This window comes from Falco punctatus (assembly GCF_963210335.1).
Source record: "Falco punctatus genome assembly, chromosome: Z".
Taxonomy (NCBI): Eukaryota; Metazoa; Chordata; class Aves; order Falconiformes; family Falconidae; genus Falco; species Falco punctatus.
In genome coordinates, this window is record NC_137586.1 from 67,413,831 (window position 1) to 67,485,919 (window position 72,089).

The window sequence follows — 72,089 nt, forward strand, 5'->3', positions numbered from 1 at the left end:
TAAAAATACGCGTAAGAGACCACTTCGCAGAGATTACTACCTGAATAGGGAGTTCAGGGAAAGTGTAGGAGGAAGCACAGGTTATGATTACTGCTCATGTTTTACAGACAAGGGACTGAAACCTAAGAAGGGCTATGCTGACCCTTTCCAGCGTAATAATCACTCTGCTAACAGACTAAGCTGCCAGGCAACTGATCTGGTTCCTTGCTTCTGTGACCAGTGCTATCATTCTCAAGGATAATGCCATGAACCTGCAAATTCAGTGCTGAAATAAGGATGCTGGTGCTTCAGAAAAGCACACTGTAGGCAGGGTAATATATCCATCATTTATGCTTGCTGTTCTGTGAGCTAATGGCAATGCAAAATCTTTGAATACAGGCTAGTGAGCTCTTTCCCAAAAGATTTCACTAAAGAGCTTGTCTGCCCCAGGGCTGGCTGTACATACAGTATATATCATGGTCCCATATGGCATGGTTGTGCCTGTTTATGCCAGACCTTGTCAGTCTGGCTGCACTGGAACTACAATGGTACCTCTGGACTGTCCCAACTCAGGCAGGATCTTAGCTAAAAACAGGGTTTAACTGGGGGGTGAGGTGGGGGGTGAGGTGGGGGAAGGAGGACTAGTGAGGAAGTGTCCTCACCCTTTGACTGATGGTATGTGTCCATTCACACTAGCCTGACCATTTCCAGCTCTTCTCTGAAGAATTACACTTCATGGGAAGCAAACATGTCATGGAAGTTCAGCTACACAGGTTGTATATGGAGTACAGTTTATGCCTTTAGTTTTTCTTTAGTCAGTTCATTTCTAGTTAACCTAAATAAAGTGTCATTTTTGAATGAAGAGAGACTTGGTGGTGGGGAAGGACAGCCAAATAACTGCTCTCACAAAGATAAGACTCGATATCTTTCTGGACTGAAATATATTCTGTGCTCTTTCACTGTGCAGTGCACCTGTTTCTGTTGAGCAGAAATTTCCTTATGCATTGAATTTGCTTCCATACTATCCACTGCTTCTGGTTTGTTGGGTTTTTTTGTGTGGTTTGTTTTTTTTTATTATTATTTTTCCAAGTCAGTTTTCCCAAGATTTTCCATTTTATTAAGATTTTTCACATTCGCAGAGGTTGGTTACCTGATTCTTATCTGCCAGGATCACTCATTATTGCAAGAACAAAGTGTTATCAAATTTCATTGTAAAATGGGGTTGGGTGTGTACAGTTTGTCATTATATTTGTGTGTGTATGTGTGTTTATCCAAGGAAGATATTAAGAAAATGTACTCAGTCACTAGCTCTGTCAACACAGAACATTTTCATATTTAATCATGTATTATCATTACACCATATGATTATTTCTGAGACATATGCAGATATGACCTTTATTATTGAAATTTCTGCTTAATGTACTTTAACATCACTGTGATTTTGAGTCATGTAATTTTTTTTTTCTAAAATTAGATTATTTAATAACAATAATGAATGTAAGCTTTAATCTGCATACAGCCCTGTCCTCTTGCTCCCATAATGTGCTAAACTGGGATCTTTTCATGCATTGTAATTTGGGAAGTTGTTCCTGAGCAATTGCACACTGAGTTAAGCTAATCTTTCTTCCTCAGGATGGGAGATTCCTTCCTGATGCAAAACTGGGGACTATGATTTCCTTTTCCAGGATACTTGACTTTGACTGATAGCAGCTAACCTATTCCTTAAAATGTCCCCTAAAGCTGATGTTGCCAAGCCCAGGGCTGTGTGACCTGCCCTCCTCAGGCAGAGCATCCTGTGCGTAAAACTATTGTGTCCCAGGGGGTATGTGCATGGTGGTCTCTGTGGGTGTGTATAAGAGAGAGAAAACCTCTTACATTGAGTTTTCTGCAGACTTTCAGCTGAAACAGCAAGCAGAGTACAAACATTGAACTAAAGTCAAGGCAAGAAAGCAGGAAAAAAAAAAGGGGGTGTTTGGACAGAATATAGATTAAGAAAAAATCCACTTTTTTACTGACACTAGCAAGAAAAACACATTGACATAATTCACTTGAAAGGGAAATGACACGTTCTTCTAATCTATCGATGACCTTTCTGAGTCAGTTCCTCGCTGGCATGAGCTGTTACATGGTCATTTACACCTGTGCAGAGTACAAGTGCAGCAAAAAACTTTCTTCCTTTTGTGCTTACATTAATGCTTTTGCTTCAGTTTCTGCTCATTGTGTAGCAGCAACCACAGAGAATCAGCCTTTCCAGAGCTAGGTTACAGGTTGCTTCAGTATCACACCCTGCATTCTCACTTTGATACAGTGTAACAAGTTTGCATTAATGCCACCTCAGTTGCTTTAAGAAGGGATCACTTCAAGATCATGTCCCACCCAGATCACTGCCTGTCTTCCTCCTTCACCCGGCTGGGACAGACCTCCCTCTGTTCAGTCAGTTCATATTGCTGCCATTTTTCTCCCTCCTGTCAGCACCCTTTTTCTGCCAGGCCTGCCTAGCATTCTTGTCCTGCATCAGCCACTCTCTGATTTCAGTGCTCTGCTATCTTACAGCCCTTAATTTCTGGCTCCCCACGCCCTCTCCAGCTGATCCCAGTCTCTACCTCAAGGAAGCCCCTGTCCTGATCCAGGCTGCTGCTGCAGCCTCCTCCCAGCTAGTGTTGCATTTTTTCTCCTTGATGTAAGCACTGCATGTCTGGGCATCTACAGGGAGAGCACAAGAGGCACATTCCTCTACTTCCAAAATATAGCCCCTGATTTCACCCTGGCTCCTCAGGGACAGACCCAGGAAGGATGCAGAAAATTTGGCTACTTCAGGTTGTAGCTGTAGGCTGTGGCATTCACAGCACAGAGGAGTTCCTATGAGAAATGACTCTCCTGCCCTAACAAGTCTCTGTGGAGCATGTGTGAGCTGTCATCTCTCAAAGTTTTCTAACTTACATTCACCACCTGATTTAAATGACCAGCTACTCCAGTCTACGTCTGAATAGCAAATGCTTACCATGCAGCAAGCTGGGGCCAGCCTAGGAGTTACTCACAGGATTAATATCTCTGAGTACAGAATAAATCACAGCAACTACCAAGCTGTCTTCTGACATCACAAGCATGAGAGGAGGAAGGAGCTGAAATTAAAAGATTACCTTGTGGCAAATTACTTACCTAGTTCTAACAAAGGCAGAGGGCCAGATCCTCAGGTGATGTAAATCACTGTAATCCTATTGAGGTCAAGTCATAGATTTTAAGACCAAAATGGGACTTCTACATCATGTAATTTGACCTCTACCAAGACACAGGACAAGGAATTTAGATCATTAATCTCTTTACTGAATTTAATAGTAAATATTTGTCAGAGGTGACATTAAAGGGGTGGTGGGCTTGATATGTTTTTTCACTGTTTCAAAAGTATTTTGTAACACTGTCACTATGGAGCAAATATATATATCTATATATATGACTCTGTGTGCATACATTTGCTGTAGGCATGTGGTGAGTTCTTTAATGTTATGCTTATTTAATTAAGCTCCTAGAAGAGGGACTTTTCAACTTATTTGCAGTTGAGGTATACCAGTATGGCTGAGAGACATTCACATTTCCCACACACTGGTTTTAACAGAGCCTTAATTTTTCCCAGTGTCTCTGGCTAAACTCTTTCAAACGCTGGTGCTGTAGGATTTTCTCCTGTTCGCTCTCCTTGGTAGCACTAGGGAAAAACATTCTAGATGACTGGTGTGAATGGAAGATTAACAATTCAGCAACACCTTCGAGTACAACTGGAGAGAATCTGGTGGAGTACCACAGAGCAATGCAGAAGAGAGGAGACCCCACACCCCCAAGACAGCGTGTCGTCAAAACTATAGTGATATTTAGTTCTGATAGCTCTGGGTCAGAATCATGATAGCTGCAAAGAGTGTAGATACAGGCACAGACCTGATATGTCTGTCTCTTCTCAGCCCTGAGAAATGACACCTATGGCAAAGAGCATAGCTAAGACAAAAGGGATACAGAACTGCCGATCTTTCAGAGCACAAGTGTGCTAATCAAGAGAAAAAAGGGCAGTAGGTGACTTCTACTGAAAACAGTGAAATGCACTTAAACTAAGGCAGAAACAGTATTTTCATATGCATGAATGACATCCTGTGAATTCTCTTGTGTTTTCTATGGTGTCTACGTGTGTGTGTTATCTCTGTGTCATTGCTAATTAGTATGTATGACAGAACAAAATATAATTAAACTATTTTATATTAAATCTCACCATTAAAAATTGCTACAGCTGATAACCTGTTCTCTGAGTTTAGATTAATGGTGACATCTAATTGAGCTGTAACTGAGCTACAGCTGGCTATCCATGCATCATTATAGGAGTTCCCAGAGTCACAGAGGAGACTGATAGAGATCAGCCTGCTGTGCCTGTACTTACTGCCTTGTGTAACTTCGGATGATAAAATCAATCACACAATTAGGCATTAATTTCATTATTGAGAAGATACTGTAAAGCAAAAGATGTCCCTTGTGCTCCTGGTTAACATGTACCTAGTAAGCACAAATATGGCAGATCATTTTCACTAGGCAAATGTCCTAGTGTGAAAATCCTGTTAAATATCTTAGCAATTTTTAAAGGGTAATTGCTTTAAAAATATCCCTGGTAAGTAGATTGCATTCTTCATTCGTGCACCCTAATAATGGTCCAGTGCATATGAAAAAATGTTACCTATCAATTTGACTAAATATTCTCCCACTGTTGCTTTTTGCTTGTTCAAGTACATCTGCTAAATTGCCAACTGTTTAATGCTTATAAGACATGATTTTACCAACAAAATTGGGTTTTGTTCCATTACACTATCCTTAGTGACCATGTAATTCTGTTTTTCTTTTCATTGATGCTTTGCTGCTCCTAGATTCTTCCTGCTATGTATGTATGGAGGAGACAGGGCAGGAGGAAGGGATTTTTGCTTTTTCAGTTTACACTCTGTTGTATCTGGCATGGTTCACATTGATCCCAATTCTGCAACTTCAGTCCCAAATTGCTGACAACTGCTCCTCTGCCCTCAGGGATCATATTAACTGATACTTTGTGGATTTTAGATTGTAGTCCCTTGAAAGAAAGGCCATGTCTTTGTTGTACTGCAAAGTGCCTAGTACGTATGAGAAGAGTCAGTAATCATAATAATAAAACTCCACTGAGAAAAATTTGCAGATCTAAAAGCTTTTGAACTTCTCAGAGTATTTTTTTGCTTTGATTTTACAAATACCTTTTCCTATAATTTAAGTAAGTTTATCATCTTGATTTCTAATCTATCCTCCAAGCGTGTGTATAGTATATAAGAGCTTTCGACAAGGTCTATGAGAACAGCCAACCCTCCTTAACACATAAATCAGGCTTTGTAATCCACAGTGCTCAAGTGCTTTCTCAAGGGTGTCATTTGTTTGTTTTCTGGCTTCCTCAAACAAATCATGCCCAATAGCATAATATGAATTTGGATTTTGATCAAAGGATTTTAGTGACAATATAAGCCACAAGAACAAAAGTGGTATAGTTTCAACTTAAACCCACAGCTAAATAAAAAACACACACACATTCTAATGATGCACTCTAGGTGTAGTCTATTTCTGTGGCTCAGAGAAAATATGAAGGAAAAACATATCAGCAGATACAAACGTTTACATTCGGAAAACATTTTGCAAGTTACGTCATGTGCCTTCTTCCTTCTTGGTATCATGCCACTGAAACCCTCCAGCAACACTTTGAATGTGTAAGGACAATTGCAAATCTGAGAAGCATTTCTCAAGATTTTGGTTAAAATTTGCTAGTTTCTATCAGAATCATACAAGGTGGATATTTATAGCATTTTATCTCCTGCTGCATGCTTCCTTTCATACTTGAAAGCTTCACATCATCTTGTTTAGCAGTCACAGGATACAGAGCTTGGAAGATCATAACATTTAATTTTTCCATAGGAGTTTTTTGTATTTTGTTACTTCTTGCTATCTTTTACATGTACTATTAATAGAATTGCTACACTTCAATTAACAATTACTGGTTAGCAGTAGCAAGATCACTTCTGTAATCCATTTCTTTTTAGTAATTTTATTTGTTTATTTGATTATCTGTTAGAAAATCAGAGATTTCACTGCAGTTAACTTTCCCAGTGACACATATGCAGTCTCCTTCAAATATCTGAACAGGTTGGGTTTGCATTGGGTCATGAGATATGGGTTATCTAAAAGCTAAAAGCAGAATAATCTCTTTGAAGTTAGGTTTTCTTTCTCAGTAACAGCTTCCACAGCTTTTAGGATTCTTAATCTAGACCACCTTCTGACTGTAATTTCAGGTCAAAAGAAAAGACTACAGAAGAGCATATACATTGCTTAGCTTCATGAATTGTTCTGGGATTCAGTCCCCAATGGTAAATGGGAATATTGTACTTCCCTAAGTCTATTCTTATTCCTGTATTAGTAATGTACTGCTATCTAACAAGGCTGTCATGACAGTGAATGAAAGATAACAAGACAGTGCCTCAAAATACAGGTGCTCTGTCCTGAATTTGAAACAGATTACCCTTCTACCCCAAATATTGCCTTTACTCCCCATCCTACCTCTGTTTCTTTCTTTATGATTTGCAGTCATACTAAGGTCTTGAATAGGAGTCTAGCCTTCTAGTGCAGTGCTTGCATGAATCTCAGAATATACATAGCAGTAACAAGTGCTGGCTTAATGGTTTAATTTCTCGATGGAGTAATCATTCAGTGGCAGTGGGGTATCTCAAAGACACTGAAACCATGACTCACCACAGAAAACAGAGCAAGAAGTCATCAGTCCTTCACACTTCTTTGGTCAGGTCACAAGGAGAAAAAGTAGCTAGTGTCCTGTTTTGGAGATGACACAGTAGCACGATGAGTTTCTGCTCATCCCAGGAGCTGCAGCCACAGTCCATCATGATCAGGGAGAAATATGAGTCAGTACAGAGCGGCTGAGCTATACAAGTCAATGAAGATCAGTGTAAGATGCATGAGAGAACAGTTCAGCAGGATGGGCAAAATTTTGGAGTTGTTTGAATGGTCCTGTAGGTGAGCCATAGTGGAGGTCTTGAAAAGGAATTCTGCCCTCCCTTTCCTATCTGAAAAAACTGATAAAACCGTATGCAGTCTCACTTCCATATTTCCTTGTGATTTTTATGAAACTAAGCTGAAATTCTCCAAGCTGCAGGGACCTGGGCAAGTTTTCTTCCGTTGTATTTCCATGTGTTGGATAACCTTTTTTTTCCTTCTGTTCCTTGTGCTAAAGCAGCCAATTCAAGCATTCCCAAGGACATTTTGCTGCAGTTCATTCCAGGCATCCGATCACAAAATGGATAGACACTGTATGCTCTTTGTTTTACCACAGTCTCTGTTTACACCATGTGGTGATTTTCCCTTTTAAATCACATGAGGTGCTCCACATTCCCCTTTAAACATTTGTCTACTTGGTAACAATATTTTTACAGGATCTCACAAGGTAGAAAGTAATTTAAATGCTTAAGAACTTGTTTTGAGTAGTAAGCTTTGGCAGCTGCCTGTGAAATGAGCTACATTCCCTTCCCCCTATCCAGCTGATGTACAGCATCCCGGATGGTGGTCTGACACAGTAAACAGGGACAGAAATTTTTCATTCACTGTCTCATAGTTAGAGACTAATTTCTTCTCTGCCTGTGCTGCAGTGTGCTATGGAAATGCAGAGCTACTACAAGGGATGATGGACAGTCCTGCTGTGCGTAACTAACAGGTGCCACACAGATAGATTTCACTGGCCAAGCTGGATGTGTCTCTGCAGAGGGTCTACTCACAAGCTGTCACTCAGTTTCAGCTCCTTCTGTGAGTGCTTTATAAATCCACAGACACATATGTAGATTGTGGGGAGGAAAAGTAGGGGATATCAAACAATCTTCTATATAAATCACTTCTCTCTCAAGTAGGTTTGCATGACAGTTTCTGGTGTCATTGCGGTGGTGAATAGCTGGAGTTCTGCTATTGACGTCTGTGAAGTTATAACTGGATTTCTACAGGTGTGACCAAAATCCGTGTTTTCTTCCTATATACATCTGCATATTTATCTTTCTTGATAAACTGCTGAAAACCATGGGCACAAAGCTGGCAGTGTGCCTTAGCTGCAAACACAAAAGACAGGAAAGAATGGTGACAAGTTCAGAAAATACTTTTTTCTCCCATACTTGAGAGTCAAATGGGTTCCTACTTCTTGAACTCTAAAGCCAAGCCATTAAAAAAATTAGTAAGACTCAGCATTTCCTTAGGTTTATAACACACAGAGATGAGGGAGGAAACAGTTTTATTTCTTTTCTGTTTTACAGTCAGCCTGAATCCTCTCTGTAAAAAATGCTCCACTTTTCCTGACCTTTCCCACCATGAATTTAGAAAAATGCCACCTCTCTACTCAGTGTCAGATTTATAGCCGAATGTCTAATGCCTGGGTTGTGCATACACAATTAAAAAAATAAGAATCGCTGTTAGTAATCCGTGTAATACCATGTGGGTGAATTTGGGTGAGCATGAAAGCTCCAGTGAACTGTTCACCTCCACAGTAAATGTAGCAAACAATCCCCTCTAAGTTCACAAACTGAATGTTGTTTTCCCATGAAGAAAACTCTTTATCATGCAGCCTGAATGTGCCCATTAGGATGGCAAAGAAGTGTGGGTCTAAAGAGAAAACTTTCTTGCTGGCAGCTGTTGGAGAGGGATTCTGCAGTCCCATGGCGGAGCAGGGTCCTCTCGGCCCCCAGCTCTGGATCCTCAGTGCTCCTGAGGACTATATCTTTTCAGCCAGAGTCAGCTCTCAGCTACGTGGCTGCAAAGTCAAATAATTCTGAATTTTAAAGCCTTTTGAGTTGTTTCAATTTATATCAGTGAGTCTGAGATCAGAACCTGGCTTATTGTGGACGGTCTGTCTCAAAGACTCATTACTTTTCCCTCTCAGCTCAAGGCAGCATCTGGACTATTGATAACAATCTTGGAGCCAGAAACTGTGAAATGCATCTGGAAAACTGAGCTGGGAGTCCCTGAGTGAAACACAGCAGCACAGTCATTAAGGATGGGTTTCCAAACTAGGGCTTAAAAGATCCCAATTGTTTGCCTGCATCAACACACACCATCAGATGGATTGAAGATAAAAGCCAGCTGTAACATGCCTTAAAGCATGAAGAGTTATACCTGATTACAATTTTAACCTATCTAATGTAGCTGTGGATAGTCTACTTATCTACATAAATGTTTAATTATTTTTTGAATCCTACTAAGCCACTGGCTTCAGTGAGATTGATGGCAATGTTTCACAAAGGTTAAAAGTCGCAATTAAATAGCAGTAGGGCACACTCTGGATGAAAGTGCCACTCAGCATCAAGTAACTCTGTTAGTGACCCAGCAGGGAATTTTGGCTTTTACTACCAGAGATGACAACAGCCTTGTTTCGTAATCCTTCTGGATGTTTTAACCATGGAGCCTTATCTACCACAAGCTCTGTATATAGTGAGCACTGCCAAGTTGCTCTGTTGTTGAAAGGTTTCCCATTGTTAGGGTTTATTGGGTGAGAAAGGGCATGTTTTTGGTTTTCCCTTCTAAAGAAGCAGGGGTGAAAGGGTAGAAATGTCCCCAGATTCTCAGGTCAGAGCTACCTTGCCACTTCCTGTTGGGAAAGGTGTGATGATGTCCAGAAATGAAGCAAAGATGAGCAGGATGTTTGCAAAATTATAAAAGAAACTTAATCTAAAGCACAAAGGATGGCTACAATCTTCTCTTGACTAATGTCACATTGCACAGCCATCACTACCAAAGGGACATAAAAGCTGCCCTGATGGACAACGGGACACCTGCAGGGGCAGCACCGGAGAGCTCCCAGAATGCTGAAAGCTGGCATTGCTGCTTTTAGGAAGTTTCTGTTGCCTGACCAGTTCAGGTGAGGGGCAGGAGGTGCAGGGCTGGATCAGAGTGCTTTGTGCAATTCAGCCCGGTGGAGTAATGCACAGGGGGCTGTTACGAGTGTTGTCCCTTGTACTGACCCACCCAGCTCAGCAGGAGAGAGGAAAAAAGCAGATGTGCTTTTAGAAACTGTCATCACCCAGTTGATGACTGTCCACCAAAGCCTGAGTTCAGAGAAGTGGATATCATGAAACAGACGTAAGTCATCTGGGGTTTCGGCTTGTTACAGCTGTCTGCCTTTTAGTTTTAAGATGCTGGAACTTGCCAGGTAGGTACAAGCTCACAGAGCAGGCAGCAACGCAGCTGCCCTCTTAGGACCAATTCTCATTACACTTCTCTCTACCAGCAATCTGATGATAGAGACATTCATAGCATGGCATGTCACAGAAAGCTTCATATAGAAAGAAAGCAAATCATGCTTCAATGCCTGTGTCTGAGCTGCCCTGCATCTTTCTTGCTGTGCTCTCCTGTAAGCCAGAATTTCAAGGAACTCTCACATAAAATGCAGCAACTGCATTTCCCTTGCCTTGTGACCAAAATGAATAATAGTAGGTGAGGAAAAGGTTGTGAGAGATAAGCATTAACAGTGTGAACAGATATTTGTGTGGAATTCCTATTCTCCTAACTATCCTTTCTGAGCACTTGGGCAGCCATTGCTCTGAATGCTGTTGCAGAAGAGCTTGCCTCTTGGGGCATCTTGCTTTAGCTGCTGCTTGCCATCGTTTCTAAGCCTCCTGTTTTTCTAAACTTCAGTGCAGCCAACAGCACATTTGTTTCACTTCAAATTCTTGCACAACAAACACAAAAAGGAAGCCCAGTTCTTGCACTCAAGAGAATAAAAGATTGGGTATAAAAGGTCACTGGCTGAGGACTGCTACTCTAGATTAATGTTGAGGTTCACTGTGCCTGTGCATTGCCATTTCTACAGAAATAGACCACTCACTTTGGGGGCTTGCTGCTGCTCCTCCCAAGCATGCATGGCCACCTTGTGTGCATGTTGCAGCATACACTATATTGCTGGAGACAGTACCGCAATTACCCACCATCCTTGGCAGGGGACAGTCCAGCAAGGACAGGGGAGAGGAACAAGGAGGAATAGGTAACTTAAATGTGCTGAGGATCTCTGTGGGAGCTGGGGAGAGGAGAGCAAGCTGTGACTCTGTGTACATCTGCTTCGTCTCCAGAAAGCTTACAACTGAACTGAGCTTTTTGGCCTTCTGTCCTTTAGTGAGCACCGTGACTTGCAGCTCTGGGATGTATACAGGGCGTGATCTTGGGGTGGGAAGCTCCCTTCTCTTCCCACCCCCGCCTCTGACATACAGCAGTTGGATTTGCTCCCATTTCACACAGTGCCTTCCAAACATGAAAAACATTAGAGAACATGGTGGAGTCTGACCAGGGTGCTGGTGCCCTTCAGAGTCAGGGGAACTCTGGAGGTCAAGACGAAAGCACTAGGAGACCACAGTCTCCAGCTTACTCTGTTAATTCATCTTTTATCATTTCAGTTTACCAGCTGGCACGGTAGGCACTGTGACTTTGTTCCCATGACATTTTGTATGACAATGAGTGCAGCTTTGGACAAGATGAGTGGGAAATCACTTTAGGAGTCAGTGACAAACTATCTTATTCAAAATCTTCTCTTGTTCAAGACTTAGAAACATTCTTCCTGCAAATCTGTTTGAAGACCTAGCTAAAGAGCAAAGACTAATGATAATTAGACCTCTGACAATTGTGATGTGTTGAAGAACAGACCTGTTGTATTAGTCTTGAATGCAGTTTTACTAGACCATTATTTTGCTCTGGTTTTTAATCATCTTGCCTGAAGGTTTGTGTCAGTTGTACCTTGTCACTTAGCTCTTTGTCTCTTGACCTGCTGAAATGAAACACAGAACACTAGTAACACACTAAACAAATGAAAGGGTGAAATATTAGGCATTGCTGAAGATTTAATGGGGAAAACTTTCATTAAATGTGATTCAACACACTCAAAACTATATTAAACATTTTCTGTACTACAAACGATGACAAACTTCAGTATTCTTTATGAAAAAATCAGCCTCTTTCTTCTTCCTTCATCCAAAAATGGATAGAACAATATAGATTTCAGTTGAGAAAGTGTATTGCTTCAGAAGCTGGGCTTTTTTTCCAACCAGAAAAATGAAAAAAATATGCATGTATAACAAGGAAAGAGTAACCAGGAAGGCTGCACCATATGAAGGTTATTTTCAGTTCACCTTTGTGTTATTCCTAATCGATTAGTTACTTTTTAGGACTTCAAAACTTTTAAATGGCATTTGTCCTCTGGGTGTCTCACAACTATTAGACTAGGGCTTACAAACTTAGTGATGAGATTTTCAAAGCTTCAGGAAGAATGTGAATGTTTAATTCTTATTTTGGTTACTTCAAGCTCTGCTGTTATTAAAAGACCTATCCTAAGTGTTTAAAGCCAGACACTTGTGCTATGTTAAATTCCATTATAATTGTGATTGCAATGCTAAGCTTATTGATTTGTACTTTTCATGTTTAAGGTGTTTATTTAGAAAGGAAAAGACGGATTTGAGTCTGTAAGTGAGGTTCCCCATGTGAATGTTTTGTTCTTATTTCTAACAAGTCATACACACGCACACGTGCAAGAAAGGCAGGTCACAAAGACAGCTCTCACCCTTTGAGCCTGCCAGACTTAGGAGCTGCAAACATTGCAGGGAGTGGAATAATCACGTGGACCTTACTTCTACTGGCAGCACCCAACAGAATGAGACCACTATGATGGACAGCTAAAAGACGTTTGTGTTACAGACCTTTTGGACTTCATAGATTTAATGGCTTGGAAATGAGGTTTGGCAAAAAACAGCACTGCACAATATATCAGTAATGAGCTGCTGCAAACTCGGTTACCTGAAGCTTCCATTTACTTTTTAAGAGCAGTCCTGATTAAAGTGCTTAATTGTACCCTAGCTTTGATATTTGAGGGTTAACAATTAAATAAGCCTTGTTTAACTGAGAAACAGCTTCTGAACAAATTACAGATGAAGAACAAATGATATGTTTATGCCTGTCATATGTTTGAGTGAGCAAATTGCAATGAATCCATTACTAATGAGAGACAGTCTTTTAAAAAACTTAATCCTTAGCTTGGTTTGCTCTTGGGTGTTTCTTGTCAGTTTTGCTGCTTTTTTGTCTAGAATGAGCTTCCTTTTATTCCTTTTAGCCCCACCCCAGACTTCTTTCAGTATCTGGGACATTAAAATCATAATATCACTTAGACATCTGGGAGATCACCTGATCTAAACTTAAACAAACTAAACATTATGAGATGCACTGTGTACTTAGTATCTTCAACCGCGTGTAAGGACTTGTAAATTTTTATGGAAGTATGTAATGCCCATTTCTGACTTTAAGAAATTAAAAGGACAAACCAGTTCACCAGCATGCTGAATTTTTTACATGGAAACCCTTAAGGAACAGGGATGGTGAATTCATATTAGTCTGACATTATCATTCCATACGGCTGAACCAGCAAGAAGTATTCCAGGTTCCTTTAATTCCCACACTGGTATTATCTTTAAAGAAGAACATCCTGTGGTGAAGTGTTGCACTTTGTTCTGCCCGATATAAATAACTGTATTAGGTTAATATGATTAAGGCTAATAAGGCTCTGAACTTCATCCAAAACATTGTCATTAAAGCACATTTACCACTGATGAATTAATTAGTAAAATACAAATCACCTTTTAAGCAGGATGTGTGCCAGGGTTAGTCCAAAAATGCCAACATCCAAGCATTTTCTCTGTGGTGGCTTCAGCTAATAAATCTGAGAAGAGGATAGAAGGACAAGTATGCTGCTAATGTATACTCTGGCACGGATCCTCAGAACCCAGAGAGCAAAATTTAGCACAGAGGGAAAAGGGCAGGGTGGGTATTTACCAGCATCTTTAGCTCAGGAAACTATCTCTTCCAGCTGTTTCTACCTGTTTCCACACTCTTTTCACTTATATTTAGGAACAAAGAAGAGAGGAATGTTCCACAAGATTTTGTGAACACAGAATATAGTTCTGGATGTATTTGAGGGGACTGTAGATTTTATGACTGATTTTCTCATGAGGTATATGTGGATAGTTCCCAAGCAACTTACAAGAAAACCTTAAGAACTGCAATTAGAACCCTGGAAAGGGGATTAGCTTCACTTCTCTGATATATAAAGAGGTTCCAATTCCTTTCTAATTTATGTAACTTCAACTAAAACTGAGAGATCAATCAAATTCAGGGTGACATGAAGCAAAATGTTTACTTAGTCAGGCTTCTCCTTACACCACTGCATCTCTATGACAGAAGCTGTTCTACAGCATTCAGCCATTTTTTGTCAAGACTGTAGTCCTTTTTGAGCTAAGGCATCTGTTCTTGACTACGCTACACCTCTAGGCAAATTGTTCTAACAACTGACAACACTGTTTTCTTGTTACTTATCCCTATTATTTCTCTTCTGTGAATTCAGCCCAAACCCCCACAGTTTGTGTCTCACTGCAAGAGCACTGAGCTCATTTCAGCAGGGATAGAGGAGTCTGTGTATGCCATGTACTAACTCCCATAAGGGCTGCAAAAATTTGAGCTGTTTACATATCACCACTTTTTAATACAGTTACCTGATGATGACTGTTAATGATTTTATGGCCTTTTTAAAAACTCCCCTCTACTTGATTGGCCTGAGAAGCAAGTTTGTTATAGGATATGTCATCCTGATTTTGTGTAGACTTCATGTGAAGTTACATGGAGTTCGCTCAGAGACTGGTTTGATAATCTTTTGGTGCTCCCCAGAAGAATATGGTTTCTCGAGGAAACTGGGAAGTGGACAAGTTTCAGCCTCAACAAAGTGTTCATTTTCTCACAAAGAAATAACCTAGTGCAGTTTATTATGGACTAACCTCAGAAAATCTCCACAAGTCAACTTTAAAAACTCCCTGCTAAAAATATATCAGTTTCCATTTAATTATTTAGCCAAGCTGTTATATTGACATGTAAAACCATTAATCCATCAGTACTAATCCAGGTATTGGCATCTGTACTCTTCTGACTGCTAAATGTTTGCTCTTATTTAATATATTAAGCACATATAGTGGTATGGTAGAACGGCTGAAAAAGAAAAGCTTTATTATAATACTGCAGTGCTTTCCACACTGTTGCATTAAGCAGCAAAGACCTGATTCTGCTCTTGCTTTGCTCAACTTAAGAGAGCAGACACATCACCAACATACATGGCATTATGTTGGTGCATGGCACAGGCAGAAGGTCAGATCTGGATGTGCAGTGGCATGTCATGCCACCGAGTTGGTGAATTGAGTGCTCACTATGGACACTATAATTATATTTCTACTATGCGCAGATAGTAGAAATTGCCTTTAAGGAGAAAAGGGACGTTGGCCAAAATTATCGTGCTGTCACTGGTCCATTTAGAAAGAGCGCAGGTTAGTTCTTTGGTACCGAAGCAGCCATAAGAGCTAAGCAGAAAGGATCATAGAGTATGCACTTAATTTACTGTCTAACTGATCCGCAGAGATGGGAAGGTACATCATCATCAGTCAGAAAGCAGTACATCTTTGCAACACCTTATACATAATTAATTTACACCGTAGAGCAGAACATGTACCAGTTACTCTTGCCAGGTGAATGCAGATCCTAGAATGAACTCTTTGGTTTGACTTTGGTCAGGGATCCACAATCTCCTTCAGCTCATGAGCAACAGAATTGTTATCATTGAACTTACTTAGGGACTATAAAGGCCAAAACTCCTTGAATATTTGAAATCTACTGCCATTATATTTTCACGCAAAGAATTACACAATCAAGAGCCCCTTTAAAACATACTTGCAAGTGTAAATCATAGTTTTGCATGTAATTACATATGTGCTTAGTAATATGTAAATGCAGATCCAGTAATTACATATGCAAACATACAGAGCTGTGATCAACACTGAGAGATGTCTAGAATGTGTCTCACACTAAACTGCTGGGACAAGGAATTCTGAACTGGGCTGATGATGTTCTTCCAGTTACATGTATCATCATTACCTGAAGAACCTTATGTACAGGGGATGTTTACCTGTGATATCTGGCTCCTATTCCACTTCCTGTTAGAAAGTTACTGTTCTTTGCAGCATTAGTAACACATTTATTTCCAGTTCAACTCTCTTTTTTATGCTTTCCTTTTTATTTCTGCTAAGTTATATGTGTTTGCTTTATTTTTAATTGCTTTTTTTGTTTTTTGAAACTATTCTTCGGAGGAAAACTAAGCCCAGAGTTTCTGGACCTGAAGGTCTGTATTTAGACTTCTGTAATCAGATTTATGGTACATAAACAAATAGCTCAATCATCAAAGTTGTTGAGAACCCATAATTATCATCAAATTCAGTATGTATATAGTTTCCACAAATCAAGAGCTGCACAGGCTGGTTTTGAAAATATGCAGACCAGAGAGTCCCTGTTTTTAAAACCATGATCTTTTGTGACTTGTTTGTGAAATGAGTGGCAGGCTTAGAACAGAGGAAATCCTAGCTTCCAGACCTACGGCTGATCCATTCACTGCTACAGACAGTTACAAATGCACAGGTAATTCCTTCATTAAAATTCCGTCTTGGTTTAACAGGAAATTCATTAGTTTGCTAGAGCATTAGGTAGCTGTACACCTAGCCCATGGACCAAACCTTTTTTGATAGCACTAGAAATTACAACAAACCCAAAATCAATCTTACAGATTGGTTCCCTGCTACATAACTCTTGTAAACTCCTAAACAAATAATTTATCATCCCTGAAATGTTCAAAATATATAATTTGCTAATTTGCAGGAAGCTTTCTTTGTATGTCAGTGCTAAACAAAGGTGAAAGAAAGGAAACTATTAATGAGGACAGCTACTGAACACCTACCCATCGTGTAAACTTCTAGGAAATGTAACTGCTTATTTAGTATTTTATCAAAATAAGCAAAATTTTTTTGCTGGGGGCAGACACTAAATTGCTACAGTAGATCACCCAAATGGGATTATTCTTTCTTCAGGTATGCTGTGGTCTTGCTTTTTGCTTGCCTGCCTGTTTTTGCTCTAGGAAATATGAAGTTCAGAAGGGTTTCCTTATTATTACCTTTTTTTTGTAACTGTTACATTGTGTTAGCCTTGTCCCCCCTGTCCTCCCCAGAACCATCCACACGTTGCCATTTGGTAAAGCTGTGGTTGATCAATTCTCTGTAAGGAGACCTTTCAGATTTTTTTTTTATTCAAAGGGTTGCGGGGTGAGGCATGGGAGCAAAGTCAGAAAAGGTAAGACTCTAACTTCCACTGCTGGTAGATATGGCAAGCTTAAAGCCTACAGAAAATACTGCCTGAGACAATTATGTGAAGCGTGAGAAGTAAAAGATACTCATTTCACACTGGGAAATGCTTTGAAAAGAGTATTTTCCTTACAGTGTAAATTAAGGAGATAGTATCCATCAACAATAGGTCTCTTGCTAATGAAAAAGATTATGCATCTAGATTTCAAGGTTTATTTTGTCACTGTTTTGACAGTCTGTGATATCTGTAAATGCTTTTCTAATATTCCTGTGTATTGAGTAAAGCTGACATTAACTAGCTTTTGGCTTCTGAGCTTGCTCTCAGCTTAATTAATGTATTTAGGCAGTCAGGAACTACAGTTACATGAAAATAACAGTATAGCCAGTGGAACATCTATTTATTGTTTCTTATGTATAAATAGACATACTTGGGAATGGACATGGCCAATGAAAAATACCAAGCAAAAATTTTCTGTGTTTAGGGTAAAATAAACAGAAATAATACATATGTATTTATAAATTTGAACAAGTTATTGGAAGAAATGTGACAGTGATGGATGTTATAAGAAAGAGGGTTGGTTGGGTTTTGTTATTTCATCTTGATTAGCTATTTCACTACTGTAATGCTTTTCCAGCTTGTAGCTAATTAGCTATGGCTGGTCAGAAGATACCAGAAAAATGCTTTATACAGTGTCGCCTTATCATCAGAGCTAGCATAGGACCAAAATTTGCCAAAAGGCTCCTGGAATCAGCCTGCAAAGGCTGATAAACTTCCATAGAAAGGGATTATGTATCAGATACAGTGCAAAATGACAAAATGAAATTGCCATACAGGGTGCACAGTACAGCAATACGGGAAAGGAATTGGAGCTTGTGCATGATGATGACACACTGGTTTATGCGGATGTTTATTACTAAAAGGGTTGTCAGAGCCTCTCACCAACAGGAGGAAAGAAACAGAGCAGAGAGACCACACACAGACCAAGCTGGCATAGGGAATATGGTTGTTTTTCAAGCCTTTCCCCACATCCACTTTAGATTATTCATACTTCCATTTAATCTGTTGTTTGCTGCCTTATATTTGTGAATAATTCACTTTAATAAAGAGCTATTCAATGTCTAAAAATAAGACAAATGGAGCAATCCTACACTAAGGGAAAACACTAGGGGAGAATTTTCAGAAAAGGGGTATGGAGTGAAGGTAGTTTTTTAATAAATGGGTCTCAAAATTAAGATGTAAAGGCTTAAGTAATTTCACATCACAGGCTTAATCTGCTATGTGATAAATTTTTGTATCAAAATATGTACCTTGAAAGGCATGAGAACTTGATGCATATATGCATGGGTCTGGGTGCCTGACATATATGTGAAGTGCATCTCTTAATATAAATAAATTGGGAGAAGACATTATATAAAGAAAAATGAGCAAGGAAACATTTCTGCTTTGCTGCAATGAAATAAAATTATCATGAAAAAATTATTCTGATTCTTAAAAAAGATTTGGACCAAACTGATTCTATTAAGTGAGGTGAAGGGGAAAGATTTTATTGTCCTCAAAATAGAAGGGATTATTCACTAACTTATTTATTTCCTTCCTCTCTGTCTTTCTTCTTTATTTACATTTTCTGGGGCTAAATGACACAGTGCTGAGTAGTGAAAGCATAAGATCTGGTCATAACGTTTTTGCTGCCTCAGCTGATTCCATTAATCTTTGTGAAGCTGCACAGGTGACTGTGAGGGTGTGCCTTCCAGTCACCTGGCTCACTAGGGTTTTGATGCAAGCACAGGAGAGACAGCACGGAGCATAGCACCCTGGCTGCTCACAGTCTCAAAGTCAGCCGCTTTCTGAGACTTCCATGTCATAACCTGTGTACCAAAGCAGCTGAAGTTGAGAGGGATGCAAACAGATGAAAAAGACTAAGCTGTCCAAGGTGAGCAGGGATGTTGGTGCCTCTCTTTCTCCTAGCTGTGTAACTTAAGACTCCTATTGCAAAGAAGCCTGATTTCCACAGGAAGGGTATGTCTCAGAGCAGCCAAGAGTTTTGGGTCTGTCTGCTGTCTAACGAGTATTTGCTCATGGTACTATAGTGTTTCCCAGGTTTTATGACCCCTCCCAGTGGTGTAACTTCAGTTGTGGTGTAAGGCTGTGAGCGTCATTTACACAAATCAAGTTTGAAGCCACTCAGGGAACCTTCACATGATCTCCTGCCAACACACTTCATGTCTGTACTGGGAGGGGACCCCCTGTGAATGAGAAAACAGCTCTGGATGTTAGCTTCTGTGTTGAGACTGTTGGGTGCTAAAAATAAAAAAGTTTTGCATTGGAGGTCAGTGGTTCCTCTGCTCTGCTGTCACATGTCCAAAAGGTTTTAGTGAAAACTGTAAGAATGAAAATTTAGAGACTCACAACAAGTATTTAAGCAATTACATAAGACTGGAGGAAATGTATTTTTTATAGGTACAAAGAAAATAAACTTGAGCTCATATCTCCAACCATATTTCAATAGCAGTTGGCACTTAAATATTGCTGTTGATCAGAGTTTCTCCATAACTGATGCTAACAGGCAAGATGATTTGGTAATCTTAGGTGAGGAAAATGTGCCACAGCGTAACGGGAAATTTTTTTTAACATGTAAATAAGGGTCAGTTTTATTTTCTTGCAGTCTAACAAATATTTTGATAAATGCTTTTGAAAGCAAGTGCTTTTCAATAAATATCAAAATAATATTTAAAATGAAACCTCTGCATTCTCCTGATTGCATACAAAATTTTTTGAAACAGACTGAACAAGTACAGTTTCACGATCACAAACATGTAGATATGATACATATGATTGATGTGATATGACGGTATGTCACAGGAACTGACGATCAGTCATTCAGCTTCTTCACTTGGCAAGATTAACGGCTTGTTATAGGGCAGAGAGAAGGTATTTTACACCAGTTTTGCCCCCTAGGAAGAGGCCACAATTTCAGATAGTTATAGGGCAGAGAGAAGGTATTTTACACCAGTTTTGCCCCCTAGGAAAAGGACACGATTTCAGATACTGGGGTAGTATTTCTGCTTGGATGGTGATCTAGAACACCTTTAAAATAGGATTGTGAAATTGTGTATGGATGCACAGAAAACACAGATAGATGCACATTTGCTGGGCTTAATGAGAAAATATGAAAAAAACTCTGTCCACTAGTTCAACAATGAAGTTTATATTTCTTGTTTTCCCCTGGGTAAGAAAGTAATGCAAGTATTCTAAAAATTCTGTTTCATTAAAATCTAATGACTTTATGGTGAAAAAATGGACAAGGGTTTGCAGTTTCCTTAAGTCTGCAGAGTTTAACCACTCCTTTGGGTTCCTGAAGATGTCCTACCCCCTCAAATTCCCGATGAGCTCATCAGATCTTTATCCTGTTACTAAAGTTTAGACCGTCACATTAGGGAACACAACATTAACTTACTTATGCTAATTATGTCCTTAAGTGCCCATGAACTTCCCTTAGGCAGGGGAAAGGTCTCTACTATACAGTGAGCAGAGACTATCATTAGTCCTTAAGTTATTGCATACAGCCCACCAGCCTCATTTTCACAGAGGTTAGGAAATGGCAGTACTTTGTTGCTGTTAACTGATCTGTGCTGATGCTACCCTGCAGGCTCACCCGGCTGCCCTGACATCCCTGCCCATCTGCTCCCCACTTCTCAGTCAGGGTTCCCCACCTGCCATGGATGGGGAGATGCCAGCCCCAGCTGGTGTGAAGAGGTACAGGGGAGTACCTTGCTCCATGAGCTGCAATGCAGAGAGGAGTGTTAATTCTGGCCCTTCCTTCCTGCAGAGGACCAGTTCATCTTCAGAGACATAAGCCCAGAGTAACTTGTCCTAACTCATCATCCATATTCCTGTTAGCTGCTTATAGCTTTTTAGGAATACTCAGGTGGTAGGAGGAGTAGGTACGGGAACACAGGTGAAGGTGGGGATGTACTTAGTTAGCAGGAGCTGTGGCTTTGTGGGAGGAAAGCATGTCATGGGGAGAATCATTTCTGTTTCCTGCTATTTGAGACGAAGGGAAAGGCAGAGACAAGACAATGACCAGCAGAACTGAATTGGGGGCGGTTGAAAGGGATTACAAAATACCCAGCCAGGTCACAGATGCAGTCCTAAGGTGCATGTTTTAGTGACACACCTCCAGCAGGTTACCCCATTTTCAAAAATGGTGCCTGCCTCTGTGATCTGCATCCTAGATGGGCAAAAGGGACCAACCACATTGAACAGACAACTTCAGTATAAAACTTTAGCTCTACAGAACTTGTTAGCTTCATCCATGCTTCTTTGTTTTGGGAAGACTTTATTCAATTTTTTGGTTCACCTGACTGGTTTGAACTGATGATGATGATTGTTTTCCAAAACCAAACACAACATCAGTTTTATTCCCCATCTGTTTCTCATTATTTGTAGGGCCCATTAAAGAGAACATTGCAGCAATTAATGTTAGAGCAGGAGCTGAGATTAGGAAACCTGAGCACTCCTATCAGCAAATAACTTCAAGCACTTCTTCTGTGCTGTGCCATTGCCAGTTTTCCTCAGAGCAATTATATATTACTGTGTGATTACAACAAACCTCTTCTGTGGAAAAAGAAGACAGAAAGCAGTTTCTGAAAATCTACAGTTTCACCATCAGAATTAGGAAAATATGTCTGCCTACAAGTGAAAAGATGGCTCATATATCACAACAGTGAGCTGACCATATTTTTCACCTCTCCTTTTCTACTCTTTACACTAGCAGTATAAATTCACGATCATTAACACACAGGTGCTCAGTGTTCCCAGAAGTCAAGCAACAAGGGAGTTGTCTTTATTTCATTCCAGGATTTTAACTTTCTGATTTAATGTAGTAAGTTCAGTCATTTCTTGAGCACAAAGGACTCCTATGGCTGTTTCCTGAGAAACCACTTGGATGGGAATGGGGCAACATTTTCTGCTGTCTTCCTGCCAAGTCTCCAGCTTCAAAGAATTAGCTTTTAGGATTTCCCATAAAAAAGCTGAAGGAGAGAAAAAATAAAGATTACCACAACAATTACGGCAGAAAATAATCTTCCTGCACCAACAGCTATGAAACTTCCTGATTTTACTTTGCAACCTTAGCCTTAGTAGTCAGAGCTAGGAATTAACCCCTACACTGCTTGAGTGCTGTTACCATTTATTATTCATTTTGCTGTTCTGCCTGGAGGCCCAGCCAGTGACTGAACTTCTTTTGTACTGAACATTGCATAAGTGTGAAGTATAAAGACAGCCCCTGACCTCAAGAGCTTGATAGATACAGAGTCTGTATGATGCTCCCTTTTCTGCTTCTGTTGAGATCTGCTCCTTACATTGTCACATCTGTGCTCTATCTAATAGTTAAGTAGTAATTAATAATCAAATAAGGGAAAACTCCTGAGGCTCTCTCGTGTCTTCTTTAATTCTGCACTAAACCAGTTAATTCATAGTTAAATCTCTCCTGTACTCACACCATTGCAGCCATGGTACCCTGTCATGCACTTACACACAAGCCTGCAAGAAGAGAGGGTGTTCATCTGCTCCCATAGCACCTCTATAGGATAGACAAGAAAAAAATACACACCTTGCATCCCAAGGTCTCTGGACCCTTTTACATTGTTTCATTTCTGCATTGACTCCTGATCTTGTTGTGCATGCTGAAGAGCATATACCCCTCAGATATTTACATTGTAAAAGCAGCAAAGTCTTATTTAATTTGTGAGAGGAGCAAAGGCTTTAATAAAAAAGTCTTTGAAATTGCTTATGACAGCTTATCATGAACATCATTGTTATACTGTTAGAGAAAATACAGTAGCTTTAGTTCCAAATAAAAGTATCAGAGCTGGACAAATTCTGATCTAAATTACATGGTATAGATCCAGTGCAGTTCTTCAGCCTACCTGATTTATTGTAGCACAACTGAGCTCAAAGTAGGTCTTAGTATTTAATCTCCAGATTAATATTTTATTCCTATTTAGAAATATTGCCAAAATGATCTAAGATATTAATAGAAAGAGACCAGTGCAACACAAAAGCAGGTTGTTTTCCAAATCTCCTTCCCAGAAATCTGCTAGACTGACCGCAGATTATTGAAGCAACATAATGAAATAGTAACGGCTTCAGATGCCTTAGATGAAATCTGCAGTACAAATATACATTGAAAGATTTGAGTCAGAAGTGTAACAGGTCCTTACAGAAGTTTCTGAAGAAAACTCGCCGTGTCTGTGTAAATCTGTATAAACCTGTTACATTTGCAGTCATTCCAGACAGGGAATCACAGGAACTGTTCTTGTGGTGACATTCCTGGGCTGAATGGTGTGCTGGGATGGATGAGGGAATCATGTGCGGAACCATAGCCCGTATGGTACACTGGGATTTGGTTTTCTCTGTTCCACTAAACACTACATTTTCCTGTTCCATTTCCAAAAGCAGAGGGGTGGCCATAAAATGCAACTACTGTGTATACAAAAGCACGCCAAGATTACATTGAGGGAGAACTCAGTGCTGTACAGTCAAGGATCCAAAGTTCAGAAGTACCAGCGGTCTGTCTTTCACCTGTGTGGTCACTATGATAAATTTGTTAATTGTATGATCTCACAGTGCTTTCCACTTGATCTGTCTTGTTCGTGAATAATTAGTACTCAGCTGATGAATGGCTTTTCCATATTCTCCTCTCTTTTGTTCCATGGCTGGCCCCAGGCCATTATTGGATGCTTGCAGTGCAAAAGCCTTGCTCTGTTCTTAGGGTTGCTTACTTCTTCATGGGCTTTTCTGAGGTGCTCATCAAAATCTAGTGCCAGAGACAAAGAAATTTTTTTGTTTCAGCCTCAGAAGTTTTTGTCCTACCCTGCCAAATGCTGAGCTGCTTGACTAGGTCCCCTGAATAACATGCGGCATGAGGCAAGCATTGAAAGAGGCAATTTACAAGGACAAATACAGAGAAACACATCTGCCCCATGAACAAGGAGGTACCTAAGTTTAACCAAAGGGGAGGAAAAGAAACCCTGCTTCTCTGTGGGGCTTATAATGCTCTAGTCGATAGAGGCAGGCCATGCATCCCTACCCTCAGACTCCACATCTTCCAGGGCTTGTGATACCTCCCTCTCACTTTGGGGGAAGGAGCAGCGTTCACTCCTTTCTTTTGGAGTGTGGCCAGTAAAGGAAGAGAAAAAAGAAGTGCTGCTCCTAACCCTTTATTGGGAGCATTAGGAGTAGAAGAGGAACATGCACAGTCTGTTTCTTCTCTTCCCAGGGGAACAAAGGTATTATCCCAGAAGGTTTACAAGTTTTCTCTGTGTTGGCAGAGGGACATTCTCTTCCTTCCGGCTATGGGAAATTAATTCAACATGTCTGAGCACAGGAGGTAAAAAAACAAATTTTCATAATGGAAGATGTTGAGAATATTGCTAATAAGCCTGAGTAGCTCTTCTGCTGATACTTTGTATACCTTTTTTTGCTTCTCAGCTCCACCCCACCTCACCCCCCAGGCCTTAATCTTTCTAGTTTTACTCAAAAACAAGTAGTACTTTACCTCCTCATGTATTAACGATACCAAAATGGTGGCAGCAGGAAAAGCAAAGTCATACCCTGTGTAGAAAATGTTACTGAAAACAACTGGTTATTTGATGGGAGGGAGGGGTGGGGATGGGGTGGTAATTATTATTTTTACTATCTTGTCAATTTTTTTCCTTTGAAAGGACTTATGAGGCCAAATCACTGATGAGTCATTTGTGAACAAAGATGCTTTGCAGTGATGCTCTGAACATGCAATTATGTGCAAAATATACATGCTTCCCCACAGATAATTAATCTGAGGATCATGGGCTGAGATCACAAATTTCCTTAAAGTTTGCACCCAGCTCTTTTCAGCTAGTGATTCCAGTATGCTTTCCCACAGAAAACTGTATTGCAGATTCCCTAGTCACAGAATAATGCTACTAGCAGCAACTCAGACTCCAAACATAATGTAACAAAAGGCAAATAAAGCTGGTCCCAGAAGCACAGTGCATTATGCTAAGAAAACTTGCAGATGAGTTTATAACGCTTAGGAAAAAGATGAATGAAAAAAACAAAGGCCAACAGTGGTAGCAACTGATACTTTTCCAAGGCAGGAACTTCCAGAATTAATTCCTTCTTTCATCCTCACCCCTTTCTTCCATTCTTCTTGTCACTGATTAATTTGTTATCATGCCACATTTCCAAATGTGACATCACAGGGCATCATGAAAGATTAAAATATTTCTTTAGATTTAAATCAAAAAGGAGCTACAACAGAAGATAGAATGGGTAAAAGCTCCTGCTGTAAGGTTAAAAGTCCATTTAAAAACCTCATTATCAATTGTCCTTTACTGTCCCGCTCCTTTTCATTGTGTGAGTTGTTTGCAGCATGGCAGGCTTCCAAAGCTATTTTTCAGATGCTTTGCAGCAGATGTGATAATTACAAGATGCACCATCATAGGATTTTGCATTTATCTGGTTTTCTTAATTTCATTTTTACTACCTCTCCTTTAAAGACACCATGGATTGAGGCCATAAACTGTCAAATTCTGTATCTTATGAGGTGGCCAATATCATGAAATGCAAAATGATTTAAATTTTCAATCAAATGGACAGAAATGAAAAATTCAGCATAATTCCAATAGAAGCATTTAAAAGCTCCCAAGTGGGATTTCTTTTCTCCTCCTTCTAATCTTTGTCATTCCAGTACTAACACTAAATTAGAGTTTGTAGAAAATTTTTGTGTCCAAAATTAGATCAGGTTAATAAGAAGAGGACTAAAGAAATCCAAGGTTGTTTTCCTTCATCTTTTCCTTGGTGCTTTTAGGAACTTCCTCCTCCTAAAGAATCAGCCTCTGTGGCACGATTAATTCTGGCTGTCAAGAAACAAGAATGCCATGACACTTGCTAATCAGCAGGGAAAAAAGGTGGGAAATAGTCACTCATCTGCTCTGAAAGACGATTTTCTGTATCTAAGGATCTAAATATTAATAAATCAGAACTGGAATTGGCAATTAGAGTAGGCACTGTGTGGACAAAGCAGCAGATGTGGCTATTCTTTTTAGCTAAAAAGGAGTATCTTCAGCACAGGCAGTGTGCTTCACCCCCCCCTAGCAATATGACATTGTGAACACACACATGCATATGCGCCTGTGCGCGCACACACACATACTCATCCCTAAGGAAGCAAACTGATCAAGTGGTGAAGAAAAAGAATACAACCTGCAAAGCACAGGGAGAATTGGAAAGAAGGACATATGGTGATGTTTTGCTGTTCTTGATATTGTCTAGACATGAAAGACAGCTCTGCAGGAGGATTTGCAATGCCCATCAACACGCAAAAGGCAGCTTTCAGCTAAGCAATTCTGATAGCATTCGGTGGCTAACAGGCATGGAGAAGTGTAAGCCACCTGGGGTCACAGGATAATTAAATGCAATCCTGGTTTTCTTTCTTTCACTGTGGGAGGAAAAAGAAAAAAAAACCCACAACAGAAAACAACAACAAAAAAAACCCAAACAGAAACACTGAGCCTTGACCTCAGAAAAGCAAACAAATTTACAGGTTTTTCTCATGTAATTATTTACTACTTCTGGTTAAGTTTTTATACACAAGCACAGGAGCTTTCACAGCAGTTTCATATCTCATAGGATAATAAAAGACCCAGTGGTGAAAGTTAAGGAGATGAAGCAGGCAGACGAGAAATCATATTCCCACCTGAACTGTTGAAACCACTTGCTCCAGTGTTGTGAAACATTCAGATGTTAAAAAGGCACCAGGTATTTGTTGGGCCAAAGGTGATGTTTATGCCACTCAGCGTACTGGGACAACACACAGTGAACCAGGCTTCCCTGCATTCATGAGAACTGTGAAAGCTTCTGGGCACCATAGGCTGCAAAGCTTTGGGTAAGGGTGTTTAATGAGCTGCACCCAAGTAAAAGCCAACATACATTTTGTTTTGTTTAACTGTGGCATAGCTTGGGTGGGAAACAGATTTCAACACAGAAAAGCAAGAGCACTTGGATTTGCAACCATCCCCCCTCCCCCCCAACATGATTTTTTTTCTTGTATATTCTTTATTCTTGCATAAGAGTTTAATTTTGGAACAAATGATTTTTATTTTGGTATAATTTTGTATATATAACTACTACTCATTCAGGCTGATTCCATTAGCTTTGCTTTACTAACACAGAGATTTCAAGGTTATGAAACGCACAGCTCATGGAAAGACTCCCTTTTTTTTTTTCTTTTTTTTTTTTCAAGCTAGGTAGTAATACCTAATAGGACTAATAATAATAACTTTCAGCACTTAATATAATATTACCACTGAAAACACCTAACAAGCACTGCCTATAAGGTGGGAGCAAGTCTTACGACATCTATTTTATGGACTAAGAAGTTGAGACAAGAAACTGAGATTTTAGTATTCTACCTCTAGTTTAAAACATTAGTTACTGAAAATCTTTTCTCTTGCTTATCTCTGTTGTTTCCACTGAGCCAGCTCCATCACAACCTCTGTTAGTGAGATTTTCAAACTAGCAAACCAGCATTCCTATATCCTACCCAAGTTTTTGCTGTATCTTTGCTGGTTTCAGATGCTATTAAAATAGGTCTTTCTCATCTGAAGGGGAGTGTTGGGGTGGTGGCGGGTGGTGGGGGTGAGGAATCTACATCAAAACGAAAAACAAAAGAACAAACCTTCCTAAAACGTTCCCACTTCCAGCTCTCTTAAGATATTTACAGTTAGCTTTCTCTTTCTTTAACCTAATGTGTCCACCAGTTTCCAGCAGCAAAGAAGCCTTCATTTCTGCATCTCCTTTGGCCTAGAAAGGGTTTCTGACTATTACTGATGTTGCTCTGCAAATTATTGAGCCTGAGGGCCCACTCATAAATTATGTGCTGTCCTCTGCAAAAATGCTTACTAAAAAGACAGTTGTTAGGAGGAACTGCACTGCACAATTTAGCTAGTGCTTAGCAGGAATACCTCTTTTACTTGAGTTTAGGAGCAGTTTAATTTAACATAGCTTGAGGTCCATGGTGTTTCTCACTGGAACTCACAGCAGGCACACGTGAGGCAACATGCCCTTTACATGCTTGCATTTTAAAGAGGCTTAAGTTCAAAACAGATGAAAAACTGTTTTCATCTTTCTGTGTTAGTACCTCTGCATTCCTTCTTTTTTCTTTTCATCCTGAAACTGTAGTACTGGATTTTGGAAGTATTAAAGGGATTATGTTAGTATGACATCTATTTGACCATGTAAAACTATTTTTCTGTAAGTTTCTGCCTTGAATCAAAATCCACAGTACTTGCTGCAAAGATTTCTAGTGATTTCAGGGGCTTTTTTCAGACATTCCCTAGCAAATGTGAGAATATTTTGCTGTGTATGTGGAGGCTAGCTTGACTATCATCAAGTTGTTCTAGAGCTCAGTAATGCTGTATTATTCAAGCTATATTTTATTTTATGTAATACCAATATTAATGATACTTACCTCCATTTGAATAAAAATAATTAAATGCAGGTTAATTATGTGCCAAGACATGTAATGTCATGGAAAAAGGGGATGCTTTTCTAAGTATAAGAAACAGAGACATTTCAGCACCTCATCAGCTTAGGGCATGCCTTTTTTTTTCTCCCCAGTTTCCCTCCTGTAAGACTGTAATGTAGTACTGTACTTCATGAAATGACATGAGTGTGAAGTAATATGCCACAAATCATTGGCATGCAATAGCAAATTAGACTGTGAAACGTTACGATGTACTCCACTATAACAGATAACACATTTTATAATAATTTGTTTATTTTATTGTTCAAGTGAATATTTGCCTCTGGCTCAGAGAGTAACTCTTCAGCCGGTCATATCATTTGGCAGTCTCAGACGAGGACAGCCTTCTTGGCAAGTGGGACATAGTCCACCACTCACAGATTGTAAACAGCTCTGCTCGCTGCATGCCCCATGCGGTCCAACCTGAAGTCCCCACTGCAGTGAAGCCCAAGGCACAGGCTGTGGAGACCCTTACAGCTGTGCGGAGAGTCGAAGCCATTGTTCGAGCCCCAGTGAACAGGTCAAAACCAGAGACATTAAGAAACTTGGTTTTGCATCTTTGCAGCAGTGCTTGCTGTTAAGTGCTGGTCATGAGGAGGGCAGCATGCTGTTATGTATGTTCGACAACACCACTGTGGAGTGTTTTACCGACCTATCTACTTTTCTAATTAAAGAAAATCACTAAGAATTTTTATTTCCTCTGCAACTCTCTAAAAGTCATTTGCCACTTCAACAAAGTAAATTAGGAGGATTATTTCATTTTCTATTGGTTTCTCTGCCTGCAGCACAGAACCATGCCTTTTATATCAGGATGTCAGTGAGTGACAGCAAGTATGTAGTATCTAACAGTATTAATGCCCCTCTATTCAACATAGGCAAATAGCTCAAGGAGAAAGGGTTTTTTTTCTGTATTTTGTGCCAGTATTTTTCTAGACAGAAGTCTATGGATCATTCACTTTATGGTGTTTGAAACACTCAACAATTAACAAGAGTCCACAGATGTAGAAAGAGCAACACAAAATACACCCAACAGCCATTAGCTATTTAAGTCCTAATTAGACACAACTTTTTTCCTTCTGCCTCCTTTCCTTTTGTAACCACAGAAATTAGGAGATCAATTTAAATGAAAAATATTTTTAATTGGTCTTAAACTGGCTGAAAATTCAGATTGTTTAGGTGTGTGCATGGGAATCCCTCGTGATTCCTGAGCCTTTCTTCTTCCTTCCCTCACATGCTGGAAATGGCTGACAATAAGAATTTACTGAGAAGCTGTCCAAAAAGATGCAAAAAGGGAAAGAAGGCATTGTGAAAACAAGTCCAACAGCATATTATTGAACTTCAATGAAAATGCAGCATGGCATTATAGTGCTATACACAGATGCCCTTACTCTCTAATTAGACAGGAGCTGTCATATCTGCAAGTTCTATGAAATTAATAGTCACTTTGCTTGGGATTAGTCTAATTCTATGTAAATTCCATGCAATCTGTAGTTTGCAGAAGGTGGGTATTGTATCTGATACAGGCCAGTGTTAACTATATAATCCCCCTAGGTACAATTCTTCCAACATCTTGCGCTATGACAGCTGGGAATAACTTACTATGTGAGTCATCCTATTGAGATCCATGTAAAAACTATTCATGAGTAACGCAACAATAGGCCTTCAGATTAAACATAAGACACTCTGGTTCAATTACACAAATAATTAAACAATGAGAAAGTGATAAGACCAACATCCATCACTTAGACTCGCACAACCACACACATACAGTTAATTGTATCATGAACAGTATGACCTCATGATACTACAAAGATTACATTTTTGTTAACCAGAAGCAAAATTGTGACCACGTCTCCCATTAATTTTAAGACACGTGTTTTAACATGATTACATTTGCAGGAGCTCAGTTTCCCCAGTAAGGCCAGTGTGCTCAGAAAAGCCAGACATCAAATTGAAAGCTGAATTTTCCAAAAACATTCAGTACTTAGCGCTGCCCCTGCATGGTATCTGTGGCCATGTTTTCAAAAGAGCTTAGTATTTAACATGATGAGAAAAACATCTGTGAATGCTGAGAAAATCCTGACCATGAGGTAACATTTTCAGAAGTGCCTAAGACATGATTTCAGAAGTTAAAACATGATCTCAGATACACAAACAGGTTGTTGTGAATAAGCAAATCAAGACATACCAGCATAATAAATTGCCTGCATGTGCACTGCTAGATCTTTCTTGCCTAGGCTAGCTCAAGGTGCTATAATTCAATATTGACCTAGAGAGCATTTAGGATAACACAAGCACCTCCATTCATTGGCTAATAAAACCTGCATATAAAAATCACAAGATACCTTCAAACACACATAAGCATCCAGCTTCTAAAGAAAGCAGGAATGTGGATGTTTTTGAAAACACAAACAAGCCCCTTATCAGCAGCCTTTTTAGAAGTTTAAAGCAATTTTAAAATGTGGCTTTAAAACACTTTTGACCCATAGTAGGTATGTTTGCTTAAATCTTCCACAAGCATGTATTTCATAGACAAGGGTGAGTAATTAAAAAATTTTAATTCACTAATATTGTGTCTTTTCAGGTGTTATCTACAGGAATTGTTTTCAAAAGCAGGCAAAGGTATTTCTTGATGTATTTCTTGATCTTCATGAATATTTTTTTTAATCTAGAGCTCACTGCAAATATTCAGAAATGAAGATGTGTCGTTTAGTTAGTTAAATTACATGATGCTGTTTCTTTTTGCCTGAATGGGTGACTTGGATACCTAAGCGGCAACAGGAAGATTCTTGAATTGTAATCTGAGTACAAAATAAGTTATTTGGAATTACAGATGCAATTAGAAACTTGCTGCAAGTTTCTATGTGTGTGCATGTATTCCAGTAATGGGCCCATGCATGCACGCGCACATGCCTTCAGGACCAGCTTTTTGGCTGGTGAAATGAGAGGATCTCTGTTAAGAGCTAAGAATATGGCCAGTATGTTTTACATCCACTTTCAGAGCTATATATAGATCAAGTCAGCTTGTATTTGCATCTTCCTTAAAGCTCTCTAAGGAATGCATTGCAGGTTGTCATGACCGCTGGACACTGTGAAGCACAGCAAGTAGATCCACATCTCTGTGGCAGTCTTTCCAGTAAAGTAACAAACTAATAATTAAAGTTACTCCCAGATATCTTAGCCCTAGCTCTTAGCCCAAATCTAGCCAGCTTCTAGGGCTGAGGACTGCTTTGGGGTAGACACAATGAATTTATTTTTTGAGTATACTATGTGCAGCATCCACACCATGATACGCCTCACTGCCTCTTGATGACTTCCTCATTACATAAAAGAGATTGATGCAGCTGCAGTCCCTACACCTGATTCTGATTTTGCTTACACTCAAGTAGGAACCTCTAAGAATACATCAGAGTTTCAGAAGTTTAATTGGGTGTAAATAAAGATTGCAATCTCTTCTTCGAAAACTTAATAGAGATCCAGATTGGCCTGTGCTCTACCAGGGCATTAGTCAGTTTGAAAATGATAATGCAGCTTTAGTTAGCTGCATTTCTTCATTCGGTTTTTCTTTCCCTTGATGGAGGCAGCACACTATTGCAGGTCACACGAGGCAGTGTAGGCTGAGTCACTGGTTTTCTTACCGTGTTTATGAATCAACTGCTCTGCATCTGGGGGGTGCCGCTTCACCTTTCAGTGCTTACTCATCTGCAAAATATATATATATATATTAATATCCATCTCCCTAGAGAAGTCCCATATGACAGTCTTCTCAAACTCTGAGACCTATAAGAAACAGCAAAGAAGAATCCAGCATCACTGCTGTTGCTGGAGCATGTTTGAATGTGTATATTGAAAAGTTATCAGATTGGCATGCTGATAAAATTTGTGGCACAAAATGTTTCAATTAAGCTGCTTGAAATGTTGACAAAATAGTGCATCCTTACTTTACCTGCAAAACAATCTCCAGTGTAAATTACAGTTCTGTATTTTGTATCTGGTAATACATGTGTCTTGGTAGGAGAAACTTTGAAACAGTGATTCATACTGGATGAACATTTTGACAAGAGCTATCATGCACTTCTGTACTTGGTGAGCTGAAGGTCTTATGTGTTGAGTTCTTATTGCTGGAAAGCTTACTCAATGGAAACAAAACCACTTTCCCTCAACCAAAAAGCAGACACCACAGTTTGTCAAATGAGTAAAATTTCTGAAGGCAGAGGTCTTTTGCTTGTGAGAGTAATATAAGCATATCAAGCAGTATGGGGAGATCTAATTTCAGCCCTAGATCGTTTTCAAAATTCAGCCATGGGAGGAATTTGCACCTGCAATTTAAATACAAGAGTAAATCAGAAAAATTGCTCCTCTGTGCTTGTAACTGCAGGAACAATTAAAATAATTGAGAAAGAGGTGTACAGAGAGCTGTTCATAACTCAGTTCTTCATCCCTCAAAGCCCTTTGAAAGGCCTTAGCAGGACTTTCTGAAAATGATGACATATTTTTCCTTAAGGTATACCAAACTATGCTGCCTAGCATTCAACCTGTAATGTGAAGGCAGGTTTGAGTGTCAATCTTCTGAAACAGAAATACTCTACCTGTGAAATATGTGGTAATGCATGTGACATTTGATGAATGTCAGTCTTTTCTGACAGCAAGAGCTCAAACCCCTGGGAGAAGTCCTCTCTGGCAAGAATCATTTAGCTGTAACCAGAGGGATGAACTCTGTGAGACAGAGAGAAATAGCTCAGGGCAAGTCCAGACTTATTTGATGGCAAAATTGTTACAAAGGTCTCCAAGCCCTGAACAATTTTTTTCCAGCACATCTTCATTTTAGAACTGTGAAGTTACACGATTGCATGTCTCCAAAAGAAGCTGCAAAATAATTAAGTATGGAAACCTTGGTGTGGGTGTCTGATCAGCTACCTCAAGGGATAATGGATTTTAGCAATAACACAGAGGATAAAGTCCTTTCTGGAGGTCTCTTGCCAGGCCCATTCATTCTGTTGGCCTTATTTACCTCTCTGTTGCCCTAGTTTATGCTTCACCGAGTGAAGTTACTCCAACATAAAACTTGAGTTAGGTGTGAATCAGCTCTCTCAATTCCGTAATGCTTTCGACTCAGTTGTGGCTGTTACATCTTGCTGTGGCTGACTCGCTGTTGATTTTGCCCAAACATTTCTTTTTAATTGATTTGAACTAGATATATATATTTTACAGCAATTAAAGAAATAAGAATTGAGTATCTAGCAGTACAACGTAGTCTACAGACCTCTGATAATCAGGATGACAGTTTATGTGGGATATGTCTTTTTCTTTTTTTAATTGTGTATGTAAATTAATAGCCTCTGCAGATCTGCTTTTACTGTGATGGGTATAAGACACTGTAATGATCTAATAATTCTCATGCTGCAGGGCAGTCAGGTATAGCTGCTGAAAATTTTTTTAACTAAAATTATATGGACAGGACCTGAGAGTTATTGATGCTGAGCACCCACAACTCCCACTGAAATCCATAGAAGCTAAGGGTGCTTATCACTTCTGAAAGTAGGCGAGTAATGTATTCACAACAGGCTTTGTATATACAAGCCATCCTGTGAGCGGCAGCCCTAATTAGGCCTGATTTTCAGGAAGACTGTGTTTGAACTTGCCTGCCCTGCAATAACTCCCAGTCCTTCCACCATGGCCCTGTCTCACCTCTGCAACCTCAGCTCCCCACGCTCTGTTTCTAGAGCCCCCTCAGCCTACACTTCCTCCTCTTCCTCCACGTACCCCCTGCCCCTTTCCCTCCTTAATATTTCCTGCTTCTTCCACACCTCCCCTCAGGCACCATACACCTACCTCTTGCCTCCTTTCCAGTTCCCTTCTACACCAAGTGAAAAAAAGCCTGATTCATTATTCCCTGATGGGCCTGAGGTTGTTTGGCCATGTTGGCTGGCCAGCTGGCAGGCAAAACAGAGTAGGTAATTGTTTAATTCACACTGAAACCCTCCCCTCATTGGGAGTACTAATTTAGCTCTCTTTTCCCTGTCTAGCTGCCAATTTTCATGAAACCTGGAGGAACATAATATATCTAAGGCTGATACCTCTCTGTTAAATTTAGTTGAAATAAGCCAACAGAATCAGAAGTTATTTGAGGGCAGGACAGAAAAACAAATGGGCTAGCAGTACTGTTATGCAAGTCTTATTTCCTTAGGAAGCCAGGCTCATAAAACATGCAGGCAGCTCTTCATTGTATTTTTCTTCTCATGACCTTTCCTGTCTGCTTGCATCCCAGTTCTGCAACGTCATCCATATTAGAAGACCAGCGTAGCCATTCAGTATCCCAGTTAGGCCTGTGCGGCTGCATGCAGCCTCACCCATGGACTGTAGACCACAAAATTCTTCATTTTCAAGCTCTTTGGACGAGCACCTTTTCATGACAGTGACAGTGTATGATCCCCCTTGGCACTGTTAACAACTTAGACACCAGATACCTCATGCAGTAAAAACTTCCATCATCTTCTTCCACAACACTGCGCAAATTACTGGGAATCTAACCCATTGACAACAACTTTACAGTTTGTTCAGTCTCTTGGTGTTTTTTCTTTATGGCATGCTTACAGGATGTGTGGGTTTTTTTGTTTTTCTTCTTAGATAGCAAGCTAAACATTTTTGTTGCTTTCTTCTGTTAGAAATACTTGATCTTAATTTTCTTCTTCCCAGGAGCCTTTGGAGGTATCCATAGAGATGTGGCATACAGATGTAAACTGAGCCATGACTTTTCCTCCTCATATGGGAGCTATGGATGTGAGATGCTGATTCTCAGAATCACCAGAGCAGTGTTAAAGCCTGTGAGAGAAGGCTGGCCAGTTGTAAACATGGATGTGCATGTTTGCCTAGGGCAACTGTACTACTATGCTTGGCATAGCAGTGCTATTTTTTTTCATGAGTGGTAAAATAGAGTTCATTGGTGGTCCTGTAGATCTTTTCCACAAAAGGGAAGACATTTTTCCTACTGTAGACAAATTCCATATTGAGCAATTTGTGGAAAATTAATACAATATGGTGTTCCTCACTTCTTGCCTACAGAAGTTGGAAGTTTCTTTTAGCCTTATCCAAAACCACTGGAGTGAACTGGGTTTATACCAGCCCTTCCACAGGCTAATGCATGTTGCCTGTGAGACCAGCTCTAATTCAGCACAAAACACACAGTGACTCCATCAGCATATCCTAAACATGGCACAAGTGTATAGCAAGAAGTTTTTTCTGATCACAGCCCCACATCACACTTGAAAGTGATCCCAGTTGTACCACCACTAAGGAGACATTGTTCTGAACAGACTTGCTGATCCATGGTGGCCATGATCCAGTCCCTTTCACTACACCTAAGGGCACTGGGACATCACAACACCAGCCACCAAAGCCAAACAGCTCATACTAACTCCCAGTGATGCAAAGTTTATGGTACAGGAGAGGCATTGGAGCACAATTAAGAGGGACGTTATGCTATCAGGGCACCATGGCTTTCCTGCAGCCCTCACCTGACTTCCCAGCTTTGAGCCTGTTGGCCTGAGGACAGACAGGGAAAGAGCAGAAATAATTCTGCTACAAGTTCAAGGAGCTGCCAGTATCACCTTTGGTGCTTTGTCTGTCTAGATGCATCCAGAACCCATGCGGAATGACTGGGGACTTGGGTCACATTTCCCCCAGCCCATGCCCTGAGGCACCCAACAGTTAGTTTACCAAGTTTCCTCAGTGGTATAGGCCAACTGCATTTTGCTGGCACACAGATAGAAAGCAAATCACTTCCCTGGACAGATCCTCAGTTTGACCAGATTTAACGGAGCACTTATTCCTCTGAGGGAATGGAGACAAGCCAGACTGGATGGACTTTGCCTTTCCCTGAACTGTGGACTTGAGAGGCACTCAAGCAGGGATGGCGCCTGGGAAAGTCATCACCACCTCTTGCCCACTCCATGGGCCCTGATTTTGAAAAGAGGGCTTAGCAACCTGCTGCTTGGTTTCATCCAGCAGCAGCAGCCCAGGCCTGCCTTTGCTAAATGCCACCCAGAGAGGGGAGGAGAATGCCTGGTGGGGAAGGAGGCATGTTCAGCTGTAGGGAGCAGTTGTGCAGGCACCAAGGCCATTGCCGCTCAGTGTGGCAGTGTCTGTCCCCAGAGGGTCCCCCAGGGTGTCCCATCTGTACCACCAGCACAGTCTGCCCACAGCCAGCACCAGCCTTGTGGTAGCCCATTTCATGGAGCCAGGTCCTATTGCCTTTGACCACAGAACCAGGGCAGCAATTAAAAGGTGTTAGTATAAAAGAGCAGCTCCTACAAATGCAGGTATGCCTTTCCCTAGTTGCTGAGGAATGCACCAGCTTCTAGTCTGACCCATGTCTCCTGTTTCTGACCATCCTGTTCAGCCACATTCCTCTTTGGAGCATACCGAAGCCTTTGGCAGGTATGGATGAGTATCTGCTGAGCATGGCAAGGGACCTGAACTGCTCTGCTCCTTGCATTTCTGCTTGTTTCTTTTTCCTTCACCAGGTGTCGGTCAAGTGGTCCTTGTTGCCTGACTTTGCGTGAGTCTGTCAGTGCTGAAGGTGGAAATGACCAAGCAGCACCTCATTTCACACAGTCAGCAAAGAAGTCTGAGTTGTTCTGTAGGGAAACAGCTCTTCCAGAGACCAACTGAAAGCACTGTTAAATCATGCCTTGGAATGATATGCCTCTCACTTGAGAGAAGGTAAGGCTGGGTCTAACTGTGGGCTCCAGGAGAACTTATAAGCTATAACCTCCAAATGCTTATTCCAAGTGTACATTGTCTCAGTCCCCCAAAACCTCTGATTGTGCTTTTACAGAAAAGAAATCCAGGCCTAAAGCTTAGATGGGAGTCACAGCAAACACAACCGATCAATAAACTCAAAGATGAGAGGTACTCTGCAGAGAGTGTAAAGCCAAGCCAAGATTATCTTCCTTGAATTGCCTAAACTAATGTGAATCCCACAGTCTGGGACAGATCCTGCAAAAGACTTCTGACAACTTGTATCCATGAAGATCTGGTCCTGTGTAAGTGCATCTTTTTTTGTGGTTTTGTTTCCATGTAATTTGAATGAGAAAGGTCTTATATGCTGCAGTTACCTCTTCTGTGCTGATAGTAAGAAGCAGATCTATACAACCATCCTGAGAAAGTGGGATGGTACAGAAAACTTTGCTGGGATTCCGCTCTGTATGCAGGCATCCTGTCTCCTGAACAGCTCTGGGTATTACAAGCAACAGTTAAAGGAACCATGAAAAATGCTGTAGTTAATACAGAATTAGATTACTAACCTCCAGTTGATTCTGTTTCATCCCAGCTATTACTTGAGAAATTTTACACATTAAAATGAAATAGTATTGTTCCACTTACATGTTTGCACATTTTATTATAACTGAATTGTACAGAAGCTTTTTTTATCTGAATGATGCTGGAGCCCATTTCCTTTCTCATAGGTGAGTGCACTAATGGGAGAGGAACGTGCAGGGATCTACTTCCCAGAGCTTCTCTTCTTAACTAGTACCAGGTGACATTTGTAACTGAGCACAAGGAGAAACTTTAAGGAAGGAGGTTGGCTGCCCAGCTGTGGCAGCCCCTCAAGACGGAGGGACTCTTAGGGTCCCTGAGTATGCAGCAAACACCAGACAGTTGTGTATTCTGAATATTTATAAATTACTTTTATGAATGACAGTGCAGATGGTGCTTTGCCATATTGCTGTTTCTTGCCTTTGCCTGCCCACTCCCCAGATCTGTCTGTAATTAGCTGGATTGCCCTGCAATGAAGGGATAATTTTGGGACCTTCAAACACAAGGTATGGTCTTCTTCTCCTCTGCCTGTGAGGGTGAAGGCCTGATGATGCTTTTCGTGTTTTGGGGTGGAGGCCCTTCATACATGGATGTTGGCTCTGATGCACGCTGTATCACATTCCAACCTCGTTTTTTTTCTACAGCTTCTCCCCATTGTAATTCCTTTTGATACAGATGATTGTCTCCTGACTGCAAACTAAATGCCCCAGGGCTAGGCCTCAAGCTCGAAAGATTTTATTGCAATAGTTGTACCTTGACTAAAATAGTTCACCTACTAATTCCCCAGCATGGAGATCATATACATGTTCTTTAATGTGCACAATAATAATCGAAAAGCATCCCTCCCATTAGCCTAGCCACAACCAAAGTATACCAAATCTATAAAGAAAGATAGCATAAACTGCTATCTTTGCAAAAAAAAAAAAAAATCCTTAGGAGAGATTTAATGAATAAATTCTGCAGCTGAACAGAAATAACAATCCAGTAGATAGAGACCAGAAGAAGGAAAAATTAGCAGTCCGTTTAACTGATAGTAACACAAACAATAAATGCTGTGTGGGACTGGAGAGCTTTCACTGTGTGATATAAAAATGCATCTTATTCTTTCTGCTTATACTTGGTCCTTGGTAAGACCACTTGCCTGTCCTTTCCCCTAGCCTTCTAAGAATCTCACAAAATGGGCCATTTTTGACTCACTTCTACTAACTCTTTTTGTTTCTTGAAGAAGAGACAGCTCTGTCTGTTCTAGTGTCTTTTCAATATGTAACAAGCAGAGGGCCTAGAAAGTATACATTATGCAATGAGTTAACCATTTATAATATTTAGAAAGCTACTTCCCTTCCCAGTTCTATAAACAAATACGAAAGGCTGTTAAGCCAGAAAGAAATCAAATCCTACTACTGAAAACAGCAATGAAAAAATGCCAGTGCTAAACTTTAATTTTGACTCTCGGCTGCTATAACCATCAGTGGGTGAAGACTGAGTCTTTTGTATTGAAAAGAACCGGTTAAGATTTTGTTTTTCTTAACCTTTCCAGTGCAAAAAAATAAAGAACATTGTTCTTTGAAGCAACCCTGCAATTTGGTCCTTCGGTGTGATTTTTAAATATAGCTATGTGAAATGCTAGGCTTTTGACTTGCAGAAGTTGGTGGATTTTTTGTTTTTTCATGTTTGTGGGAGTTGCAGAGGAATTCCCAAATCTCATAGCTAAGCTTTGGTAAAGCAACCACTCTGGCTAGCTTTGGCGTCAGAATTATGAAACAAAAGCTGGAGTCATGTTTACCCAAAACCTGCAGTTTCTCTGGGTTTCCTCTCTGCTGAGCCCTCTTTGCTAAACGCAGAACTCTAAGCGGACCAAAGGGTTCTTGCAGCCCTGGGGAGCCCTTGGCCAGTAGACAGGGGAGCTCAGACTCCTCCTTCCATCTCCCAGCCAAAGTGTCAGGATTGGATGCAGATGCACTGCACAGTCTTCCAAGTGCCTGCACTAGCTTAAGAGTCAGCGAGACAAAATTAAAAGTCAGCACAATGCAGACCTGAAGTAAGGTCACTCTTTACTCCTGGGGGCTGGTATGATGACCACCAGAGAGAAGGAAAAAAGGGGTGAAGTCAGGCTATGCTTGCTGAACAAATAGCTCCTCCCTGCAGGGACAGCAGTCTGAAAGATGGCTCAGTCACAAGCTCTTCAGCAAATTCCAGTTCCGTAATACCAGGAAACTTATATACGATCAAAGCACTCTTCAAACACTGGGCCAAATTCTGATGTCAGTTTTACAGCACAAGTTCAGAGCAAGTTTTTAAGCCAGTAGAGTTGCTGCTGTTTAACATCAGTATCAATTTAGCCAGATGCAATTTGGCTCAACTTGCTGAAATTGTGGCAAAATATGTAAATGAGGTATGGTTCTAGTCTCTTAGCTCTCCTTTTCAGGGGTTTGCAATTTCCCTTTTGGCTCCTGCTCCCCATTTAATTATGCCAGGCTCTAAAATGCATTCTCAGTGGCAAGCCAAGACTTTGAGTAATTGCAACGAATGGAGGATTTCTTGTTCCGACACACACATTAGCTAATTTTCCTTGGGTTCTGATACTAACTATCAAATTCCACCACCCCCGTGTCTCTGGGCTGGGTGGTTTGTTTTTTTTTCTTCCTTGTTTTCCAATTGCAAAGCAGACATCTGGCAGCTCTCTGGTGGCAATAACTGATACACTCGCTCTGCTCACTGCGCTTTACCCACTTCTCTGTGGGAGGTAGGAAAAGAGGCAAAGAAGCCACGGGTTTAGATTCAAGCCCTTATTTTTGTCCTGTGTAATTCCACAGGCGGATGTTTTCCTCTTCCTACCGCCCTCAGGCTTGTGCTTTCTATTATCACTGAAAGAACCAACTACCAAGAAAGGCTTCCCCTGCCTTTAAAATCAGGCAAGGCCTTTCTGGTTTTTCATTTCGCAGACAGCATTTGTTTCTTCTAAGCCTCAGATGAGCTTTTTTCTCGCAGTCCCAGAGGTGAGGGGCACCTGAACTGGGGCACAGGGTGCTTGATTCAGAGCTGCCACCTGGCCTGCCTGATGCTTGCTGCTCTGGAGATCACAGCAATCGGAGGAGCAATGTGGACAGCACCTGCCATGCTGTTTTTCTGTGGGAAGAGTCCCCAAGGGGAATATTGACATGTGGGAAGGGGAGGGGAGAATGGAAGTAGCGTGTGCGACTTTATTTTATAATTTACCCTGTTTGTCCCATGAGTTCTTGAAGGAGAATATAACAGAGCCCTCCATGACCTCAAGCTTTCACCTTAATATTTAATCATGATTTAGATTACTGTGATGTTAATTAAGACTGAGCAAATATATACTACACATAAACGATTTCACTCTAAATCAACAGCTACATTTTTTTCCCAGTAATGATCGTCATTAGCCTGGAATGTTTCTCATGCCCATAATTTTTTAATAGATTGAAATTATTTTTATTGTAAAATAATCTCCACATGCCCCTGTGTAATTTTGAATATTAATTCATTTCTGTTCCCATATCTATGACAATCCTGCCTGAAGCCTTATAGGCTCGTATGAGAAGATCCGATTTTGTTCTTATGCAAACTATGGAGTCTTCTATTCTTTTGATACAAATGCATTTCAGCTTCCACAGATGCCAACACAAATTAATTGTCAAGATATTTCACATGGTCTGTGGAAGAGCCTAACTTCATGTGACACTTTGTCTGTTGTCCACAGCAGAATACATGCCTGATAGTCTTGAAATGATTTTGATAGTTGGTTCCAACCATGCAGACTTGTACACATAGTCAATAGATATCTCTATCATGTTTTCATCCTACATCCTACCATATTTACTCTACTGCCTTTACTCCAGCTCAGTAACATTGCAAGAAACCGTTCCCTGATATTTAAGAGAAATTAAAAGTATTGAATGTAGCTATTAAGCAGACTTACATATCTGCAAGAATAGCAGCTATGCTGTGCCAGTATCAGATAACATTTTCAAGTCATTTTCTGAGTAATACTAATAATTCAGTCTCAAATCTGCATTTTTCAATTTCCAAACAAGCCATCATACTGTTTGGATTTGACATATTAACAAGTACTATAAAGCTTTAGTACCTGAGACTGTCCGAATTTATAAATATGGAAAAGAACATAGAAGAATTAGTGTTTTAAAAATAGGCTCAACTGACTGAAAAATCTGGCTAGAAATTTCTGCACTGTGTACTGAGAATGCACGGTAGTAGTGAGCTCAGTATGTTGAAGATGTGCCATTACTTTTTACCCCATATTAGTTTGAGACTGTCAGCAACTTTAATGTACTTTATTAAAGGATCCTCCTACAATATGTAGAACAGGCTTGGTGAGTAGACACATGAAAAAAACTTCAAACCCTGCATCCCACAGTTTTGGCTTCACTGCAAGTGGTAGTAATAGTCTACATTATTTCCTTTAAGTTGATCACAGGGCAGGACAATAAGAGCTTGAGAAGGCTTTTAAAGAGAAAACTGAATGTGAAGCAGGTAGAAATGGTGTAAAAGCAATTATTTCATGGAAGTGGTAGGGGTTTTTTTCCTAAGCATATTTCTGGTTCAGTTTAAGAAAGGCTCATGTAGCACTTAGGCCAGCTAGAGGGACTTTCAGGTTCTGCAAGAGCAGAATTGGTCTGATAACAGCCTAAGGGCAGGTTGCTACCAGCACAGTTTGTTTATTCAAATCACTGGTCCATTAGGACCATTCTCTGTTTCAGAGACAATTAGTGCTTCGACAGCTGCTAATTTTTCCTGCTCGCTGCTTCGAATTGCTGTAAGGCGGCCCTTCCTCAATGTGTTGCTTGCAAATGGATTACCATGGATTACCACTTCTGTCTGCAAAGAGTGGGCAAGCTCAACACTCAGCCTGTCTGTCTAATGGGTCTCTCCCAGCACACAGGTGGAGTTTAGCCAAAGCTATCGTCACAGACAGATGGTGTACACATAGTAGTGATCTGTGAGATGGACTATTGTACTGCTTTACTTTATGGTTTTCTGTGTTACGCTGCCTAAACTCAAGTGTGCAAAGTGCTGCTGTCAGTCTTAACTCAGAGTGAGCAGTCTCAGCATGTCACACTAATCTTGAGGGAATGGCGCTGGCTCATTTTCAGAGTTTCAATTGATTTTAAATTTGCTTGGATGACTTATACAGTTAGGGAACAAATCGGGGGGGAAAATATTTGTCTCTCCATGCAAGCCTTGGCACCACATGAGAGATCTACACCCTTACCAAAACTAGAGGTTGGAGTCGTACAATCCCCATGCTATAACTGCTGTGCATCCCAGACCCAGAGTTTAAATTTGATTACCATCAGGAAGAAAAGGTCAGTAAACTCATTTTAAAGGCAACTTCTACTCCAGTTATTTTCCTCCAGTATCTCTTTTTAAATGGAGCAGCTCTGTCACGTGGAACTTCTGTCCCCTTCAGCTTTTTAAAAAGTGATCCACTTCAGGTTATAGATTCAGTCTCTCTTGTTTCTTGCTTGTACAGAAGTTAATCATGCTTTTAGTATTGGCTAGGTAAGAAAAAAAAGAAAGAAGAGACTCAGTAAAAGGGGTTTAAGCATTTATATTTTACCTTACATTTGGGACAGGCTAAGTGCATGTATATGATCAGTAACTGTGGCTCTGCTGATGTGCACTAACTTGTTGAGCTGCAGTAACTTTAACGTCTGTCTGAGCCCTGAGGGTTTGTCTACACACAAGAGTTGTAGTGTTTAACCATACCATTAAAGTGCAGCATTGTCCACAAGGACAAAAGCTTGATATAGAAGTATGTAAATCCATGGAACTTAGTCTTGTAACAGATAGCAGTAAGCTAAAGGTACATGAAGTACCTTTATACCTTACCATAACATTATCTAATAATAATAACAGCAGATCACCACTCTGCAATTAACCAGTGTAAATACTGTGCAGAAACCAGGCTTGAAATAATACAGCACCCTCACTATTGTTAAAATTGTAACTGAACACGTATTTCAAATCCTTCCAGTTCTGCAGTGTGTGCCATTTAGCAGGGAAAAAAATATTTCACCCAAATTACACACAGGAAAAGTGTGTGGTTGAGCAGGAAACACAGAAATAAAATGTCACAAGAGTCTTCTATGAGAGAGATTAAAACTTTCTGTTCAAGCAAGACACGGTGTATCAAAAATTCAGGAACTAAAGAGCAGGAAGGAATCTGAACCAAGGGTCAACTGAACTGCTAAGCTTTTTACATGACATGTTCGTTTGGTAATTCATGACAATTAGGTGACTTTAAGAAGGTGGAAAGTAAGACAGTAACATGATAGTCAGCAAACAAGTTTTGCTGGAATTCTTGTAGGAGCTTGATTTGAGACTTGAGACCCATCTATAATGTATTCACTGTATTACAGAGGAGCAAGAAAACATGAGCCTTGCAGCTATATTGGATAGACAGAGCTAAAATCTAATATGGAATACACATTAAATGCTGCATATATGCACAGAATGAGGTCTGTGAGGAAATTCGTCAGGGACAGCATGAGTCCTGGAATGGACAATAGACTAAAGACTATTTCTTTTTACACAATGTAGAAGTATTGCCAATACGTGTCATAACATCATCTGCTGTGTGAAACAAGTCGGTAAAATGTGTAGGGCGCACTCTTTTTGTCCTCTGAGAAAAATGTGAGGTCTAAACTTCAGTGCAGAAGAGGTTCCTGCAAGGGCTGGGTTGTCACAGTCAAATGCAAAATGACAGCCACTATTCCAGGACAAATGGCTATCCTCAAGTTATAATGCATGACTTTATGCTGGTGCATTTCCTTTTGACCTCTATGGTGTAATTTTTATGCTAGTCTATTGGGCTTATGAGGCAAGGTTTTGGTATCACTCCCCATGTTGGACAGAGTCAGTTCCAGCCAGCTCCAAGACAGACCCACTGCTGGCCAGAGCTGAGTCCCTTAGCAATGCTGGTAGTGTCTCTGTGACAATGTGTTTAAGCAAGGGTAAAAAAAGCCATGCAACAACAGCTGTGAAAAGAAGTGAGAAAACGCGAGAGAAACCTCTCTCAAGTTACCATATTTACCAAATGCAGTCACCAAGGTCAGTGAAGAAGGAGGGGGAGGAGGTGCTTCAGGCACCAGAGCAGGGATTCACCTGCAGCTCCTGAAGGTCATGGTAAAGCAGGTTGTTCCCTTTGCAGCCCATGGAAGACCATACCGGAGCAGATACGCACCTGCAGCCCATGGAGAGAAGCCCAGGCAGGATCAGGCTTTCTGGCAGGAGCTGTGACCCCACGGGAGGCACAGCTGGAGCAGTCTGCTCCTGAAGGACTGCATCCCGTGGAAAGGACACATGCTGGAGACGTTCTTGAAGAACTGCAGCCTGTGGGAAGGACCAACTCTGGAGCAATTCCTGAAGGGCTGTATCCCATGGCAGGGACTCCACAGAGAAGAGCATGAGGAGGAAGGAGCAGCAGAGACCAAGCAACCCCCATTCCGCATCCCTTTGTGCTGCTTGAGGGAAGGAGGTAGAAGAAGCGGGAGTGAAGCTGTGCCTGGGAAAAAGGGAAAGGTGGGAGAAGTTTTTTTTAGTTTTACTCTTATTTCTCACTATCCTACTCTGTTACAATGAATTGGCAGTAAATTAAACTAATTTCCCCGAGTCGAGCCTGTATCGCCTGTGACAGTAACGGGTAAGTCACCTCCCTGTCCTTATCTCGATCCATAAGGCTTCTGTCATGTTTTGTCCTCCTGTCCAGCTGATGAAGGGAGAGTGATAGAGCAGCTTGGTGGGCACCTGGTGGCAAGCCAAGGTCAACCCACCACAGAGAGAGTAGTGTTAAAGGACAGATTTTCACATGACTTTATCTTATCTTGCATTAGACAAGTTGAAAACAACTGAACCACCATCTCAGGCAGTAAAATGCCACTCAGTGTAACAGCGTAACTCTATTCCTTGGTAGACTCTGGCCCCACACAACTAGCTCTGTAAAGAAGAACTTTTCTCTGCCACAGACTTGCTGACCTTTCAGTACTGATCTTTTTCAAAGCACAAGCACCAAAGTGCTGATTTAGTTTTGGCATTCAGTTTCATAATCACAAAACGCCTTCTGATTCTTCCTACCAATGTATCCAGCATTACTAGAAGAATGCAGATCACACCCCAAAAACCAGCTAACTCATAAGGCACGGCCAGTGTCAGGACACACTGTGGGAGACTGATCCTGGAGCAGTGGATGCACAAGTGTTTGTGCTGTTTGCGCAGCTGCACGCATGGATTGAATGAACTGAGCAGAGATTTTCCAGAATGTGGTATAACATCCAGAAGTAGTTACTTTCTGGGCATTTCACAAGGATGAAAGCAGCTACAACAGAAAACAGCATCTGATTGTCACACCAGTGTGGAGCAGGCAGTCCCACTTCAGGCCTTTCATTACTTAAAGACAGAAATATTGGGAAGGGTGTTTAATTCCAGGGCTTTACCTCTTAGAGTGATTCTCCTGATATATCTGAAATTAAGAAGGAACTAATATTTGCAATGACAGATCTGCAGAGTTTGAGGCTTCTCTAATTCCATCTTACCTTAAGTATGAAAGACCTTCTGTTAACTAGCTATAGCCTCTAAAGCCCTGCCTAGCACTGCAAAGGTAGCCTGCCATTTCCTTTTGCCTGTAGCCTGGGACACTGTCACACATAGTCAGGATATGGAGTTATCCCTAGCAACTGAAGATTACTTTCCAGTCATCCCTTCTAGTGACCTCTCCCTGCCTTCAATATGCCTTCAGTATTTGCTCTGTAAGAAATGCTGTAGAGAAGGTGTAGGTAATGGATATACTGGACATCATTCTTGCACCATCTAACTGGCAAAGAAGAGAAGGTGCTCTGAGGTTTCTGCAAAATGAGTCCAGCTTCCCCATAAGCTATACCACCACCTGGTGGGAATGAGGTCCTAGATGTCCCACAGTGCATGCTACCCTCACTTCACACATTGAACCGAGTATAGTTCATGTTAGAAAAACTGACCGCATACAAACACATACCCTGCCCCAAACATGCAGTGAAATGCAATAGCATAGTTTCAGATTTCTTGAGGGAGAACACATTTTACCTCACATTTTAAATAACCATACACATAATCACCTAGCACAACTCAGCGGTGCATAGTAGGCACAGTAACTCAGTCTTGTATCTGAACCATGTGTAAAATCAAATATATTTGTTGGTATGGGGCTGTTTAGCCTGGGTAAAAGAGGCTGAGAGAAGACCGCTGAGAGAAGACCGCTGAGAGAAGACCTTATCACTCTCTACAGCTACGTGAAAGGAGGTTGTAAGCAGGTGGGGCAGGTCTTTTCTGCCAAGTAACATGCCATAGGACAAGAGGAAATGGCCTCAAGTTGTGCCAGGGAATATTTAGGTTGGATGTTAGGAAAACTTCATCACTGAAAGGGTTGTCAAGCATTGGAACAGGCTGCCCATGGAGGTGGTGAAGTCACCATCCCTGGAGGTGTTTAAAAGACATGTAGATGTGGCACTTAGGGACATAATTTAGTGGTGGACTTGGCCGTGCTAGATTAACTAGGTTAACAGTTACAATCAGTGATCTCTAAAGGTCATTTCTGACCTAAACAATTCTAGGAGTCTATGTGCAGATATATATGAACTTTATTTTATTTACTTTTTTACATCTATGTATGTCAACTGAGTTCAGTTCTTGCTAACATAAGTGAAAGAAGAGCCAACTCCATAGACATGATGAACCTGTAGGCTTTAAAAGTGCAATTTAACCGAACGCTTTGGGTATACACAATCCCTTTGGTAAGATTAGAGACAGTGTTGCTACATTGCGGCTCACAAGACGACTGCTGGCTATTAGCTGTCTCTTTCTTTTTTTAGTTTATTTTCAGTATAACTGCTATGTCACAAAGTTTTAATAAAAAAAATACATTCATGCATTTGCAATGAATGTCAAACAATGACAACACACCGTCCACATAGCAGATCAGGATACTTCCACTGTACAATTGCATTTCATTTGAGAACTTTCAGAAAACACAAAATTATACAATATGTAGAATGATAAATCACCAAAAAAAGCCATGTACAACTAAATGTAATAAATGATATGGAACATGCAGGCCCCTGGAGTGGGATCTGGAATTCTGACTTAGATGCTTTCTGCTTCATATGTACTGCTGAGGGAGAGAGAATCTCCTCAGGAGGACCATCTGAGCATCTCGTAAATTGAGCAAGTGATTAGGAAATCAGTTTGCCTGACACTTCACTCAATTCAGATGAAGATGTCAGAGTCAGGGCTGTTGGTTTGTCCTGGTTTCAGCTGGGATGGAGTTAACTTTCTTCTTAGTAGCTAGTACAGTGCTCTGTTTTGGCTCTGATGTGAGAGCAGTGTTGCTGGCACACTGAAGTTTTTAGTTGTTGCTGGGTGATATTTATACTAAGTCAAGGACTTTTTGGTTTCTTGGGCCCTGCCAGTGGGAGGGCTGGAGGGGCACAAGAGACTGGGAAGGGACACAGGACAGCCAACCTGAACCAGCCAAAGAAATATTCCATACCGTGGGACATTATGCTTGGTATATAAACTTGGAGGGTTAGCTGGGGGGAGATCGTTGCTTGGGGACTGGCTGGGCATCGGTCAGCAGGTGGTGAGCAGTTGCACTGTGCATCACGTGTTTTCCTTTTCCCTTTTCCTTTGGATTTCGTCCTTTTCCCCACCTTTTCATTAAAACCGTTGTTACTATTGTTGTTGTTGTTCTTACCTTTTTTATTCTTTTAAAATTATTAAATTGTTCTTATCTCAGCCCTCAAGTTTTCTATTACTTTCTGATTTGCCTCCCCACCTCTCCAGGTGCAGGGGAGTAAGCGAGTGGCTGCATGGTTACCAGCTGGGGTTAAACCATGACGCGGCTGCACACTCCAGCTCAGAAGCTGACTTTAGTGAGTAGGTGAAAGTATACTTGCATTTTTCTGAAAGGTGAAACAAATAAAGAGGGATGGACAGTCTCTGCCCCTCCCTGTAACTTCTTGTTTTCTCTACAGAAACTTTCTCACCACAGCGCCACAGTTTTGTTCCAGTGCTGAGTACCTCAGCTGTCACAGAGATAACACGGCACTGTGCAGAGACAGTGACCCTGTGCTTTCACCAAGCACAGCCTCCGCTGTTGTAGCCTCCTTTCTCGCAACTAGAAGACTGGAGGAAGATCAGCATTTTGCCTTCTTGCTTTGGATGCGCAGGAGTGGGAAATGACATGCAAGCTTTCCCAGGCTGTGATGAGGACTGAACGAAAGTCTCCCAGGAGCTGGCTGACTGTTTTTGTTATCCAATGAGCAGTGGTTGCTCCCTTCTTTCCTGAGACAAACAAATTGATTTGGATGAGAATCTGATCCTGCCAATAAGCAGCCATATATACTTGGAGGAGAGCAACCGAGTGGAGCCCTGTGTCAGAGCAAACAAAAATAAGGAGCTAGCTGCACAGAGAGCTGCACAAGGATCTCTGAAGCAGAGCTCTGGGCAAACCAGGGACTCTGAAGTCAAAAAAGAAAGGGCGCAGGGTTAAGCAGCGATTGGAAAGCGTGTATATGGGCCTCAGTTTTACACTTCCATGCCACAGTTCCACCCAGGTTGTAGTTTAGCTATCAAAGCCTTTCATTGGGTATAGTTCATGCTTTCATCTTGACACAAATAACTGAACCTTCAAATTAGGATGAACTAATTTCACTGATTTTTCAAGATGTTTGATGTGTTTCCAGATGTTTTATCTTTTAAAAGTAAGAATTAAAAAAGTTAACATGAGAATATGATGTGTTTATATTAGATTTAGATTTTATATACATACTCAGACCTACTAGGAACTCTAGGAAGAAAGTAACCTTTGATGTCTTGGTGAAGTTGTAGCCATTGTCTTTCCGAAATGTTAAGATATCCGTCAATGGACATTCACTGAAGAAAGTGTCTATGTCAAAATAGGCATTATATATGAAATATATAGGGAAATATTATATATGAAATATATAGGGAAATATATAGGGAAATATTCTCTGCTTCTTTAAAAAAAAAAGAGAAGGGAACAGAAAAAGTGTTCTGTACTAACAGAATTCTTCAAATTGTCTCCTTGGTTTTATGCAAAATATTTATAATTTTCAGGATCTCAGTATTATAAATTTTGCAGTCTTCGAGAAAATTATTATATACAGAGGAAAATAGAAGCTACATAAATAATTATTAGTAGATTAAAAATAACTTTCCCATGAGTACCTAGTTAAAAAAAAGGAACACACCATCACTGGAGCTCTATTTGTTAATATTTCCTGGCCCGGCATACGTCAAATAACACTTGGAAACAAACTGGCAGAAAACCAAAGCTCCCTGCAAGTGTAAGTACGAGACAATGAAATGAAGTTCATTTTAACTGTGCATGGTTAAAAAAAAACAAAACCAAAACTCTTTCCTTCAACATGGTGATTCTTTCTTCATTGTGTTTATATTTTTCCCCACTTAAAGACAAGCATTTGACAAATCCTTGTCAGCTTGATCTTCTGTGGTGGCTTAATATTTTCAAAGATAAATATTTAGTTTACACAGAAGATCCACAACTGCAAACTAGTACTGCAATAGTCAAGCAACTTTTGTCCCTCAGAGGAATTATTATCTAAAGAACCTCAGATGTTATCAGTGATTTACGACCAGTTTGAATTTCAGGTTTTATTTGCATTCCTATACATTTCCAGAACCTTATCAGAGCCAGAGATGTAGAAGCCTGAGCCTTTCTGGTAATTTTGTGCCGCCCCTCTGTTGAGGGGCTTTAGGAGGATTATTAGGACATTTCACATCATATGTTTATAAGAATTGCCTGAGTGGGTCAGAACTTCCAGCCTGCTACATTTTCTGTAAGAAGAGTCAAAAGCAGCTTCCCAGAGAAGCACCTTCAAAGCAAAGCAAGGATATAGTTAGACTTCCCCTAAATTTTCTCTGGCTTCCCAGAGTTTGTGGTTTGTAGGGTTCCTGAGTCAGAGGTGATTTTTCACATCTTAGAAGTCTTCAGGTATTTGTCTTCCAGGAGCTAGTTCAATTTTAATTTGACCCTATGTGAAATGTTAGGTTTCACAGCATCCTGTAGTAAAGAATTTCCACCATGTAATTAGCTACCGTGTGTAAGATTCACCTCCTCTGATTGTCCTGACTTGTTGTTCTCAGGGCATTTGCTAAATCTATAACAAATTTTTGGAGGGCAAAAAACTATAGGACTCACTATAGATTTATACTGGTGAAATTCTAATTCCCTGTCTGCTTTCCTACTTCTTTCCTAATAATTCCCAAGAGTCAGTGTGCTTTTTTGATCACTAAGCTGACATTGTCATGAAACTGTGTTATAAACTCAAGATCTCATTCCTGACTCATTACAGTCAGCTCACAGACCATGTATTTTATATTTTCCCCACGAACTCATGGGGAAAAGGAGAGCCAGACAAGGTCCTGTGTGCATCAGTCTGTATTTATCTCGTTAAATTTCATCTGTCATTTTAATCCCCAGGTACGATGTCGCATAAAGTTCTTCTGCAGTTCTGCACAGGTAGTTCCATCATTACTACCCTCAGCAACTTGGTTTTGTCAGCAAACTTTGTCACCTCTCTATTCACCCTCATCAAATCAAAAAAGTTCCTAGGTTTGTGGCAGTCTATTGTCATGCACATCTGCACACCCATGCAGTAAGGGCAGAGAAGCTACAGAGATATCAGAGCTGTGGAGGAGAACAGCAAAACAGCCACAGGTTTGAATTATTTGCTCATGCATTCATTTGAATCTAGATTGCAGGTTGCTGATGAGGAAAAAATGAGACTAAATCAATCTTTTGGAAAAAGTAATCTTTAAAGCATAGTCCTGTTCATAAAGCAAAATTCCTGCAAGGCACATCAGTTGACTATATTTTAATGGAGGATAGACTTTAAGCCAGCTTAACTAAGTCACACTTAAATCAATTTATAACTTCTCTAGCAGACTTAAGGGAAGAAATACATCACAAACTAGCATGTTTGTTATTACTTTCAGAGCTACTGTAGTAGATTACAGGTGTTGCTACCATGCATACTTGTCCAGGGTACATGAGAAATGCGACACCTCAGCACACTGCATTGTGACCAGAAATAGCAAATGAACCACAGCAGTCTTCAAGCACGCTTTATTGTGACAGGAGGCAGAAACGTTCTCCCAATTCCTCATTTCTTTTTAATTTATTTACATGCTAATTTATTAACAGACAGGCACTGTTCAAAAATACTTTTATATTTATCACAGTCAAGCCCTCCTTCTAGCAGACTTGGGCTAGCTTGTGAGCTGCGTGTCTTGGGTCAATAAATTCTGACACTGCTGGACATATGGAAACCAGGAAGATCCATACCAGATACAGCTGCTGCCTCCCACTAACGCATGGCTCCTTGAGCTTCCCAAAGTCAGCGCATGTGGACAGAATTAGATAAATGACATAGAAGATACATGAGCTAGGAAATTCCCAAGCTAAATAGAAGTAGACTTAAGACAGAAATGGCACTGTAAAAAATGGCTTTGGAAGCAGCGAATAACATGCAGCTTGGAGATAACAGAGCATAGCGATAGCTGTGGAGGGATGTAAGCAGGAGCAGTTGTGGTCCAGGTCAATCAGTTTGGACCATGGCCATTCGTTTCACCACCCCAAAGTTGTGGGACTCCAAGAGGGAAGGTAGAGTAAAAGACTCCAGGGCTGCCTAAACTGTGGAGTAACTGGTACAGGATAATGTTGGTTTCTGCACATTGATGCAACCCTTTCCTGGCAGCCTGTGGGCCATATACACTCTGCGCTGCCTCTGCATGCCTGCCATACCAGCTGGTTCTGTTTTCATGTTTTCAGATGGCACCTGTAATGTGGCCTGCCAAAGGCTCCTGAAAGATTAATCTGGTCTTCAGCAAGGGAAATAACCTCATATTAATCATTTTCCCCTTTTTTTTCCATCCCCTGCTGTAGTTTTTGCCCTGAAATAACAACATAATTTAAATGCAAATGGGTAAGACAGAAATTAATAAAAATACCTTTCTTCTTTTAGTTCTTTGAATTTCCAAGTTAATGCAAGACAGTGTGACTCAGAAAACAGCCAGTGACTTCTGATCAGCGTGTGTAATGATAATATATGTCCAGTGAAAATTAAGAAGCCATTTCCTGAGACCACCTCACTTTGCTGCTGGCTGGCTGTTTTTAAGTCAAGAGCACAGTTGTGTGCTCGATGCTACCAAATGCAGTTTATCATCTACGCTATGGCAGTAGACAAAATGTCTTCACTAAAGTATGTTCACGAGCAGATTGTCAAAACCTATTCCTAAACTGCCCTAGCCTGTGTTACCATTATGAATTTTCTGATAGAAAGTTGCAAGTTGTCAGGAGATGCTCAGTGAAGTAAAACTTGAGGGAGCTTCTTTAAACACAGTGGTCTTGGGGGTGGTGAGGAAAGACAGGTAACTATATGAAGCGCCTGAGAGGAATGCTGCCCTTTCTGTCCCCTCCTACAGTACACCCATTGTTGGTAAAGGCTGTCTTCCTTTTGTTGGTGTTCATTGTGGAAAGAAATGCACTAGTTATTTACTGGTGAAAATGAGATGGCAGTAACAAGCAATGGAAGGCAGTGTTGTTTTTCATTTTGCATTGATGCCCCTCTACAGAGGCATGCATTTCTCACATTAATCTTCTCAAAGCCTCTATTGTCCTGGCTTCCTGTTACAAATCAAGCTGGTGATGGCAGCCCCATGAAATCCCATTAGCATACTGAGAGCAGTGTATTACAGTACCAGGCAATAGAATAAATGCAGAACAATAAGTATAATAGGGAATGCATTACCCTAAAAGCAGCTCTGTACTGAGTGCCAGTTCTATGAAGGTGCCTTCTCCACCACTTGAAAACAAATAAACAGCATTTTGGGGGTTCAGTGTCACTGTCAAGTAAAAACTGCCTAGTTTGAGCCAAGGAAAACAGAGGTGCAGGAGGAGCTGCATGCCCAGGTGCAACCGTCTGTCTCCCTGCTCATGGACTCTGATTTTAATCTCTTTGAAAGACTTAACTTTCAGGTATAAAAAGCTTCCTATTTTTTGATCTACAGATATAAGTGGGCCCTGCAACCAGCTGAACTTATTTTAGAGTCTTATTCTTCACTTTGTGGCATCAATGGCAGCACATGATTATCGCCTTCAGAAAAGAGGTGTCTTTAAAAGCAGCAGGGTTGATTTTTAGTGTTATTTCTTGTGAAGCCTGGACTAGATAAGAAGTTGCCAGTTTGTAGCCTGCTATGGATGAGTAGGAAGACAGCTGGGTCATCAACATATGCTAATACATCAGTAATGTTGACAGTTCTCAGGGGCAAGCCTGTATATGTCCTCCCCTTAGGTGTTCTTCATGGTCATGAAGTAAAAGTACATACAGTAGGCAACTACAAGATGCTTTGGAAAAAAAGGGGAAACCCAACCAAGATAAGGAAAAATCCTGCAGAGAAATTAACATTTACCTTTGCCTTGGACAAAGATTGGAAAAGCCTCTTGAAAAATGTGGATTCTCACTGCCTGTCAAACACTGGTGTGTTCAAAGGTGGGAAAGCATCTATGTTTTTCCAGAATGAAAAGATGATCAAATTCAAAGGCTTTTAAGAAAAACTGTCAATCATTTTAAAACAGCAAACCAGACTACATATTGGCATATTGTTTCTGATGACAAATCATTTTCAAGTTTTAAATATAGGTTGTATTCTAAAAGTGGAAACAGTAAGTTTGGATTTTTTCATAAATGCCAGATGCAGAGGTTTTCTGTTAGTAACTTAAGATGATATAATGACATGGAATATAATTTTCTGTCTAAAATAGTTTAATTTCTAAGTGAAGCTGTGGCTTGGCAAGCAGGTCCAAGGGGTCTCTTAAGCCAATGGATCTCCAATGAGCCCTAGACCCTCTATTTGCAGATAAGCTTGCAAGAGTGGAGTAAATATGAATGAGAACTTCTCGCTGAAGATTTGTATTCGGACAAACATTTGCAAGTTTGGTTTTTCAGCTGAATATAGCCAAAATGCATTTTCACAGAACTTAGTTAATGTTGTTTGGTGTGTTCTTCTGTCATCCATTTGTAATGTAGAAATACTAAATGGAAAAAAATCCAAACCAAACAACCCAAACCTGGGTAAAAATACAAAAAAAAAAAAACCAGGCAATGTTGTATGATATCTGTGTGTTTCATCTTTCCACACAATTTAGGCCTGCTTTGGCATGAGAAAAACAAAGTTTTAATGAATTAGGCCAAAGATCTAGGTGGGAGAGGAGCATAAAATACGAACTTCTTCAGAAGCTTAGAAGAATATGTTCCATTCAGGAGTTCAGACTGAGGTTGGATGAAAATTTACAGGTAAGAGGTGAAAATGAGAACTGACATACAGAAAAGCATCTAGTAGTGCTAGTTTCATTTAAGCGAGTCATCTCAGCGAGGAGTTTCTGTTCCTAACTCCAGAATAAATGTTGAAGAATTCTTAAATACAGAAAACTACAGGACAGGAAACCTCAGCATCTTTCCTGATGATACGCGCTTAATTAAAGGATGGGGAGTGTTAATAATATTTTTCAAAGAAAAGACCAAAGTAGTTCATCAGATATGAAGGTCCTTCTATGTAGTCCATCATGTGAGAGGAAACACACTAAAAATATCATAGTTAAAGGGCAATTGATTGCATGGCTTTTGAAATTACTACCAGCAATTATGTAATTGTTCTTTCCTTGTAATAATACCACCTATATACATTTCGTCTTCTGAAGACCTATGAAAGAGAAACTACCTCATGTTCACCTATGTGCTTCAAACTAATGCCCTGGAAGATTCTCCTTGAACAACCGTGAAGTTGCTTCATTCCAGGAAGTACATATGCAATGCAAGGTGTGAAATCATTCATTCCTCAGCTATGTGGAAATTCCCCTTGCCACAGTTTGCTCATACTTTCTGAATTGTTAGTTGTGGTCATTGTGAGATGAGTCCTCCAAACATCACTGATGCATGTGAAGAGAGACATGTATTTTTCACACTAATTGCATATTATTCAATAGTAATGGGTAACACAGAGAGCTGGTTCTGAAAGTTCAGTTTCAGTTTAAACTGACCTCTGAGGCTGAGTGTTCCGCAGTGTTTAAATGCCTCCCTTTTAAGTATTCAAAATATGCATGTAGCATAAAAATAAAATTCCTAATATGATACTCACAAGAATGTAAGAAAAAATGTAATATCACATGTAAGAAAACCATTATCAAATATTTTGGCAATGCACTTTTCTTTTTAAATCCCCATAAGAAAACCTTATTACAACTGTAATCTACTCTGTAATACCTTCTCTAGTGCTAAAAGCAAACTGGATGAAAATAATCTCAGAGGTGTGTCTGAGCATAACTTGCTTTGAGCATGAGCATATTAAGTTTTATGGCAGACTGAGCTCCATTTATTACTAGTCCATAGAAGATCTCCAACAATTAAGCCATTACTGCCCTAAAAATGGATACGTTATTCCAGAACTTCACTTTTTAGTTATTCTCTGTAGTCTTGCTTCTCCCTCAGACCTAAAAACAATATGACATTATCTATTCTTCTTTGAAAAAAAGAATAAATAAAAGTCTGCAAGTGACGCTGTTGGCAGCAGGCACTGAGGAAATTCTGTGTATTTGCTCAAGTCCCTCCTACTATCCCAGTTGGATTAGGCTCTGCTGTGTAAAGCCCTATTGTATGAAGTGCTTCCTGCCTCACAGACCATAAGCCAGGATCCAGAAAAGCTTTTAGGGATCTAAGATAGGCTTTAACTGCATAAATACAAATTGTAGTCCTCAGAAACATCACTCAGCTGTTGTCTAAATCTGAAAAGTGCTCAAGTTTCCAGCATTACACTGACTTAAGCCTCAGTTTATGGTCATTCCCAAAATGACTGGGAAGCCTTGGCAGTACCACACAGCAATTTCTATCTCGTGCACAAGCCCCACTGAATCCCACAGTCCAGATCTATTGTCTGCCAAGCGGCTCAGTACAATCTGCATTGTGAGAGTGCGTCTTCCAGACAGAGTCCTGCAGAAGGCATGGCCATTGCAAGGCCCCTAATTGTGTCAGATGATGGACAGAGATGGACTACTCCTGCTGCTCATGGAAGACCTATTTCAGTTCTCTTTCATACCTGAGAAGGTCCCAAACTATCTATCTGCCCAGATCCATCCCTCCTCTCCTGTCACCTGCCATGGTAAGAGAGGGACTCCCTTATCAGTTTTTCCCATTGTAGATCCACTTGCTATTGAATATGTCAAAGTAAAGTGGGGACAGGTAGTGAGTGCCAAGTGTGCCCATCTGTCCTACTAAGACTTTAGTCTCTGCTTACTGACTTCAGATATTTTATCAAATGGCCTCTGAATGTAAAATACAACTAAGCAGGAAGAATAAGGCAGACTGCCTGCTCTAAATTCCTGCTGGCTCATTTGTAAGGTATGAATAACTTAAAGGAATTTGATTATAGTGACCTATATCCAGAGTGTTCATTCAGTTACATCACTCCAAAACTGCACTGCAGGATGTCTGATTGTTGCCATACATTGCCTTCCAGCACACCAGACAATGATGCAGACAGTGAGGTATAGCACTTCCAAGCTGCTCCTTCCTGGGATTTTTCTGAGAGAAAGAGAGGAAGAGAGAAAGAGAAAGAGAGAAGGAAGGAAGGAAGGAAGGAAGGAAGGAAGGAAGGAAGGAAGGAAGGAAGGAAGGAAGAAAGGAAGAAAGAAAGGAAGAAAGGAAGAAAGAAAGGAAGAAAGGAAGAAAGGAAGAAAGAAAAAAAGGAAGAAAGAAAGGAAGAAAGGAAGAAAGGAAGAAAGAAAAAAGGAAGAAAGAAAGGAAGAAAGAAAGGAAGAAAGGAAGAAAGAAAGGAAGAAAGAAAGGAAGAAAGGAAGAAAGAAAGAAAGGAAAGAAGGAAGGAAGGAAGAAAGAAAGAAAGGAAGAAAGAAAGAAAGGAAGAAAGAAAGGAAGAAAGAAAGAAAGGAAGAAAGAAAGGAAGAAAGGGAGAAAGAAAGGAAGGAAGGAAGAAAGGAAGAAAGGAAGAAAGGAAGAAAGAAAGGAAGAAAGAAAGAAAGAAATGGAGAGAAAGGAAGGAAGAAAGAAAGGAAGAAGAAGAAGCAAGAGAAAAAGAAGAAAAGGAACAAAAAGAAGAAAAAGAAAGAAAAAGGAAAAAGAAAACAAAAAGGAAAAATAAGAAAAAGAATAAAAAAGAAAAAGAGAAAGAGAAAAAGGAAGAAATAAAGAAAAAAAAAAGGAAGAAAAAAGGAAGGAAGGAAGGAAGGAAGGAAGGAAGATCTTTTTTCCATGTTCTGTAACGTTACTCATCTCTAGTTTGCAAAAACATCAATTAGATCTGTTACACCCTCAGAACGTTATTGTGACATTGGATAGGCTACCAGACCTACTATTGTGCTTGTAGCACAGGTATTTTGTATCCTTGGACTGTATTCCCTGACAACTCTGACTTCTTAATGGAGCTGGATGTATGTTTAGTTAAAAATTAGCCCTAGTTTGATGGTTGATGATTCCTGACATTCATTAGAATTCCATTGATTGTGAAAGTGTGTGAGTGTGCTTGGTTTTGCTGAACTCAGTTTACTTTCTCTGTTTCTACAAAAGTAGGGGTTTTGTTGCAGGATTTCCTGCGTTGGTTATTTTTTTTTCTTTTCCTTAAGTGCACTGTTTTTTTCTAATTTCAGCCAAACCAAACAGAAAAACGTTGCAAAAGATAAAAATCTTTAGTGAAGCTACAGAAATATGCAGTCTTGTTTCTCATGCAAAGATATTTAGGCAAGTTCAACTAAGGTTTGAAAAGAAACAAAACTCTACTAAAACTTTGTGCCAGGCCATTGCCACTTTCAATATTATCAGTACTGTACTAACATACCAGAGAATTTCTCTCTGACTTTAGCTAATCACGCCTCTGGTTCTGCTGGCCTGCCTTTACGAAGACTTTCATACCACACATCTTGCCCACCTGCAGAACATCACACTAAACCCTTCTCCAAGATCTGTATAAATCCCAAATAAGATGTACATTTGCCTAGAGGTCTCCCAGACATTTATTGCTTCCATTCCCTCATTCCGTGGAAGATTAGTTCTGGGATGACTCCTTCATTCCCAGAAACACATCAAAATAATAGAAGCATAGGCTGTATGACTCTTTTTGAGGAATAGCTGCAGTCCAAGAAAACACTAGAAAAAATGCTGTCATTCCTATTCGTTGCCTTGTCCTGTCTTATTACGCTCCCCTCTTGCAGAGAGACCTCCAGCAGATTTAGCGGGGGAAGGCAGGAGGAGGTCATTAAGATCCCCCTTCACTGAGGTTAAAAAAACCCAGGTCATTTCATTACAGGTTTCTCAGGGGAACAATCCAGACCCTTAGTGTAAATGACAATCGTGGTTTCCAAGATACCTCAGTGTTTTAGATGGCGATTCCAAGTAACTAGAAGAAACATACAGCATGCAAGTAAAGCTAACAGCTTTATCAGGCACTTTGCTGAAAAATGAAAAAATGAGGCTGTGTGATTTTTCTCTCTGGACTTCATTACAAGAGAAAATAAAAAAAAATCATCAAGAATTCTTCTTCTGTTTTAATTCCATTCAACTTTATTTTGGCTGAATAGGGAAGAAAGCCATAGAGGCGCTAGAAAACCCAGTCTTATCAGTTCAACTAATACACTGAAACATTTTCTTCTGACTGAAAAATCATGACACTAAAAATGGTTGTTAAAGAAAAGAAGTCTTATATGTCTATTAACTTCCAGTATTTTTAGCTAAGGTAGCATTTACGCTAAATGTTATCTTCATTGTTCAGTTGTTAGCAGTCTTTGTTGGGTCTTAAGCTTTCCACAAATGGATGTTTGTAGAAATATATAGGAAATCAAAACTATAGGCATTGTGAGAAAACAAAATTTATTAATATTTTTGAGTATTTAAATCATATGCAAAGGTAGACCAGTCACATAATTTTATTTCTAGAACTCTCCTTAATGATCTTACATATTGAAGCTGAGAAAGGCATTATAAATAAGTTCTAGACACAGTATACTTATGAAGTGGGGTTTTTTATAATTTTTTTTTATAAATTCATGTTTTCTCTGAAAGTGAAATCAAGTGATCTGTCTTACTTTCAACTCAGCAGAATAAAATAATCTCTGAGGGTCCTACTGAGAAAGATTTTTGTAAGTAATTCATTAAGCATATTTATATAAAGCTTCACTATCAGCACCTCTGCATCTACAAGGCAGCGTCTTTCCACGGATCCGTTTGGGGATTTTATTTTCTCTTTATCCAACAGTGGTATTCACAAAAATAATGAATGTTTCAGTCAGAGCTCCCACAGTTCCTTAAGAATACCACAAGGACTTTAATACTAATTGAAGAAATAGATAACATGTGTCTTCACTTCAGCAGCCTTTATTTATTTTATGGACATTTTTTCATCAACTTTCAGACATTTTCTATTTGAAATTCTACGTAATTTAATGTTCCCCATCTGGAATGTTAATACTCGGCATGAAGAAAAGGAAGTCAAAGGCCGGGGGGGGGGGGGGGGGGGGGGGCGGGGCAGGGGGGAAGTAACAACATTTCTTTGACTCCCGTGTCAGTAGTACCAATTAGCTACATGAATTTCCCATCTGCTTTCACTAAAGAATACGTGAACAGCTGCATCCTACAGGAAGACAACCTGATGTAGCCAATAGAAGCTGTCAAGCACCTGGTCATTTCCTGTCACTAGCTTCACTGCTGCTGCGGGTACTAAATGACGCAGGCTTCGTCTGAGAACTGGGATAAACGCTACTAAAAAAAATAATACTGCTATTCTGCTTTCTCTTAGTGAAATCTCTGTGCCTACTGATCTAAACTGATCCAGGTTTGGGTTTATATTTTACTTTATGTGCATTGGATTGAATAGCGTAATGCCATATGGGTGGAAATTTATAGGCCTCACAGCCTCCTAAACAATAAGTACACCAGACTGATGCTGCAAATTAAAGAGAAATCAATGATTTCCTTTGGCACAGTCTAACCCTGCTGTTAATTGGTAAGGTAAAATATATTGTGTTGGGTGGTGGCATCTATCTATTTATTTATTTAAGGTAATGTCTACTCCTTCACCCTTATGTTTCAAAGTGTATCACGCAAACTTTCTCATTCTTCAAACTTAAAAGGAGATGCTATTTTCTACCCTTCTCCTCCCCACCACCCCACCACCCCATTAAAAAAAAAAGTTGCATAGATGTTACGGGGATAGATAAGTTCAAAATGGCTAGCTCACTTATAGAAATGGAAGTACTGATGTTTTCATATATTTTGCATGAAGCACAAAGTTTCTTGCAAAACATCTGGACCTTTTCAGCTTTCTCCTGCTGAAAATTTTGAGAATGCCTTTGTCCTTGTTCAGTGTTGAAGCGATCTTCTTACTTGCATGGTATTGTTCAGCTCTCTGGCTAAAGCATTGGAAGGCTTATAAAGAGGTAAGACCATCTGTGGTGTTAGGCAGAGTGAGAATGTTTTCTGGAACTGTCAGGGGAATTAGGAGATTTCTAATCTTTTTAAACCCAAGGACTATGAACCCTATAATTCTGACCTTGTTTGTGAAATAACTGGTTTTAAAAGAAACAGATCACTTTGAAAGTAACAGTAGGTGTCAGAATTTAAACTTACACTCAACATCTTCACAATCAGCAAAGGAAAGTCACACATTTGTTACCAGTTTGGGCAATGATGTATGTGTATTTATGTAATTTCAGTGCTGCATCTCTTGTCAGGACTTTTGCCTGACTGCAAAAACTGCTTTGTACACTGCCTACCTTATTAAATTTGCTGATACCATGGCTGTGGTCTGCAGAGCTGTGAATGCAAGACCATCTCCACTCTGGGTTTTAAGATCTATATTCCCTCTAGTTCCAAATGGTCCAAACAATTGTCTTTCTTCTCAGTATCCCCACTAATCATCTTCAAAAAATACTGTTGCAAAAGAGGTTTTGTATTTTGCATGCATGCCTGCATTATGAGAATGCAGTCAAGGTTTGATAATAGGTCCATGCCTAGAAATGAAGGGTGAAGAGTAATGGGTCTGGAGCACAAGTCTTATCAGGAGTGGCTGAGGGAACTGGGGTTGTTTAGCCTGGAGAAAAGGAGGCTCAGGGGAGACCTTATTGCTTTTTACAACTGCCCAAAAGGAGGTTGTAGGTGGGTGGGGTCTCTTCTCCCAGATAACAAGTGACAGGCCTCAAGTTGCACCAGGGGAGTTTTAGACTGGATATTAGGAAAAATTTCCTCACTGAAAGTGTGGTGAAGCATTGGAACAGGCTGCCCAGGGAGGTGGTGGAGTCACCATCTCTGGAAGTGTTTATAAAATATGAAGATGTGGTGCTTAGGGACATGGTTTAGTGGTGAACTTGGCAGTCCTGGGCTAATGGTTGGACTTGATGACCTTAAAGGTCTTCTCCAACCTAGATGATTCTATGGTTCTAAATAAGGAGGATGCTTGAGCAAGTTTTCTCCTGTGTTCTATGAAGGTCTCTGTTTATCCATTGCAAAGACTTGTTTGGTGTTGTCTTCCCTGGTCGTCAGCAAACACAGGCTCAACAAGAGAGCAGCTAGCAAGGAAGCAAGTATCTGTATGGCAGCCTGGGCAGATTCCAGAGGATGCTCTTATATGATTTACGCTGGTATAGCTGAATGTTTGCAGCCTAGCATTTCTGTTAGGTCAGCTCACGCTGGGATACGTGGCACAGCAACAGCAGCCTCTTTGTGTCATTTGACTGGGAAAGATGGGTTTTCTGCCACAAACACATTGCTGTACCTCTTTTTCTACACAAACAGCTGTGAATCTCCTGCGTTTTTAGCAGAGGGAATTGAAATATAGGGATCAGAGTTACAACCACCAAGTGTCCTAGCTAATTGCAGATGTTCATCCCTTGAAATCCACAGCATAAGTTTACAGGGTTTCATGACACTTCATAAGTTCTGGGGGAGCTGTTCTGTTTCCTTCATCTGTTCACACCTGTCCCCACAGTGCCTGTCCCTCATTTTTTCCTTTCACAGTTGATAGCTAAGCTGTTTTTTTGTCTTAGCCCTAGGAGCTAATAATAATAATAATAATAAAAAAATTAAACAAAAATTTGGACTCTGATTTATGAGGTTGTAAGTAAAACTGAATAAAGATCTTGGAACGGGAAATGAATATTATTGGTATTCAGCAAACTAAAGTCATGATGGTGATTATTAAAAATCAGAGCTCACAAGACCCTTCAGAAATAAAAAAGAGTCCTTTTTGAGTTCTTTCATGACCTGTATCTATGAAAAAGCAATGACTTTTTAATATAAACATCTTTACCTTTTAAAGGTAATACCTGAAGCTAAAACTGGTTTTCCTAAGATATATTTAGATCTTTTAGACAATGCTTGTTCATGAAGTAGAGAATATAAATGGCTGATTTTGGGATCTTGGATCATTAGGTTATCATGTCATGTTATGAGGTATTTTTTTAATCACATTGTAGAAGTATATGGTTTAAGAGTACTTTCTCTCTTCATAATCTATTCTGTTGTGGACATATCTCCATTCTGGTTTTCTCTTTCAGGCAATTGGCTCTGACAATAAGAATATCCTGACAAAATTACACTTTAGATCTGAAAACTGAAGAGCATAACAGAAGATTCTGTAATTAATTTTCAGAGATAAGATAACATATCCATAAATCAAATCTTAAGCTGCAGCAGATAAGGAAGCTTCATTATTGGAGCTATTTGTGTGAGGTTTCTTCTTTATTCCTGTTCACCACTTTCTATACTTCCTTTAACAGTATATAGGCTCCCTTTCAAAAGATTTATAATAGGTGGGCCATTGTCTATACAACCAGCTCCAGATATCCGGCTTTTGGAAATCTGCACCTATTCAGTAAGTTCCCAGCTCTAGCTTACCCTCCATAAACACTTCTCGAGAACCTAGCCACCATCAGTCTTCCATAACTGTGTAACTCTCTTTTTAAGACTCTTTTATGATGACAAAATCTCTGATAAGGGCTCCCATTACATCAAGTTTTATCATTATCCCCACTGCTGTAACAGTATCACTCTACAACACACAGACAAACTGGCTTTTGAAAATTGTTTTAAATGGCAGAAAGTATCCATTAGACAGACACATACAGTATGCCATATATCTACATTGGACAGCAAGAAAGGATGGGGCATCATGGGCATAAGTAGCCCATTTTTGGGGGGTAAGTGTCTGTTTCACTGAATCATTTGTGATTTACTTACTGACTTACTGGATGAACCAAATGCTGCAAAGCAGGGAATTTTGTCAGATAAAAATGGTGAACGATAATTCTGTTACAAACTGAATTAGAGACAGGTGTACTACCCTGTGTTGTTTTATTCAGAAAGCAGGACTGTGAACCTGTTGAGGTAAATTTATATTTATTTCTTTTTGATTTACAAATCCACCTATTTTGTAGTCTTTAAGCTCTGCACATTTTGCCATGTAGTAAAGGTCTATAATATGAACCATCAATCAGTGTATGTATCTAGATATACAGCAATGATCTTTTAATTCCATAATAGCTACTATATAAACAAATACACATATAGCATCAGTCACCAATTGCTTTGGTGTTTCCGATCAAGTATAGAGCTCCACTGAGCTAAATGCTGTACTAATAGGGAAATATTTAATGCCTTTCATATTAAACAGAATGCCTTTCATTTAATCCCTGTGGTTACTGCCAGGTTTAAGGCTAGAAGCAGCAATAACGTACCGTCAGAGAAAGGTAGATAATAGGCAGTGCAATGGAAGATTGTGTATTTGCGCAGCTGGACATGTACCATACACTACCAGCTGGTACAGCTATGCAACATTTATCCCCTTTAGTCACCATGAGGCACTAGAGAGAGAGAGAGAAGGTAAGCAGGAGAAAGAGAGAGCAACAGAGTGAGAATAAGAGAGAGAAGAGTGAGAAAAGGAGTCAGCAGCTTAAAATTGTTCACAGTGCAGGAGGAGCAGTGGTTGACAGGGGAAAGCAACTTATTAGCAGCAGTCAGCTATGAGGAGCTCCACTGGAGAGACAGAAAGTGCAGCTTGAAGGCACTGGTGTTGAAACCATTGGCTGCGGCATCAGTTTTGATGTGGTTCTGTCTCTAGCTGCTACTGTGGTTGCTTGCACTGCTCGCAGCTATCATTCCCACAAGCCTGAAGAAGGCAGGCTTTGCAGTACCACTGGGTGGGTATAAAAAAATACTCAGAGAACCAGTGGACTGAAAGAGAGAAGGAAATTCTTGCCTGTAAGGACACGTAGAGGCCTGTCCCACTAGCAACCCCATCATTTACCATCACCAGAGCAACAGCTTAAGCTCCTCCAATCACCCCTACAGTAACGCACTGTGCTGTGCAGTGCTGTGCTGTGCTGCGCTGTGCGGGGGTTATGGTTTCTTAGGTACACAGGTTTGTGCCAGAAATCATCAGCACCAGTTAAAGTACATGATGTTGGATGACAGGATTTGTGCTAGTTCTGTGAGTAAAGCTTTATACTGGAGACTTCACAGCTTCATTGTAAAGACTTCTTAAGGAAGAAGCTGAAAAGATGCTCAGTGACTGATTTCAGACACTGTAAACCAAGAGAAAGAGAAAAGATATCCAGTGGGCGAACAACACGTTCATGTCAGTCAAGCAGCAAAATCTTCTTGTTTATTCTAGATGAATTCTTTTCCTTGATGTTCAAGTCTTCATAGATTATTTTCCCTGTCTCAGTGATATAATTATTGTATAGGAAGAATCACTGCTGTAAATGAATCCCTTGTTCTATTTGTCAAATCAGTGGGACCCAAGGTAAGCCTTACTAGCCATGTGTAAATGACAAAGAGTAAAAAGAAGTCAAGTTAATTAAAAAGAGATGAAAATGTGAATTGATTATTTTCCATGGTTGCAAATTTTACTTATAACCCTTTATGCTCTTTCTTGATGCACTCATGTGAAAAATAATGCTGGTACTTGAATCAGTTTTCCAAACTCTTTTCAAGTCTACTGTGCACTGCAACCTTTAACGACAAGCACTTAAACAAAATGCACTGTTCCACTGGATTTACTGTGAGCCTCTTAAGAGGTTCTTCCATTCAGCAAACTCACTTGAAAGTTTGACAATCTAGCCTTTTTTTTTAAGTTGAAGAGGAGCTAATTTAAAATCACTGGAGAAATCAAATGTAGGAAATTAAAGCAGCAAATCAACAGAGGAAAGGGGAACAGAATTAATTGGCCAGTGATTTAACTGATATCTCCTCTGATCATGGACATGTTATGGGAAATTCACGCTGCTTCCTGCCAGCACTTCTTCAAGATCACTATGGGTGCAATAGCTACTTATACACATTCTATGAGTAAAAAGAATCTTAAAATATTTTTCCATAAGTGCCTGCATTTGATGTCTTATCCCTATAGTGAAATAACTCAGGATAATCTATAGGTCTAATATGGTTTCCAAGTAGCATGATTTCTGATACAATCACTTAACAGGAAATAGACAATAATGAAACTGTGTCTGGATATATTTTTTCTTCTGAAAACAGTTAAAAGCATATTTATTTAAGCCATAACCCTGGCTTAGTGGTCCTGAAACTAGTTACAAACTTGCTAAATCATTTTGACTTAAAAAAAGAAAAAGAAAGTAATCTTGAAAGTAGGCTTCAGAAAACTGAGGAAGTGATATTGATACTACCTATGCCCCTTTTCATCTCACAGGCTGGCGTTACGTGGCTCACTCAAGATCAGCTCCCTCGTGCCCCTGACAGGGATTTCAGCCGACATGTTTTGCAGCATGCTGACTCTATCAACATGCCAAAGTTTATTCCAGAGTCATCAATCTCCCTGTTCGTATCTTGTCAGCCTCACTGCTCTCAGTGCAATGGCTCTTCAGGTCAGTCACATGAAGTGAAACAGGGTCATAAATGAGGCTGTAAGTAATTCAGCGTCACAGACCCAGTAGCGTGGCAGCAGCAGCACTCCCCTGGAGCTCCGAGTCTTCTCATACAGATGAGAGGACTGAACAACCCAACCAAACCTTGCCCAAGCTGTTGAGTAGACCAGTCCCCAGACTACCGGATGGATGAAGCTGCCACTGCAACTACATCAATGCCAACATATCGCTCCCAAAACCCCTCCTAACAAACGAGACTACTTGACTTGAAGCAGAGCACGTGAGGTTTTCCTCTTTTCACCCCTTAGCCTACAGGACTGCTTATCCAGGCTGTAACCCACGTTGTGTTAACCCTTGGGTGCACAGTCCCAGGACCACGGTTAATCACTTGATCTTTTAAAAACTCCACCACCCAGTGCCCACCCCAGCTCTCCAAGGCCAGCTTTCTGCAGCTCACCTGGATTATCACCCTCTTCAATCTGCTAGGGGAGCTGTTTGTGTGATTCTCTCTTAAATACCTTTCAACCTGGATGTGTCAGGCTGACAAAACCCTACCACTTGAATTGTTTAAGTCAGATAAAACACTGTTTAAACAGGCATATGAGGGCCTTTCACACCTATTCTCTCTGAAAAACTTCCAGAGACAAAACAGACCTTGCACTAAGCAGTAGAAATGTAGAACTGTTGTGACTTTGTGAGTGACTAAAAATAGCACGTCATGGGAACTTCCCCCCACACACACACCCAGCCCCCGCCATGTCTGGTAATATGAGTGAAAAGTAATCATAAATATGCTCCCCTGTTTTATGCAGAACTAGATCTCAGCCCTGAGATACAGTCATAAACTGTCAGATCACACACACAGGACTTCATATGATGCAGAAAACCACCCCTCAACAATATTTTAGGTCTTTGGTTTTGCTTTTGGGGTTTTTTTCTGCCTCTGTACTGTCTATTGACTCCATGTAAAGAGTAGCATTACATTTTTTCTTCTTTGCAGAAAATCATGGTCTTTTAGAATTCAAATAATTTTACAGGAAACCAGGTTTTCATACAATTTTTGTACTTGGCTCTTTCAACATCTCAGCCCTGAGATATGGACATGAAAGGATCTTCATGATGCTATCTCGCTCTGCTCCCAGTTAACAGGCTCGGTGAAATCCTGCCCCACTGCATTCAAAGGCATTTTAAGTAGATTGTTGTAGCATTTGACTCCTTACCTATTTCCAGGGGCAGCCTAGAGAGATCTAGCAACATATGTTTCGCTTTGAATCTAATGGATGAAAAGTGGTTGAGGGCAGACTCACGTGTCTGGCTTCCCGCGTGCTGCTGCAGCTCTGTTTATTAATTCTGCAGTGGGTATTTTATAGGCGCCATGCAATGCCAGCTGAAGGTTACCACAGTAAAGCAGCAAAAAAGATGAGGACTACAAAGTCATTGGCAGTTTATTTTAATTCAGCTGGAAAGAGCAACTTCTGCTTTTATCATCCTTTGTATTTGGCAAAGGTTAGAGTTTATCTGAGTTTCACAAAGCTGCCAAAATGCTGAGTAGATCCTGTCATTGTCTCAGTGAACACTGAATTGCATATTAATTGAAGATCTAAGGCTTTACATCAAACAATAGAAGTGTAACCAAACATTGCAGACCTGGGACATGAATGCCTCTGGAGCTAGATGGGAATGTTTGATTTAACAAGACCCTTTAAATGTTTCCTACAGAAATGTTGCTAAATCCTTTGAAACTTTGACAGCGTTTTGCTATTAGCTGCAGTTAAAAATTATTTTCTGTAGGTCAGTCCAGCCTGCTTTCCTTGTAGTCATATCCAAATGGCCAGCGTCAGGAATCCCAGCTCCCAGGGCTCCTTGACATGACACATGTCATGGAGTTTAAACACCTCACCTCCTGCAAGGCCTATTGATCATGTATACAGGCACATTCTTACCTTAATGCTTCCTAATAGAAGGAGAAATAAGATGAAGGCCACGAGAGGAGCTGCCTATCTCATCCTTCTAGTAGGTGTATGAGTGTTGCAAGGGCAGAAAACAGCAGCCAAGGGAGGAGACCTAAACCAGCAAAGTGACATTTGTGTGCTGCTTGAATAAACAGGTGAACTCAGTCACAATATAAGCATTAAGAATTTTTATCACCCACAGACAAGAAGACACCTCCTGGATGTCACTTAGTACATGCATACACATAAAATAGAAGGAGGCAGAAAGAACTGAGCGTTTATCCAGTATGAGATATTAATAATACAACGTATATCGCTAGAGGTAGAAATCAGGAATAATGCCAAGGAATTTAATGGATTCAAATCCATATAAAACCAGATCTGGTAATGATTACAACACATTTGAGTTGCAGAAATTGTTCTAAGCTGTTTATCTGGATAGGTTCATTCTTTTATGGAAATTTGCACTGGATCTGGGTCCAGCTTTGCTACTCAGTTGGGTTTTTTTACAGTTGTCCTATCTGAAACACAGAATTCCAGCATTTGTAAGTTTACATGTTTAGGTATGACTCCTCTCTTGCATGATCCATTTGTTCAGGGAAACACAGTGAATTAAATCCCAGTTTCAACAAGGTAACTGGCAATAGTATCATTCTGGATAGTTAAGTACCTTGCTTTAGAAGGAGAGTTACAAATAAGGGTTACAGTGTGGACACGATCTTGGCTGCATACTAGATACCTACATCCCTTTCTGGATCTGTCTCCACCTTCCTGCCCTAGGTATATTGTGTGCCATTCATACAGGATATTTTGCCAAGCAAATCCCTACACACCATTTTTCTCATTATATTTCTAATCAAAAGGTAAATAGTGCACAGATGTAGAAGACTTGCCAAGTATAAGTGATTAATGATAACATATGTAGTTTTAATGGACTTTCTTTTAAAGGAGAATAGATTATAATCTTCAGCATGCAATGGTGTAATTTCAATGTGGTACAAAAGTCTAGGAATCAGATATTTGAGTAGGAGGTAGCTTAAAGTACTAAGTATCTGCCATAATTTTAGACTCTCAATGCTGTAAACTGCAGCCAGGAAAATTTGCATCCCTGGTTTGGATATCATCCAAAGAAGATCTTCAGGCTCCTACAACTTCTTACAGACTTAGCATAGCAACTTCCATCTCTACCTCATCCTTGCAGCTGACTGCTTTACTTCTGCCCCATATTTACTTCCAGTAAATACATAGGGCAACTGACTCTTAAGATTGCAAAGAAAGGATTGGTGAACTAAAAGATGTGTTAAGGCTTTATTTCCATATTCAGTACACATACTTTAAGTAACAGAGGTTTCTCAAGTTTCTTTTACATCTTTTCTCATGGGCATATAACTGATGCATCATAAAAACTTTGTCCTACAGCTACTGGCACCAGAACAAAGAGGTCATGGTTTTGAAAAGTCATTTATTACCAAGTGCCTCCTCTATATAGTTAAACATACATAAACCCTGTGATTCTAAAAGGTAGCAATAAAAAAAAAAAAAAAGAAAAAGAAAAAGAAAAAAAGCCCAGCAATGAGATGAAAGAGGTAAGGTCAGTGAGATAAGAACTGCTTTATATAAAAAAAAATACATCTTTCTCCTATCAGTATAGCAAAATGAATTTGACTGTTCTCTGTATTTCACCCATTCTTCCAAATGCTGTTTCACATCATAGTTACTATTTGCATGCACTAGCATTTGATGCGCTGTATATTACAAATAAAACATATTTAGTGCTGTTGTTGTTAAGTTGTTAAGTTCCACAAACAAGAAAGGATATGCAAGAGCATGACCTCTCAAGGAGAAAGTTATAATGTAAAACTGAGTTCCTAAAGTAAAATATACTACTTGTGATTTACCCACATGCTCAGAGGTGACTAACAATCCCCACCCTGCTTCAAGGTCTAACAGTAAAGAGTGCTTCCTAGGTAGTTCCTTCAAGACAAATTACAACTTCAAAGGAAAGAATATCTCCATTCACAAAACAGGTCACCAACAAGAGCTGTCAGGTGGAAGGAAATGTAGCAAGCAAGATGCATATAAAAATGGAAAGTAAATTGACTGAGATCTCCTTCATGATATACAAAGGAGAACCTCCACCTGCTCTGCGCCCATTACCTCTGAAGAATGTTATAGTCTCGCTTTTCTAACATTGGATACAGAAACTTCAGTAAACAAACCACCCCCTCCCCCCCAAAAAAAAACCCCAAACAACAACAACCAAAAAAAAAAACCCAACAAAAATTAAGTATTTTTTGTTATTTTTTAGGGTTTTTTTTTCAGAGGGTGTTACAGACAGTGCAAAGTCAACTGGAACATATAACAAAATCTTTCGCAAAGCTTCACCTATATATTGCCACGCACAATACAAATAAGGAATAGACTGTATTTCATCACCACTATTTTTTTTTATTTCCTTGTTCACCACTGAATTCATTCAGGCCTCATCTTCCAGCCACATAACATGAGGGCAATGAGTTGTGTACTGGAACCCTTTCTGCAACTCACCTGAAGAAACTGAACCATTTAGCCAGTTTGGAGGCAATGGTTACACGGGAGCCCCACTTGCACAAATCCGTGTCCAATATGTCACCTGTTCTTCAGAAATTGTCTTCTTTCCATCAGTTTGCTTGCAAAACATTTCAAAAGCACCTCCCACTCTTGAGTACAGCCATAGTGCAGCTGGAGCTTTTTGAAGAGGTGGCCACTCTTAATTACCTGTGCAGTTAAACAGTCTGAGCTAATAAGGCTAATTGAGTTTCCCACACCACGCTGTAAACTCATCTGTAAGAAGGGATGAGTTTGCTGATTGAAGTAGCTGGTGTATTTTGCCTGTCTCCTAACAAGTGGTGGACAGAGAAAATACAGCAGTCACAGATTTTTAAAAGTCTTCATTTATTGCCGGTTGCCATACAGCACTGTTTTCAATACTTCCCTGCCAAACTTACACACATGGACA

The 72,089-nt window shown here is 40.2% G+C and overlaps 1 long non-coding RNA gene across 1 annotated transcript; it reads left to right on the top strand.

The window, feature by feature from the left end:
• Nucleotides 1-13,332: 13,332 nt before the first annotated feature.
• LOC308056531 lies at nt 13,333-31,386 on the top strand. Its single transcript, XR_013924864.1, has 2 exons — nt 13,333-20,187; nt 20,256-31,386. It is a non-coding gene; the product is annotated as an uncharacterized lncRNA (long non-coding RNA).
• Nucleotides 31,387-72,089: the final 40,703 nt, after the last annotated feature.